The 72,089-nt window shown below is 37.7% G+C and overlaps 2 protein-coding genes across 3 annotated transcripts; both read left to right on the top strand.

Moving 5' to 3' along the window:
- The first annotated feature begins 12,565 nt into the window (after nucleotides 1-12,565).
- On the top strand, nucleotides 12,566-54,443 carry LOC135701596 (neuropathy target esterase sws-like). 2 transcript variants are annotated; one of them, XM_065222441.1, is made up of 13 exons: nucleotides 12,566-12,927; nucleotides 13,085-13,166; nucleotides 13,240-13,799; nucleotides 13,865-14,071; nucleotides 14,134-14,478; nucleotides 14,537-14,766; nucleotides 14,835-15,831; nucleotides 15,892-16,167; nucleotides 29,070-29,256; nucleotides 45,144-45,260; nucleotides 53,363-53,574; nucleotides 53,636-53,847; nucleotides 53,909-54,443. In XM_065222441.1, exons 1-13 carry the CDS (start codon nucleotides 12,841-12,843, stop codon nucleotides 54,213-54,215), a joined length of 3,819 nt encoding a protein of 1,272 aa, XP_065078513.1. In that variant the 5' UTR covers nucleotides 12,566-12,840; the 3' UTR covers nucleotides 54,216-54,443. The 2 variants fall into 2 exon arrangements, with proteins under 2 accessions (XP_065078513.1, XP_065078512.1); XM_065222440.1 differs by lacking the exon at nucleotides 45,144-45,260 and adding an exon at nucleotides 29,677-29,793.
- A 7,242-nt stretch (nucleotides 54,444-61,685) lies between these two features.
- Pph13 (PvuII-PstI homology 13) lies at nucleotides 61,686-63,249 on the top strand. Its single transcript, XM_065222420.1, has 2 exons — nucleotides 61,686-61,750; nucleotides 61,821-63,249. The coding sequence occupies exons 1-2, from the start codon at nucleotides 61,686-61,688 to the stop codon at nucleotides 62,872-62,874; spliced, it is 1,119 nt and encodes a 372-aa protein (XP_065078492.1). The 3' UTR covers nucleotides 62,875-63,249.
- The last annotated feature ends 8,840 nt before the right edge of the window (nucleotides 63,250-72,089 follow it).

Raw genomic sequence — 72,089 nt, 5'->3', positions numbered from 1 at the left:
GGCCGTTTTGTTGCCAAAGTTGGTGATGATTTAACCTCCAAAACCGTACAGAATGCGTCTCTGTCGCTTCAAAGTGTAGATGACATCCACGGCCGCTTACGCTTGGCGTGTTTAGTGTAGGTGACAGCATTTTCCAGGAACACCTTCAGCACACCTCGTAGATCAGACCGGAGATACGTTTGACACCGCCACGGCGAGCCAGACGCCGGATGGTGGTTATCTTGAAGAACTTTGCGATGACGCTTGGCACCTCCTTTACCAGACCTTTTCTTCCTTTGCCACGACCAGTCAATTGTTGCTTGTTGGGTGTGAAGAAGTGGACTAGCCACTACCTTCCTACTGCTGCTATTGCTGCTCACCACGCCGTCCGAAGTAAAAATGAGTTAATGCCATACAGCAGCGCTCTTTTATATCTTTTCAGGTTAAAGCAGAATGATGTGCAACCAAGTGGTATTCGATTATGAAGACTGGGTTTGGGAAGAACGTTTATTTCATGAAAACAGTGATAATATTATAACTTTTTATTTGTACATTGAACAATGCTTGACTTTTTTAATACTTTCACGTTAAAAATCATCATGCGAAAGCAATGTTATTAATGCGTCGGAAGATTTTTGATCGGTTTTTGATAAAATTATTGAAATTGGTCCAGAAGCAGCTACACACTTAGATTTTTCTACCGAGATCGGCTGTGCAAATCTCGGCAAAAAAAGTTTTACTGAGATATCAGCAAACATTTCATTTGTTTGCTGAGATTCAGCTTAGCATTATCCGAGACTCAGCAATCAAATGTCACTTTTGCTGAGATCTCAGTGAAACTTATTTTGCCGAGATTTGCACAGCCGATCTCGGTAGAAAAATCTAAGTGTGTATGTTATTAATGTTCAAAATCTTTCATAATTTGTTACATGTTCCATTTTCGGTTTTCAGCCGTTGGTCCCCGGTTCATGAGCTGATGGGTCAATATGTAGAGCCCAGGAGTGGGAGCTGCCTCCCTGGCGTCGGTAGCATTGGTGCTCAGCACGGAAAAAAAGATCGACGGAAAACAAATCAAAGGAAAAAAAAATCGGTATATTAATTCCTCGGTTCATAAGGAGACGATACAACGTAAACACGCACTTTCATTAACGTTATGGGCTATCGACTCATCAACTCATGAGCCGGGGGCCAACGGCTTTACTTCCCTTCCGAAGGAAAGCGTGATCAGAGATGTTATGCCTCAGAACATCCCGGCGGCGCCGACTGGGATTGAACCCAGGCCTGCTGGGGTGAGAGGGAATCACGTTTACCACTACACCACCGGCGCCGCTAATTAATATACCGATGTCATCAACACGATGTAAACGATCCGCACTTATAATGTATGATATGCACAATATCTGAAATTTTAATTCTATCTTTAATTAATTAAGCCATCATAATTCTTTTATTTTCACACTGTTATAAATCAAACAATCCGATGCTTGTGATTTTCTAGAATCGATTTTTATTCCACCTATTGCACAACCAAGAGCAGTGTACGGATAAATTTATGTAGATTGTTTCGGGCTTTTAAAATTCACAGTCTTCCAAAGAGCAAAGAACTTTCCTATTGAATAGCTTCGAATTCATTCAAGTGCTGATAATTTCATTCATTCTGTTACTGTTCACTAGCACTGTGAATCCATATCGACTACAGATAGACAGTATCACGCATTACAACTTCGAAAGCTATAATATGATAGATTGCGGTCTATAACGAAAATGAAAATAAGTTTAATAAATTCGTTCCATATGAACGATTTGCACCTAGCTGCGCTCTTTATGAGATACCCAATGGGTAACGCTATATCTTCAATGAAATGACTCACAATCTGTGGCTAACCACTGCCGCTCGGTTTTAGCTTACCTATAATTGAAAGAAAAACAGGCTTCTTTTTGCAGCAAAATAATAACGGCACACTCTAACTTGGCTATCAGCATTCAATTAACGCTTTGCCTTACTAGCAACAATTAAACTACGATAATTGACGTTTGAAAATGGCGAACTTGGCGAACATTGACTTGGTTACATGTGGACTTGGCCGAACTGAAGCTAGATTCATATATTTTCATAGAAATTCATGGATTTAAAGTCGTCCAGTTTTCATAGTTCCCAGGATAAATGTATGCCAATGACACGCCGGATTCCTTTTTCAATCTGATGTAACAAATTATTGCGCAAAAAAGTTAGTACAGTTCCCAACCATTATCGATAACCTATAAAAAGAAAACGTGATGATGATGATGATGATGATGATGATGATGTTATAATTACTACGCTCTCCTCTTTAGCGCTTACTTTGAATGGATGAACATAGAGCAACACTTCATTCCAATCTGCATAAAAAATTCAACTGCTATAGCATACCTAGCCGCCAGGCTGTATGCATTTTCACCTTACCTCAAAATCTAATTCCGTAAACATCTTTGCCGTATCATCATCTGTGGCACCAGGGAAATTCAACTCGAATATAAAGAAAACAGATCCATAAGTATTAACTGCGGTGCGGTGCGGTACTCTGCATTATTGCAAGGGATGCTGAGACCTGTGTACATAATATTTTAAATATTAGGTATGACCTTTGCTATCAATATACGTGAATTACGTGTGTATTATTAGCTATAGTTTGAATGTAATATTCGGAGATGAACCAGCCAAAGGCTAAAAATCTCCTTAATAAAGATTAAAAAAACGAATTACACGCAACGATAACGGTGCCGCGTTAACACGTCTACCTTGAATATAACTCTCGCTAAATGTAGCTATCCCGCAAATTTTAAGATTGGTCTCTTGAGTGTTGCTACCCGTCCTTACTACCCAAACCCACTGCTATGTTATGGTTGTTTCCGGTATGGTCATCCACGTATCCGCTGTCCTGGTCCACAACGTTGTCTGCATTGTTCCGCCGAGCGCCATGTTGAGGAGAATGAGGAATGTGGAGAAGCTGCCCACTGCATTAACTGTGGAGGACCGCATCGTCTGAACAATCGCCAGTGCCCCGTTTACAAGAAGGATACGGATGTTATCTGTATCAAGGTCGATCGCAATCTCACGTACCCGGAAGCACACAAGCAGGTTGAAACAGGAGTAAGAAACTATGCAGCAGTAGCAGCCCAGCCAAGTGTCGATTGTCAAAAGCTCGAACAACTCCAGAGAGATGAAGAAGAAAGACGCCCAGATTACTAATCTATTGGAAGCAATGAAGCGAAATGACGAGAAGATCGACAAGTCATGCGGAAAGCCAACCAGCTCAACAACCACAACAGCAGCAGCAACAACAGCAGCAACAACAGCAGCAACAACAACAGCAGCAACAACAACAGCAGCAAGTCAGAGAGTCGCGAGCAGCGGGACCATCAATGCATCTAAGGACCCGCTCACCTGCAGTTGTAGAACCGAAACATAGTCAACCTGGGAAGAAGAAAAACCGCAACAAGTCGAATAACACATCACCCGGTAGCCAAAGTTCTACATTGAAAAAAGTAATCGCCGAGCAAAACCCATCGCACGATTCCGAAACTGTAAGTGTCGACGAGGAGTCTAAAATCGACGAAATGCCCCCTAGCCAGCAAAATCGACGACATCAACTCGACAATGAGCATGCATAAGGGCCTATACGCGATGATCGATTCTCTTCGTCGATTTTCTCTTTTGTTAATAACTCGCTAGATTTAACGTTTCTCGTTGCGTTTGCTGTTGCTTTTGATAGCCAATACAACCTGTTACTACTCTGCATTGAACAAATTCTAGAAAATTGTTTCGCTTAGCTGTAGCAATGCAAAGAGAAAGTCGATGAAGAAAATCGATCATCGCGTATTCGCCCTTATGAATGCTCACTGTCGAACTCCTCTAATTACACAATGAGCAGGGACTAACGATTTGGAAGCAGGGAATGTGTAGTACCTCTTCCACTCTCACAAGCGAGAGCACAGCAGGTGGGAGAATCTGTTTGGGACGTCTTACCACAAAACTTTGATAGAGATTCCCCCTCTGCGATCTATGTTAATGTAACTACCAACCTACCAACCAACCACAACCACACGTATGCACATCGCCACCACGTCACGAAGCTCTTTCCATTTCGGGAAAAGCAACAGCACACACTAGCAATCAAAGCAGCGTTCTCAACAATAGTCCTAGTAGCCGAATTGGGTCTGCTCGGGGGTGAAAACTCGTGTTTATTTCAGTTACCGTGTGGACGTAATTTGTGATGAGCCCCGGTCCCTTTCAAATTGTATCATTATTTATGTACGGTCCATATATTTGAAATGACGTTTCACATTCATCTAGTGATGGCCGATTTTCATTCGAATAATCGATTAATCGATTAATGAACCGAAAAGTAAAATATTTGTAATCGGTTATATCATGCCGATATAAGCATTAACTTCTCCACAGGATCATCACCGATCGTTTCAAACATGTGCTGCACTCTCATTGGTGGAAATATGGCAGTACAGCGAACAAAAAAAAAAACGATTAGTTGTTAATCGAGTAATTAAAAAATGGGACACCTCAAATTTTGGTGTGTTTGTTTTGATAAAAATGAGCGCAACATTTCATCTCTGCCGAGGGGGCAGCAAAACCACAAAATTACCTTGAATACGGGGGGTATTCATTGGATGAAAGGGACCGTTAAAGAGGACACTAAAATAGAAAAAAATCTTCCTACAGTTTCATCTTAGTATTCATCTTTGCTCGAACAGTGCTTCCGGAACGGCATCGTCGACAAACCTTTCGTCAACAAGTCAGCTTGCTGCTCACCCGTTGGAATGTAGCGAACTTCAAGTTTCTTCGAAGCTACACACTTCCGCACAAAATGTATCTTGACGTCGGTGTGCTTCAAACGCTTCGAAGGTCCGGCTGATTCCATGATAGCAATGGTTGATTGATTATCTTCATATAAAACTGGCGGCTGCGGTTCGAGCACACCCAAATCCTCCAAGACCTTGCCGATCCAAATGGCCTTGCACGCTGCGTCTGCTAGAGTGGAACATTCCGCTTCGGTCGATGACAAGGATACGGTGCTCTTCTTCCTGGTACTCCAACAGACTGTGACTCCGTACAGCTTGAACAGGATTCCCGAAAACGAACGCCTGTCGTTGATATCCGTAGCCCAATTCGCGTCCGCATAGCCAGTCACTTGCCGGATGGGACCGGTTGGCCGGTCGTACACCAGTCCGTGGTCAGCTGTTCCCTGCAGATACCGCAAAATCCGTTTGGCGTGCACCCAGTGATCTTCAGGTGGATTGCTCTGGAACTGACTGAAGTAATTCACCGCTGCGCTGAGATCTGGTCTGGACGTCACCATCAAATAGGTGAAGCAACCTATCAGCTCACGGTATGGCTTCTCCAGCTTCTCGTCCGTGTTGTTCTTCACAAGTTGCAGACCTGCTTCCATGGGAGTTGATACGGGCTTGCACTTCTCCATTTCGAATCGCTTCAGGATCGATTTCGTGTAGTGTTCCTGACTTAGTTTCATTCGTCCCGACAACACGTCCTGGTTAATCTTTAATCCCAGGAACATCTTCGCTTCGCTCATGTCCTGCATCGAGAACTCCGACTTCAGCAGCTTCTTGATGGTACCGATGACACCCAAGGAACGAGAGACGACGAGGATATCATCGACATACAGCAGCAGGAACACCTTCTTACCGTCACGCTCACATACGTACAGGCAGCTGTCACTCACGGACCTGCGAAAGCCGATCCGGGTTGCAAACTCGTGAAAATAGTCGTTCCACGTTTTCGATGCCTGCTTCAAACCGTAGATGGATTTGTTTAGCTTACAGACTCGATCCCCCTCCTCAAATCCTGGAGGTTGTCGCATGTAGATCTCCTCCGAGAGATGACCGTTCAAGAATGCCGTCCGGACGTCCATTTGGTGGATCAGCAAATTCTCCTGGTTTGCCAATCCCAGCACCATTCGAACGGTCGACATCTTCACCACCGGAGCGTAGGTTTCAGAGTAATCATATCCATACCGCTGCGTGAATCCTTTGGCAACCAATCTCGCGTTGTGCTTGTCTACGTTGCCGTCCGGCGTCATCTTCAGCTTGAACACCCATTTGCAATCCACCGGTTTTTGTCCCGACGGTAGATCCACCAGCTCCCAGGTATTGTTTTCAGCTAGTGATTTTATTTCGTCCTCAATGGCTTCACGCCACCGCGGCCAATCCTCTCGCGACTTCATCCCTTCAATGGTGTCAGGTAGGTTCTGCACGTAGCTCTCCGCATTCCGTACACGTACGCTTCTTCTCGGGTTAACCTCTTCTTCTTCATCATTACGCAGAAAAATTTACCGTCGAAACAAAAATATTTGAGGTAAATTTAAACGTAAACTCAGTTTGTTCTGGCCACATAATACAATAAACTAGGTTGATTTCAAACGTATTCTACGTTTGAATCCATTGATAATAATGTTTAAAACAAAAATAATATTACGTTTATTTTAAAAATATTCGTGTTGAAAATAAACGTGAATATTTTTGATTTATTTGAAAACTATATGCAATCAAAAATTAATATGTTTATTTTAAACATGCTTTTTATGTTTAAAATAAACAAACATATTTTGAAATTATTTTCGCATTTGAATGCTGAATAAATCAAAACAAAATGGATAGCAAATTAACGGTAATTCCTGCGATTATGGAAAGTCTGTGGATGTTTGGATCCGGGGGGCCGTCGGGGTGGGTGTCCGATCCGATCCAGTTCAGTAAAACCGGTGAAACTTTGTGATATTAGCGTCATTTTGTCGTTTCTGACGCTGGTCCTCATACCGGCCTCTTTCTAAGTTTAGTGTTCGGGGATGATATGTTTTTCTTTCGACGTCGGGTGGGGGGTGAGGATGATATGGGGATCGGTATCAGAAACGACGGATTGACGTTAATATTGTGATGTTCCACCGGTTTTGTCGAGCTTGGAACATTTGCTTACGTGGGTTCAGGACCCTCTACTTCGGTTTCGCCGCTTGCAGGCCGTTTTCGGTTAAGTTTGCCGAATGTAAACAAGGAAAAAAGGACACGCTAAAAATTGATTACCCAGATTATGTATTGTTGAAATAAACATGCTTTTAGAATTTATTTTAAACATACATATTTTTGTTGAAAACATGTTTGTAATTTATTTTTATTTAATAAACATATATATTTTTAACTTAAATGAACAAAATTTGGTTCCGTGTAGCTGCTTGCAAGTTGTTCATCGAACAAGCATTTAACGGTCACTGTAAAAGTATCGTAGTTGGTAGTACCGCCACCTGTGGCGCGCATAGTCAATTCTCTTTCGTTTGAAGTTTACACACTACTGCCATCTGTTCAGCGTACTACCCATCACAGTGTATTCAACAGATGGCAGTAATGTTTTAGCGACAATGTTTTACATTGATAAATATTCAATGTGTTATGACTGTTTATCTGCGATAATAGTACTCATTAATGATTACAATTTCACATATTTTGAAGTAAAGTAGGTTAACCCTCGGGTTAATCCTTGAAATGGATAAAAATTACCCATTAATGAGTAACGTTTACCCACCAATGGGTAAAAATTACTCATTTATGGGTATTAGATACCCGCATTAATGTTTTTTTTACCCAGGAAATGGGTTAACCCGAGGGTTAACCTACTTTACTTCAAAAGTACCCATTAATGGGTACTTTCCAGTTTACAGTGCAGGCAACCAATTCGCGATATATTCCACATAAAGTTGATCGATGGTACAAAACCATGTATGAACCTTAGCGACTACCATAACCTTTACCATTAAAGTTATCAAATCATATATGAAATGGTTCCAATAAAATTCCTTTCCCAAAAATGTATGGAGAAAACAAGAATTTGGAATGGTAATGGTTGTTAACAATCCATTATTTGTAAGGTCCACTACAAAAAAAAAACATAATACATAACGTTAAAACTTTATCACACAAACGTTCATGTAAAGTTACAGAACTGTTTCCGTTAAAGTTTAGCAGGAATTATAAACAAATTTTAACCATTTCCGGTAAGGTCAAGTAATGGTTCGCATTTATGCAGGTAGGATAAGTTTGATTACAAGTCAAATAAAATAATGTAAAGATCTTTTCCTGATTTTTTGCTCCTTTTACGTTTAACAAAATAAACGACAAATATAAATGACAGCAACATTAAAATCTAAAAGTAAATAATTTCCTTGAAAGCATCGAAAGATTACTTGCACTTTATATTATCTATGCATAATTTGTTTATTTATTTGTTTGTTTATTTGTTATGGTTGCATCAACAGACTAGAAATAGTCCAAATGATGTGTTGTAAAAAAAGTACAGATTATACAGACGACATACATATACTACAGTTACTACAGTTACAAACGAAAATAACTAGGAAAGCATTGTCAAGTCTTAAATTTTACACTTAACTGTTGGGCATCAAGCGCCTTCGGTCAGCAAAAAAGGCAGAGAATCTTCGGCGAAGCATAATCCGTGTCAAGTGGAAATCGAACATCGATGCTACTCGGTTGAACACTAGCTGCAAGCCATAAATAGCGCTCCCTATGCTATAATTAGTTCGAAGAAGTAGAAGTCTTAGCATAAGACTGTTGCGTAGTGATCGAGGTTGAACATGTTCACATGTAAAGTTCTTAGTAATCTTGAAGACAAAGCCAAGCGTTCTGGACGCTTTGTCGACGACATACGATATAATATATTATGGTGAGAGTATGTCAGCTTTGAGTCTAGAAAAACGCCTAAGTCTTTCACGCAGTGCACCCGTTCGATAGTCGTGCCTAGTAGCTTGTAGTTGAAAATAATCGGTTGTTTCTTGCGTGAGAAAGTAATAACTGTACACTTAGCTGGGTTGACCACCAGTCGGTTTAGACTACACCAGTCAGCAAAGATGTCAATCTGATTTTGGAGAGAACAGCAGTCGGCGAGTGAGCGGATGCGCAGAAAAACTTTCAGATCGTCTGCAAACGATAATCGTGGCTCTGTGATAACATGGTGAACGTCGTCGAAGTAGAGGAGAAATACCAATGGTCCCAGATGGCTACCCTGAGGTAAAGCGGACTTTGCGCAGAAGCTTGCTGAGCGACAAGTACCCAAAGTTACTGTCATATGCATAATACCCCGTTCACATTACAGCGTATATCACATGATATACGATGTCTTGCAATGAGCACTCATACATCTAGTTTTCACTGGAAATCCTATGTATGAGTGCTCATTGCAAGACAGCCTATATTACGTGATATAGGCTGTAATGTGAACGGGGTATAACTAGGGGTATCCCACTCTAAACTTTGTATTTTCCCTCATATACAAATAAAGTTCTAAGTGATATCTAAGATACCTGAAAATACCTAAAAATACTTAAGAAATATCTAGCGTTAGTTTATTTTCTTGGTTGCTATACCGATTTAATTTGTTTGTTTATCCAATGTCAGGAAGGTTTGTGTGGATATTGGCGAATTTGTTATGGAATTAGCATTAATTTTATTGAGAGAGTGAGCAGAGCAGCTGTATGTCACGAACCGTTTCCGGTGTAATCTGTTCGATTGGAACCAGAAAGAAATCATTTTGATCTGAATTACATGGGAACCTTTTGTTGGTTGCTCATTCGGTTTGATTTCTATCATTTGTATTCCTTATATCCATGTGAGTATTGTGTTATAATAGGGGATATATTTGTACTTTCCGTCCGCTAGGTTCTTTCCCGTCAAACGATAACTACGGGGAGTAGCCTAAGTAAAATCGGAAGTGGTAAAACCTTTCACACCATACTATGGTGCGGACCCGGATCTCGTAGCTTCTCACCTTTTAAATGTAGAACATGTTTATTCCAGAAGATAAAAAATCTTCAAGGCTGGATACCATCGAAGCAAGATATCTTCTTAGAACCAAAGGTGGAGCGTGTTTGAAACATTTTTAGTTTTCAGCACAGCTCTTTTTTTAACTTTCCAGGAGGATATGGTTTATATCCTATATCGATTTTAAACTCTATACTTTCGTTGCATGATCTGGTGATTAACTAATAGTTGGAGTATAATGGTCAAACGATAACATGAAACAATTATGGGAATGATTAAAATAGTTGGATTTAACTTTAAGGATTTCCTATGTAGAATAGAAACAAGCAATATAATGTTTAATTGTAATAGGTATTAGAATTTTAATAGAACATATTCGTTAATTGAGAAACTCGATAGTTGATAAACTTTATTTTTGCTTTCGATCAGACGTTTTGACCCTCCTGACCCATTCCTCCACTACCCATTCGCTTGGTCATCTTGGTTTCTTTAGGAATATTATGTGACATGATTTTTTCGGCATCTTGAGCTTGCTTTTAGTTCCTCAACTGTACTGCAAAAAAAAAACTACTTAGTCAGATGATTTGCTGCTAGGAAGGTAGAGGTAGTATCCATTTGTGGAAATAAATATTCATCAGTAGGATCTTTGTCCACCGAAGGGGTTTATGTAAGCCAATGAACAATCTGTGTTCTCTCGATCATTAGACACCTCATAATTTATGCTCGGGTGCATCTCATGCCAACGATTGAAAATCATCGTTTTTTGTAGCTACGTCGATCTTGACCTTTGCATTTTAACATTTTGAATGGTTGAAAAATAGAAATTAGTAATACTATTTCATAGACATAATACAAATATCCACCCATTAACAAGAGTTTTCATATGAATTTGAATAAATACACGACGAACGACTCGATATAACAAAAAAAATCAACAACAAACCACTAGCAACACGTCATAAAAACAAGTGTTACTATGATGAAAATATAATCTTAGTGAAAAAATACTTAAAAATACTTACGATACTTACGAGGAATTTAAAAATATTTAATTGATACTAGGTCTAAAGTTTAGAGTGAGATGCCCCTAGGGGTATAAAGCATTTTCATACTAATACCCCGGACAGACTATGACTTATATCATGTAATATAGGCTGTCTTGCAATGAGCACTCATACATCTAGTTTTCACTGGAAATCCTATGTATGAGTGCTCATTGCAAGACAGTCTATATTACATGATATAAGCCATAGTCTGTCCAGGGTATAAATTTGTTTTCGCTCTCTTTATACCGAATTATGTGTTGGGAAGGAGAGTTGCGATTTATAGTGTAACTTTTATAGAGATTGCTGAAGAGTGATTGTGTCAGTGATTTGTTTTCATCGGGAAAATTTTCCACTATGCAGTTTTTTTCCGATGAAAACATTTTGCGTGTATACGTATACGTGACATAGTGTGCGTACGATAAACGTTAGCAATCTCTATACTATATAGATTTGAATATATCTGGAATATATTTATTTTTAGTGTACACTCAAAGATAAATTAAATCAAAAAAACTTAAAAAGTATGCAGATTCTCGCCGAGATTCCCGCTCCACCTTATTGAGTCCGAGCCATGATTACTTCGGCAGTAGTCATGCATGATTAAATTCGAAACAATCTTTCCAGTATTAAATTTTAATATATAATCAAAAAAGATCAAAATGCAAAAAAAAATTTTTAAAATAGAATCAATATTAATTTAAATTTATATAAAAAAGATAATTTTCAATCTAATCAACCATGATTAAACTGGATATAATATCAGACGATTAGTTTTTAGAAAGAGAGTATTAATTTTTAATCATTCACACCGAAATCTCAACAGCTGAACTTTCGGTTATCAGTTCGGTAATATTTCACAGATATCCTCAGATAACCGAATATCTGTGAACAATTACTGGAAATCTGTGAAAAATCACCGAACTGCTTACCGCACGTTCAGCTGTTGAGATATCGGTAAAATTTCACAGATTTCGATAAAATAATCTTAATGTGTTCGATATGATTAAACTAAGTTTAATGTTAAATTGATTAAATTTGAAGAAAAATGTGAATAGTTTAATTTATCAGTGTACGCATCCCGAAAATCGGTGGGACGACCGATAAAGCCTGGTACGCAGCTGAAAAGAAAACGGAAAAGTAATTTTTGAGGAATATTCCCAAAAGTAAATTTGACAGCTATAGGGAGGTGTCTTTTGCTAAATTTTGAGATCATAGGTAGGTGTCGCCTAATTTTAAAATCAACAATTATCAATTTTTATGTTGTTAAAATGCATCCAAAACATCATTTATACAACAAACGTTAAAATTACCTAACGGAATAATTGGTCAGACCATTATTCCGCAAGCAAAATGAAATTGCATTCAGAATGCGCCATCTTCATGTCGATCACGATACTAATGTAATCGATCTTTCCTTTGCCGATTTCTTTTGAACTGCGTACTGGGTCAAGAAATGCTAATTAAAAGAAATTTCTTTAGCATTCCGTGTCCTATTCCGTAGCACGTAAAAACGTCATTACTTTTCAGCTGCGTACCAGGCTTAAATCGGTAGTTCTGGCCACCCTGGTATAAACACAAAACACAAAAGTGGCTGATCCCTCGTTTCAATGTTTACAGTTGTCTTCTGCTTTTTGTTGGCCGTTATCTTGTCACTTTTTTTTTCTTTTTGATGTCTTTTACTGAAAATCCTTGTTGCGTTTAAAGTTTGATTATTCGCAAGTGTGAAAATTAGCGAAAATAGTAGTAGAAAGTGTATTTTTCTTCCCGTTTCCATTAGATAATCATTATCTGATACTGATCTCGTTCGATGGTGATAGTTTAACGCGTATAAATTGCGTTGCGGGAGCAAAAATCACTTAGCTAGGAATCATGAAAAAAATTGCCCATGTCTGAAGGAGTTTGCCTTATTCTCCACCAGCTGTTATTTTGTTTTTGTTAAAAACCATTTGAGGAGTATCCGCTCGCAACATTTCCTAGCCGTAAAATGGATATCGTCGGACTGGTCAAGCGGTCCTACTCGGATTACGGAACGATACTGAAGGATTCGTGGTACACAATCATTGCGGAAGAGGTGAGGAATAATATAACATATTACCAGTATTACATTCCGCATGTCTTCTTCCCACAGGCAGTCGTAGTGGCAGTAGTATTATATTTTATTGAATTTAATTGTAAAGCTGAACTAAAAGTCGCCACCCTGATTTACATTCTGTCTGGTTTCGTTACAGTTCGCTTGGTCATTGAGTTTGCTGTTACTGCTGATTGCGACGATAGTAGGACTTTACTGCTGGAGGCGAATCTATTTGAAAAGTGAGTGGAGCGATGGAGTCTGATTTTTTTCCTTGTACCTAATTACCTAAATTATTGTTTTATACATGTGCAGAACTCCGTGACAAAGCGGCTCAGTTGCTATTCCAAAGCCATGATCCTTCCCAGTTGCGTTTCCGGAAGCGGGACAAAATGCTGTTTTATGGTCGGAGGATGCTCCGTAAGATGAAGTCCATCTCTGGTCAGGCTTACAGTGGCCAGGGTAGAAAGCGGAAGGCAGTTATGCGTTTCGCCAAGCGGCTTCTCCATATACGTCGTGAAAATGATCCGATTCAGCTGCAGGTGGTTGAGCCACCGGCCGAGTACCTGGAAGAAGCAGCAGAATGGAATGATAAAGTCCCTCCCGATGCACTGTACATGCTGCAAAGCATTCGAATTTTTGGTCACTTTGAGAAGCCGGTCTTTTTGAAGATTTGCAAACACACCGAAATCATCAATTTGATCGCCGGCGAGTCGTTGATAAAGGTTGGCGATCCGGATGATAGTGTATTTATCGTGCAATCGGGACAAGTCAATGTATTTCTGAACAATCCGGATGGCAGTTCTATTGCATTGAAAGTAGTTCGCAAGGGCGAATCAGTAACATCGTTGCTGAGCTTCATCGATGTGCTAGTTGTAAGTATTTTGCGTTTTATGGCTCAAGTAGCATCCCTGATTGAATTGAGCATCTTCTTTTGCAGGGTAATACTAGTCAATATAAAACGGTTACAGCAAGAGCGATAGAAAATTCTCAAGTGATCCGTTTGCCAATGTTTGCCTTCAAGGAAGTGTTCGATGAAAGCCCAGATTTGCTTGTCAGAGTCATACAGGTCATTATGATTCGGTTACAACGCGTTACAATTACGGCTTTACACAACTATCTGGGACTGAGCACGGAGTATATACAGGTAGGAAATTGAAGTTCCGAAACATTTCTAACAAATTGCTAAACTTCTGACCTTAAATGTAGTGTTCGTCACAGCGTAAGAAAGTGACAGTGCCGATGAAAAATAGCCCCGGCCATCGTCGTGTACCGTCGGATGTACAAGCACCATCCCATTCGCTAGTTGGCCACACAGTAACGGGTGACGCCAGACCGGATATGTTGGCAGATTTGTCCGATCATATCGGCAGTCGACGTGCATCGGCACTACCAAGTGAACCAATGGAGGATACCGTAATGAAATCCATTGCCATTGAAGGATTTTTGAAAGAGCTCGGACTGAAGGATGAAGATAAACCATTTGTAGAAGACAATATTGTTATAAAAGAGATTGCTCCGGGAACCACGTTGACGCATCAAGGCAGAAACGATGTATGTATTTTTAGTTGCAGCTTATTTGGCAAAAAATACAACTCGTCTTTTATTTCAGGACGTTTTGTTGATTTTCGTCATCAGCGGTGGCTTGACAATAGCCCAGTATCCGCAAATTAATCTCGGGTGCAACAAAAAGCTGGACAAATCGGAAAATCATACCGTTACAATTCATCCCGGTGATGTGGTTGGTGGTCTGGCGGTGCTCACCGGTGAAAGCAGCTTGTATACAATCAAAGCGAAACACTATTCTCGTGTGGGGTTGCTCTGTAAAGAGGTGATCTATAAGTAAGTTGAGGAAGGTAGTCAAGCTGCAGTAGACCTATGTGACATATGTGCGGTTCTTATCATTTCAGCATAATGCGCGAACGTCCGGCTGTCGTCCTAGACATTGCCGACAGTGTGGTGAAGCGTCTGTCTCCGCTGGTGCGTCAGTGTGACTTTGCATTGGATTGGAATTTCCTCGAATCCGGTCGTGCTGTTTATCGTCAGGATGAAAACAGCGATTGCACTTATATCGTCCTAAACGGTCGACTACGCTCGGTCATAACTCACTCGAATGGTAAGAAGGAGATTGTAGGAGAGTACGGCAAAGGAGACTTAATCGGCATCGTTGAGATGATCACGGAAACACCCCGCACAACAACTGTGATGGCGGTGCGTGATTCTGAACTGGCCAAACTGCCAGAAGGTCTTTTCAATGCAATTAAATTCAAGTATCCGATAGTGGTAACCCAGTTGATTAGTTTACTGAGCCATAGAATTCTGGGATCAATGCAAGCTAGACCAATTACGGGAAGCTCTATAACAGCAGTCCCGTTTGATACGAGCCAACAGATTCAACATCGGTACTCCACTGTGGCCATCGTCCCTATCAGCGAAGATGTTCCCCTCACTGCGTTCACCTATGAACTTTACCACTCTCTGTGTGCTATTGGTTCAACGCTGAGGCTTACATCAGATGTCGTACGGAAAACTCTCGGTCCTCAGATTATGGATCAATCTAACGAATACCGGCTCACTAGTTGGCTTGGCCAGCAGGAAGACCGCCACAACATTGCACTGTATCAGTGTGATTTAACGTTTGGTCCGTGGACGCAGCGCTGCTTGCGACAGGCCGACGTGATAGTGATTGTCGGGTTGGGCGATAGGCCACCTACCATTGGAAAACTCGAAAAAGAGATCGATAGACTTGCGATACGTACCGCTAAGGAATTGGTTCTTCTACATCATGAAGGCGCTGCACGTCCAACAAACACTACCAGTTGGCTGAATATGCGAGCCTGGGTTTCGCGACATCATCACATACAGTGCCCTAAGAGGATGTTCACGAGAAGAAGTCAATACCGAATTGTAAGACGAAGGATGTTTAAATTTCCACAACGTTGTTTGATCCACTCGTCTACTTTTCAGAACGACTTGTACAGTAAGGTGTTGATGTCGGAGCCGAATATTCATTCTGATTTCTCTCGTCTGGCGAGATGGTTGACGGGCAATTCCGTCGGTTTGGTGCTGGGTGGAGGTGGAGCCCGTGGTGCTGCTCATGTAGGTATGTTCAAAGCCATACAGGAGGCCGGCATTCCTATTGATATGGTTGGCGGTGTAAGTATCGGTGCGTTTATGGGGGCACTCTGGTGCTCGGAGAAAAATGTAACAACCGTCACACAGAAAGCTCGGGAGTGGTGCAAGGTAAGTACACTGATATTTGTAATCAAACATTGCTGAGACATCCCAGAGATTTAGTTTTCTTTTCGTTAGACCAATACTGCCACCTCAATTGTTTTGAATGTTAGTTTTTGGTCAACGACTGCGCATATAACTTACTTGATACTTTTACAATTCGCTGAATCTATGTCCAGTCGCTTCCAGTCATTGAGACGGCCGTCTCAGTTGCAAAAAGCCAACGTATTCGAGGTAAGCTCCGGAGTCGACGACCTCGTCCGGATTCTCGGTTGAATAATATTTTCACTTTCCGTTCTTCTGGCATTTTCAGCTCACCGTAAACTGCCACGTTTTATAAGCTTCACATTATCTATTCACATCATGCTATTTTCTATTTTACCGCTGAGTATTGTTAGCAGCGCTATTCATATCCGATAAAACCTACCAGAGTATAAACGGCTGTGCAGTCGGATTTAAATCGATCGGCTCCGGTGCCTTTGATTTGAAAATAACCTGCTTCGACTCCGATTCAAACAAAATACAGTAAAAATGTACTTCAATCAATTCCGGTTCATTAAATGCTTAAATAAAGATAGTTTTCGTACATTTAAGCTTGAATATGTCATGAAATATTACTATCAAATTTCTTGATTGATTTTTTTGAAGATATTTAAGATATTTTCACAGATTCAAGTATTTGCTGTATGAACGTAAATTTAAATAATCAAATTAAATATAAATTTTGTGGAATAGGAGAATACATTTAATAAAAATTTCCAAAATCGTTACTTAATCGGCAGGCACTTCTAATGGGACCGCATAAAAACACATTTTCGAATGAAATTACAGAGCTTGTGATTAAATCAGTCATAACTTTCAAATCATAATTTCCATCGGAAATCGTTATTAGCCCCATTTTCCAATGAAACGATCACAATTTGTAATAAAAAAGCTTGGCTCAATTTCAAGAGAAAATCATTTAACGAAATCAACCATAACCTTCAATGGTTCAACAAAAAGTGCTGACATTTGAACATAACAACTTCTAATAAAAGTGGTCACCATTTTAAACGGATATTTGGCGGAAGTTCTATCGGATTTTTTTTTCAATTTTTGACCATTTTAAACGAAAATGGACAAAACATTTAAATAAACATAACACGATCTCTAAATAAAAACATAATGTAGTTTAAGGTCATAGGAAGCCTTATTTTCAAAAGCGCACTCTACTCCGTGTTCAGCATGTGTAGAAGGTGGCATTTGCCACTAAAACATTCCAGAGGGGCGGAAAATTGTTCCAATGTTCCTTACTTTTTGTTTTGTTTTGTTTATTTAAGAGGGTTTAAATGGTTGTTCATTCACCTCCAATTAGTCTGTCATTAATAGTATTAGTAAAGTCCCTTTTCTTTACTAATTGAACTTCTTCCAAGTTCCATATTTACTTTTTCCAAGTTATCTCAATTTGACCAAGATCTCAGAACGTTTACGACTTTCTCCAAACTCCAGGAAGGACCTTGGAGGACGAATTTTGCTAAACACCTGTCGAAATAAAAATCTTAAAACTTCCAGCAAAATCCCATATAAAACCTGAAGTAAAATATTCTCTGAACTTCTGAAGTTCGCGGTGCATCTACATTTTTGGTTGAACTGCTACGAACTCCCTTGAACAAATTCTAGTACTTCAATAAGTTTCACGAATTTCCTTGAATTTTTTGTTTGACTTCTACAAAGTTCTCAGAGTTCGTTTATTTTCTGCGAAGTTCCTTGAGCCAGAGAATAGACGTTGAGGCTCGAGCAAAATTTCTTCAAAAACTAGTATTCCCATTGCACACAAGAATTTGGCGGATTTCGCGATTTTCGCGGATTTATCGCGGATTTGAACTTTCAGTCGCGAAAATCGCGGAAACATTAAATAATGTCGCGAAAATCGCGAAGGGACTGATGTGCTGTCACAAAAATTGTGGGATTCATTGTAATCTTTCTGTCCCGGACTATTTTGCTGTCATTAATTTTGTTGTTCATTTTGGCTCTCAATTTTTACCGGTTCAAACCAAACATCCTGCAAATAATCGAGAAATGATCTCAATTCCATAAGTCACACTAGATTTACACGGAAACTACGTGAGGTCTGTCCAATGTGAGACATTTTCCTTTTTTTTTTTTCAATGTGAACATAGCATTTTTAGTTGTCAAATCATAAACGAATCGTATCTATGCGAGTAATTGCCATGTATACCAGGTTCTTCAAATCGTCCTGGAGTTCAGTTTATTTGTTCTACTATATCAACCAAGACTCCAATAATGTCTGTAGTATTGAAACATGTCCGAACAGATTCCAAGTGTCTATGTGGATTGTACCCGACCTATTGCTACGTATACAAGATGTTATAGGTTCTGAAGTCATTCTGGAGATCAGATTATTTTTTCAGATTTCAGATTTTTATGTCCTCCACTGGGTAGGCTCGTGTCCGTCCAGGTTCTGGTACATTAACTTATCTATATGCATGGTAATTATACTTTTAAAACTCACCTTTTGATTATAATGTCGAAAATGCTGAAACTAAATAAAGGTTAGCGATCCATATAAGGTGTGTGCTGCGACGGAGTAGTAATTGAAGGAAATGAGGTTCTGATGTGAAGTATAGGTAATTCTAAAATAGGTAAATCAATTAATCATTAGCTGCTAACAGTTACTAATAAATGGGTACGATAAATCACTCATCAATGAGTATTGCCACTCCCACTGAAAAACCTTAATCATAAATGGATATTCGATTCCTACCGTGTATTTAAAGTAAAGTTAGGATCTTATCAAGCAAGCACACACCTTTTACGATTCTTACCCTACTTACGGTTTCCTGCACATACGACTTTTCCTAGATACAAGCTTCGTCCAGTATACATTGGCTGTCTCCAACCGGCATGATCCTTTCTGTCTGCTTCCTGCGGTGCAAGTTTAATTCTTCTTTTCTTGTTCGAATTTTCTTTTTCTCCTATTGATCTTCTGGTCGTGTTCCCATTTGTCCTCAGGCAGTTAATATTAGTACATGATAGGAAGAAAGAAAGAAATAGAACAAGTTAAGTGTGAGCCGCATGCATTGGTTACTTATTTGGGTCATGGTGTTGTCTTCCCTATTTATTTGCCTCTATTCGCTCTCATATCGCAACGTTTAACTCACCCCCTTCCCTCACACTATTATAGTCGGAAAAGAGAACCCATATTTAGTAATCTATCGCGAACTGCGATGCAGAAGATATTAATAGCAAACTAATCTGGAACTGGTCTAAGACATATAACCCAGCGAGTATTGACACATCACACTGTTGTGAATGAGCACGGACGCGAGATTTACTAGAGTATTAAATGCAAAACGCAAATTCAAAATAAAACTTGACAAGACATCGTCAATCCCCTTATTCTTGGGCAGGGTCTGACGATGTGAATCTAATTTTGATCAGTGAACGGGCCCCATATGGTACATTTTCTCACTATGAACCTGTCATTTCCAGCCTATCTGAACTATTTAATAAATGGAAACCATAACATGGGTTACGCTTCCCCTAAGCGGGCCCTCCGCATCCTATCTCTGTCTTATCTCAAATGCCAATGGTTTGAATGTATCAATATATACATTGGAAATGACGTTCAATCAAATAAACCCATACCCCACTCACTTGGCCAGGCTTCAGAATCGTCCAGTGGGCAGTGCGCTCTACACTCCAAGTTCCCTTTCTTCAAATTCACCCCAAATTTGATATTTTACCCCTTTGAGTGTTGATTAATCACAATGAAACATTGTGACAGAGCACGGACTTGAGGTTACTAGAGTATTAAATAATCTAGGTCCTATTTAGGATTATATCTGAAAAATCCAAATCTGGCCAACGCCCACCATATACGATTCGATTATGATTTGACAACGAAAAGTCATATTAGAAAAAAATAATTAAAATGTCACAACATTGGAAAGAATTGGTAATCTTTCGATTATGTGATGTGCAGGGTGTTTGGTTTGAATCGCTTAAAAATTGAGAAAACTAGAGCCAAATTAACTACAACATTAAGAACAACAAAATACGTCAGAGACGCGAAGGTTAATTTGGCTTGACATGCCATGTAGTAGTATACAAATGCTATTTTTAGGCAATGAAAACAGTTTTTTCTGTCGCGGATTAGTATTTGAAGTCGCAGTTTTCTTTTGAGAAATCGCGGATTTTGCGGATCAAATTTAGAAAATATTGTAACAGCCCTGCAATTTACACAACACACTAAGTGCCGTTAGCGCCGAGTGGCAATTTTCAACCGAAAACTTGAGCGACACTAGCTTCAAATTGCTCGAAAGTGGAAAAAATATAGAGAAAACCTGGAGATGCTAGTGCCACATAACGGCGTTGTTCCCACTTAAGTTTCTGACTGAAGTTAGACGTCTGTTCTCTGTGCTTGAAGTTATACAAAGTTTCCTGAATTTTCACGAAATATTTTAAATCTGTTAAACTTTAACGAAGTGCCTTGAAATTAAACAATATGTATTTCCTAAACATCAACGACATTTCCAATACATGTACAAGGTTCCCAATTCTACAAAGCTTTCTCGAATTTTAACAAAGCACTCTGAATTTCTTAAAATTATCTGAAGCTCGAAGAAGTTTCCCGAATTTATATTAAATTTCCTGAACTTCTACGATGCCCCTGAAAAATATCCTTGCAGTTTTAAAAAGTCTAATGAAGTTAAAGAAAATCCCAACTCCAAAATCGCTTAGTTCCTCTAAAGTTCGCAAATTTTCAATAATGGTGAATGAGTTCTCAGAACTTCTATAAAACTTGCTGAAGTTAGTCTAGTCTAGTCTATTCTACACGTACTCAGTCAGTACTCAACAATACAACTTGCTGAAGTTAGTTCTACTAAATTCTCTGAAGTTCTATTATATTCTACAAAGCTTGCTGAACTTTTACAAAGTTAGTCGAACTTTTATAAAATTTGCTGCACTTCCAGAACTTCTAAGCAGTTCAATTAATAACTGCAAAGTTTTCGAAAGATCTACAGGAACATCTCCTTGAAAATCTAAGAAGTTCCTTAAAATCCTACAACGTCCCCTTTACTTTTAGTAAGTTCTTCGAGCTCCTGCGATATTATCTGAAATCAAATGATGATCTCTTAACTTTTACGAATTGCTCTTCTAAGAAGTCAAGGTCTCTAAACTTCTGGGAATACTCAGTTTCGTAAATCTAAATTATTGAACATGTTCGCTTGCCCACAAATTTTAAAAGTAGCGGTGAACCAGTGGCGTTTCCTTAACCTCAATCTACCTGTGCACCAACTCTCAAAACATAAACAATTATCAAAATATTGCTTGCAATCGATAGATATCGAGTAAACTAGAAGATTAAGTGTATTTTTCAACCGATTCGAGTATGAATATGACATTAAATCTGGTTTTGAAAGTTGGTGCACAGGTAAAATGTGAAAACATCTCGTCGATTTCGTTGACGATTTTTTGTAAATACACCTAGCATCGCTGAGCTGTACTGCTTTGTACGGCATAACAGTTCCTTTAGCATTTTTGACGAAAATGAAAAATGCATTGGGATCAATTGTCAAGTACCTTGACTTTACACTGAGCTGCGGACCCTTCGAACAGTAGAAGACATCGGCCTTAGCCTGATTGGTATGGTATGGTATTCACTTTACAATGTAAACCAAAAGTTTCCAACTTTGTTCAGAAAATGTCGGGAAAAACCAAAACTATGTTGTCCCATCCATAAGAGCCCGTGCAGAAAAAATCACCAATCAGTTCGCTGTTTTAACGAATGGAACAACTATGCTGAAAAGGGCAGTGAATAGCTCCCACTGAATGTCAGAGAAAACAGCTATAAACGTGATAATTTGTTGCGATATATCTGTATCTTTTGCATCACTCTTATTGGCAAATCAAAGTTGGCACTCGTGGAGAATAGATGAACTATGAAAGTGATGATGGTTTCAAAATTTTACACGGAGAGGTATACGAGTTCAATCTTAAAATGCCTTTATTTTGCAAATTGAGCATTTTATTTAAATCTGGTTAATACTACGTTAGTAGAAAACTTAAGGACTACTCAGTAGATATATAATATAGAAAAAATAATTTCTTTTCAGATTTTTAGGTGTATGCATAGATTTCAGCTTTTCTACAACTTTAGCAACAACCAGATTTAAATTCAATGCTCCATTTTCAAAATAAAAGCATTTTGAGATTGCACTCGTATACCTCTCCGTGGAAAATTTTGAAACCATCATCACTCTCATAGTTCTTCTTTTCTCCACGAGTGCCAACTTTGATTTGCCAATAGAATGTGAGGGCATCGTAAAAATGAAAGAATTAGGGGGAGGGTCGTAAAACTGAGAGTTCGCACCTAAAATAAAATCCTGTGTACGGCTCTGTCAACACCCGGATCAATTTTAATGGGATTTCATCTTTTTCATTTTTTTTTTCAAAACGCGTATACTCAGTGCACTAGCGCAACTGCTGGAAGGTTGAAGCTAGTTTTGATTTACCGGGATACGGTATATCATATTTTCCGCTAACTAATGGATGTCTCATCAATGCAGATTTGGTTAACCTATATAAATATATTTTATTTTATTTTAATAAGGTCGTTCCAGATATGTTTCTTGAAATTCAAAAATAAAAAAATGTTTTCCGGAAAAATAACACCACCATTTTTATACAAAGAACTAATGATTACTCCTGTCTGTTACAACCAGGTTTGTGAGGTTAACGTTGTTAACGTTTTCAATGCGAATTCCTATTCCAGACGTTAACACTGACTAGTTTGGGTGTATGGAGTCTTCAGAAAAGGTTTTATATATTTGTTGGCCAATTTTTTAGGTAGTGGTAAGGATTCTATAGCATTTCCCCGAATACCATTCACTCGAAAGAAATTCATCCGAAAGAAATTCGCCCGATTGTAACAAAAACCCGAACGTCATATACCTGAATTCCATCTACCAAAAGTAATAATGTTATGAGTGATTGCCAATTGACATTTTATAGACTAAATATTTCGCCAATAATTCATAATGCACCCTAATTCTTGTTTTCGAACGAATCGGATACGACATACAAAATTGTATGACTACTGTTACCGCGAAGGTGATTTTCGGACCCTTAAAAGCAAACTCAGGGTTGCTGTTAGAGTAAGCTTTAAGCTGAAATTAGTTTTATTCAATATAAATCCATGTCGCATGGTGTAGTTTTTATGTTACTTACATTCACTGTTCGTCTGCTTGCAACAAGTGTGTTTTTGTTTGTACACATCTGTCGTTTTGAACTCTTATTACAATTAGTATTCATTTTAATTATAAGAGAAAATAAGTTTACTTACTACAGTTAGGAAAACATTCCAGGATAAGCAATTTCACAACGCGTTTGAATAAAGTGTACGTAGTAACAATGGTAATAATAATAGGTACATTCAATAGAGATCTCCAAGCGCAATCTCAGGAACACTAAAATCCAACATCCATACCTATATAAAAATGGAGAATTGGAATATATTTCTCTAACGAACAGTACTAGGTTTCAAGGTTACTACATTGCAATAGAAATAAATTTCTATTGTTAGACGGATATTCTGCCGCTATTCGCATAACACTCCCATGTCCTGTGGATTTCCTATCTAAATGCGACTGTTATGAAGAATAAATAAACAAAAACTTGGAATATGAATAAAACTTGTGTATTTTTCGGGTTAATGATCCATTCGAGTGAATGAAATTCGGTGGTATGTTATTGAATCAGTGGTAAGAGGGGCATAGTGAACATGTGTGGTCATAATGAGCATCCAGTACTGCAGTCCCAAACCTCTAATTGTTTGAAACAAATTAATTGATAGTAGGTTCATTGCATTCATTCAGGTTGCAATGATTAAAGACCAATTGATTGGTTTAGAATTGTAAAAACTTCAAGGCTAAGGCCCTGGAAGCTAACTATGCCCCTCCTCCCCCTTTGTAAAAGTAGGGTGGTCCTTATGGTTAGGGAGCTCAAAATATAATCTTTTTAGTTATTTGAGATGGACCAGCGCAATGTTCTACAAATTTGTAGAACAATTCATTGGAAGCAACTTTGGTGAGGATACAAATTTTCTAGTTCTATTTGTTTCCGTATTATACATTAACTTTTTTGCATTGATTTCTTGAAAATGGTTGGTTCTAAACACTTTTAGATCTTTTGATGGCACATGATGCTGATGTATCTGTGTAGCTATCTCTTTCTGTTATAAAGTTATAAATGTTTTTGGTGAAAAATTTGAAATTTTCAAATATTGATACCTCAAAAACGGAGCAAATGGATGTTTATGGTGTCGAATGTATTTGAAAAATCTTAATTTTATTCATATATAGATTTAAAACATCGAGAGCGTTTTTTGTTTAACTCATTCAATTAACTTTAAAAAAGGGCGAATTTTTTCACGAAAATCGTTCATAACTTTTTAACTAAACGAGACAGCAACTTGATTACCCCAGCAAAAATGTGCGCCGTCAAAAGTTCCATTTACGAGAATGCAATATGTAAAAAGTAAAGTGAAAATTGCCGATTTTTCAGGGGTCAACCTGAGTTAATTATAAACCCAGTATAAAACATGAATCGTTAGAGATAGAAAACTTCTTTATTCAGCAAAATTGATTTTAATAAATAGTTATATATTTTGAAAAAAAAAAAATATTATGCTGGTATTTAGATTGTAAATTGAAAATAGGCTCCCAACACACAATGAATGCTGAGTAAAAGCTTATACCGGCATAAATATGCTTCTACAGCTATAAAAAAAATGGCTAAATGGCACATGACACATACATAAACAGATGTAAGTTTTTAACTATTATGCTAAACAGTGTGACAAAAACATCTGCTTTTGTTTGGCGTTCAGTGATTGATTTTTTATTTGTTTAGTATTAAGTCAAAATGAGCCAAATTTGTTAAGTGAAATTTCTGACCAACTTATATGACTTATCTGATAATATTTTTAATTATAATGTTTTACCAAAACAATTGTTTTGGTTCCAAGATTCAACAGCAACAATGACGAAATAATTTCCTTGCATAACCGCTGATTTAAAATTTGGGACTGTACAACACTTTTTAGACAGCATGTTGTTCTCATGACCATTACACGACATAAACCACCTCTCAGACCCTAATAAAAATCACATATGTACGTTATGGACTAAACATTCTTCACTGAAAATTTCAAGTCATTTGGTATATAATCATAATCATAATATATAATATATCTAAATAGCTCTTTTACATACCTTTCAGTTGAATAAAATATTAAAATCGGTCTAGCAGTATATGGATTTTCAAAATTGGGTGTACAGGCAAAAATGTATATTTTTGGACCACGCTAACCCTAAGGGCGATAAAAATATTGGTTTATAATTTTTCAATAAGGAACAAATTTACAAAATTTGAGCGAAATCGGAGCAATTATTTTTTCTGTAGTACTTTTTTTCCTGGAATGTATATACTAAATAATACTCATAGTAAATGAAAACATAAATCGTAATATATATTTCTAATCATCTCGGAAAATAATTTTGATATTCGAAAAATCAGTATTATCTAAATTTTAGCTAAAATCTGTGTATCTGTACACACAGATTCTTGTTCAAAAATGATCAAGAAAATCTTTAATATATAGAATAATTTGTATATGTGGCAAATCAATATATAAAAAGTTAGTGTGAAATAACTGATTTTATATGGGTTATTAGCTAATTTTGCGTCAAATGAATTGTTCTTCAAATGTGCTGATCTATCTCACATAACAAAAAAAAAAGTTATTTTGAACTCCCTAAACATGGGAACCATCCTAATTTCACGCACTTTAAAAATTGGTGAAAAAATATTAAAACTTTCCCGAAGGACCATACACATATAATATAAATGGTTTGAGCGCAAACATTTTTGTCTGTCTCAGTGTACGAAGAAACTCAAAATCTCCAATCTCATGCTTGAGATTATTCGCCTATGAGTTTTGCTTCGCAAAATTCAGTTTTTTTCACCGATGAGTTTTTTTTATTCAAAAATTAATTCCTTTATATTTTGACGTTACGTTTGATTCATTGTTCTAAGCATTACTTTTGCACTATTTGTTGAAAAACTAACAAGACGGTCATGTACATGCCATCAATTGACGTTTGATCGGATTGTATGAGTTGGAATGAATGTTTGGCTTTGTGAGGATGAGTACGTGAAATTTTTTTTACATGAGAATCTTAAGCGTGATATTTGTTTGCACGTGAGTTTATTAGCTCCAGTGTACTCGATGAATGAGGTTTGTGAGTGATTTTCCGAACACTGCAGTATCTAAATACGGGTTTGGGACCATTGTGACATGGATATTGCAGTTTGGGGTAGAACTACAGATATGTTGAATTTAGTGTCTAACAAGGCATACAAAACAATCTTTGACTTTCCTTAAATTACACGGTGTTATACGACAAAAGAAAATTTTCATGTTACCTATTGTAGGTTGTTAATCTAGTTGAGTGCACAATGAAATCACATATGAAATTGTTATAACACCCACAACATTTAAATTTATTGTTAAAAATCCGATTTTGGGTAAGTGACAGCATACTATCATGAGCAACTCAACCATTTTTCAATCGATTTATTTTTATTTTTCTACGATTTTGGAAGGAAAAAAGTCAGAGCTTTCGAAATATATACACATTTGTCGTGATTTTACTGAAATTCGTAGCGATTAAATTTGATTTTTATGCAAACAGATTAGCATTTTTCTAACTTTAGACGCCATTAGGATGACGAAAACATAACCCTCTCCCTTGCCATAATAGGGGAATTTACGTATTCTCGTCAATCTAAGCAGCTTCCGCACTTCTATTAGCATTTTCTCAGTGTCACGCACACCTATGACGTGTCTGTTTGTTTACATTCATCTGCTGCTAGCTATTCTATCCATTCCAATCCACAACGCTGTCCAAAACGGTTTGAAAAAGTTTTTAAGGCGCTCCAAACTTCTCAGGTGAGTGTGACTATTGTCGGCAGCCTCTTTTACTTCGGCAACCTTTCCGTTTAAACTGCGTGTTAACCAGCTGTTCTATTATCAGCATAGGATTGAAGCTGAAAGACTAAGGAATCGTTTAAATACATTCAGCGAAGTGTTTTAGTGAGAAAACACATCGAAATTAACGTTTAAATTGTGGTTGCCGAAAACAGTCGATGGCTGCCGAAGCCATCATTTACCCTACCACTTTTTTTTTTTTTTTTTTTTCCTCTGTTCGGGACATAAAACCACTGCGACCAGTAATTTGATCTATTGTAGTATATCCCGTGTCCTTAGTTTAGTGCATGTCGTATTACTCCATCACTAATGAGAAATGATGAAGTATTCGGTTTTGATACAGTTGGCATTCTTGCCTTCATCGCACGGAATCGATTCTAACTGAAAGGTTCCGCTTACTTACTTACTTTCTATGCAATCCTCAGGCTTTGTTCAAAATTTGAGCGTTGCAAACGGGGCGACTCTATCTGCGATGCAGGAAAGATTTTGTTTTGCTGTGGTTAGCTGCGCGCACGCTGAGTAGATAGAAAGAAGATTGATGACAATTATGAAGATTACCTGCAAAAAGATGATACGCGATGCAAGTAGATGCCGAAAAATAAAGATTTTTCGAAGATTCATTCACTAGTATAAGATTTTTCGAGCATCTAGGATTGAGATTAAGATGTGTCGCTACCCTCTACCAAACCCGATTCCATAATAGGAAATTGTATGTTCAACAACTTTGTTCAAGACCTGAAGGCGATCCGAGTTGATCCTGAAAAGTTAATAGCCTTTTATTGAAGCGATACCTAATAAACAAAAACCATAACCCAAGTAGTCGAACTTTTCAACAAATGGTTTGGATGATACCCCGAACACGTCATTAAGCAAAATAACCATACAATTTTTATTAGGGATGTCTGACTGATTTTTTTTTCCTTTTTTTTTTAATCAGTCAGACATCGCTTCAATAAAATCCTTATCACTTTCCAGAATCAACTCGCATCGTCTTCCAGTTTTGGACAAAGTTGTTGAGAATATAATTTATTGAGTATTGGGTTTGGTGATTTGGATTGGGACTTTTGCAACGCCATCTTGAAAATGGTGTTTTTGTAAACATTTTAAACTTCAACTCGGAAAAAATAGCTTCAAATGGGTAAATGTTGACCACGCTCAAATTTTGAACAGAGGCCTTAAGATTCCATTGAGAACAAGTGGTGTCATGGCGAGGGCAGAGGATCATGTTTTAGTCACCTTAATGCAATCTAAAGTTGAAAAATGGGATTTATTTTGCATAAAAATCTTATTTACGTAAAAGAATCCCTATGCATTTCAGTAAAATCACCATAAATGTGTTTAAATTTCAAAAGCTCTGTATTTTTTCTTGACAAACCCTTTTAAAAATCAAAAAATTGGTTTAGAAAATTATTGCGATACTCTTGATAGTATGCAGTCACTAACCCAAAATTGTTTTTTTTTACAATAACTTTAAATTTCGGAGATGTTCTAAAGATTTCAAATGTTATTTCATTGTGTAGGCGACTAGACTAACAACCTAAAATAGTTCGGCTGTTCGTTTTTATTTTACCGATGGGATTCATATTACTCTGATAATATACAAAATCGTAATATGCCGCGTAATAGTTGGCTATTTTTGTCTGAAGTCTTCCTTCAAAATAAAGCAAAACCGTTGACTTCTGTATCTAAATGTATGAAATGTATCTACGGAAAATAAAAAAATCACACAATTAGTATAAATAACTATTAACAAAGTAGCATGCACTTAACGCAGAAGTAGACGTTTACAGATTTGGAACGACCTTGTCTTTACCTTACATTTATTGATTAATAACAATCCATATTTCATACGTAGAAAATGACTCAATGGGGCCGACAGCTGATGGATTTGACTTATCCGATTACGTCCATGTTCTCCGGGAGAGATTTTAACCAAACCATTCGTGGAACGTTCGGCGACGTGTGCATCGAGGACCTTTGGATACCATATTTTACACTTACCACCGACATTTCGGCTAGCTGTGCCCGCACTCATACCCATGGTAATATATCCTACCTAAAATCCCTGTTAGCAACTGATATTCGCTCCATTTTCCGATAAAATACGTTCTGAGAATTTAAATTTTTCCGCGGCGAAAACAACTATTGCCCTGCTGAGTGTCTTTTCAAATTGACTCTCCTTTTTCTTTAGATAAAGATAATCTTCAGTTAAGATTACTGCCTATAATCATTTAATTTACTCAAAGCATTAACACAAAAATAGCAAATTTATGCTGTTTGGTTTCGCATTTTTTTGATTATTGGCAGAATCGTAGTGCTGTGTCTTTGATTTCTACTATGTTGAACATTTTTTTCCTGGATGATACTTTTCTACTGTAAACTATATTACTTTCATACCACACTACTGAAACACAACCCAAATTTAACTGCTGCGTGAAATCCCTATCGAATGAAAAATGAAGGCTCCCTTTGGCGGTATGTTCGATCGTCTATGTCACTTAGCGGATACATGCCACCTTTGTGTGACCCGAAAGATGGACATCTACTCTTGGATGGCGGTTATGTCAATAACCTTCCAGGTAAATATAAACTCATGCTTTGTGGATCATACATTGGCAGTCAATCCTTTTGTTATCTATCATAATTTGATCTGAAAGTTTGACACTATCCATCCATCTACATTGTTCGTCGTGTGTTTATTTGTTATATTAACTAGTTGTTTCTAGACGCTTTCTGGACACACTAACATGTTTGATGTTGCTTTTGTTTACTTTCTTTTTGTAGTTGTGTGAAAAAAGACACCTTCTAACAGTATATAACCATCTCAATGAACCCATAGCTAACCACGGAATCTGATGTTATCTGGAGTAGCACTGTCTGTGAACACAAAACTGTTCGAAAATTGAATTCTATTATCTACTATCTATTATCTATATTGTGAACTTTATTGTAAGTAACGCAACAGAGAAAATGTTTTCACTAACAAAGATAAATCACTGGTTAAATAACTACGATAAACGGAAATATTACAGGTACTTACTCTAAATGTTTGGTTTCCTTGTTTTCCAATGAAACTGTTGGTGGTAATTTCTAGGTAATCTAGTCTGGAAGTATTTAAAACATTTCCGACAATCATATTAATTGTATTTTAATTTATTTCTAATTCATTTCATCAACATATACCTACAGCCAGCTAACTCATTCTTACTCAATATCCTAAAACTCGATATTCTCCTAATTCGATGGAATGTCAGGCAACTTCAATCACTTTTCCCATACATATTTCATAAATTTATCTCCGCAGCTTGATGTTCTCCCTAACTCGATGGTCCCTTCAATATCGGATTTAGAGGAAATGATTGTAGTTGACATCGAGTTCATATACAGTATGAAAAAAAAAGTTTATCCACCCTCCAGTTTAATTTTATGAGTGTTCCTCCATGATTTGTCAATTTTTGTTTATTTATCACATTGCCATTGAAAATACGGCGTTTATATCTTTTCTTGAGATTTCATGTGATAAATTATACAAAAGGGCAAAAAATTACGCAAAAAAAGTTTATCCACCCCCAAACGGATACTACGATTTAAGTGTGTTTTACAGAGTTTTAGTGTGTATTCTGCAACTTTCTCAAACGTAAACATTGTGTATAGCTGTTATTTAGTGCTCTTGAAGTTTTCGTGCTCAAAATTTCAGTTTTGTGTTCTAAATGCCCAAAAAAGTATAAATTTCGATCAGTATCCGAAATTTGATTATTGAACATCACAAAACTGGCAAAAGCTACCCTGATATTGCCGATATTGTCCAGCTTCACAAAGATACAGTCGCTAGAATTGTGCAAATGTACAAAAAGCGTGGTTCTATCTCACAAGCTAAGCGATCGGGGCGTCCTTCAAAGACAACTGGCCGAATTGACAGAGCTATCGTGATGAAGGCGGAGCTGGACGGGGGATTATCAGCTCCGAAAATTGCGAAACAGATTAAAAGCGATTTTTCCATTCAACTGACATCACAATCCGTACGAAATTGTCTTCATAAGAAAGGTCTTAAGGGCAGAGTAGCTCTTAAAAGACCATGGTCGTGCGCAAAAAATATCAAAGAACCGCTATCATCGTTTATGCCCATGATTTTTTTTGCACACTGAACATTCCTTAACCACAAAGGGGGAACGCCGTTCGCCATAAAACCGTTCGGCATAAAATATCTTGGCAATTCAGTCATTTGCAATAACTATATAGTATCACAATGTCTTGCAGATGCAAAAATAACATAAATAATACTAGGCACTTTCACTTTAGCATTTGATAAATAGCTATACTTACGCTCCAGTCCCAATGACGTGCTTATATTAGAGATTTTCGATTCTATAAAACATGAGTTGTTTTTTTCTAGTTTTTAAGGAATTAAACATATCTCCAAATAACAAAATGACAAGCGATCAATGAGCCGAACGATAACACTTGCCGAGGATGATACACGTGTGTTAATGGGATTTGTTTGTTGTGTCTTTTCTCGATTCCGATCAAGCTATGTCCTCAACCGTGTATATTAAAGCAAAGCAGGCAAGCAATATATCATTATCCTTCTACAACTCCGAGAATGCTGTATTACAGAGATAGTTTATCGTGGTAATAGTAGCAAAAGGTGTCTTTATCGTTGGTTGGTTTATGTGTTTGAATTCGCTGCTAGTTTTATTTTGCAGTAATTATTGAAGCTTTTTCACTGCTTCTCATCATATATCGCGCTACCAATGAAACAAAAATCCATTATTTTTAATTTGAATTATTAAACCGCATTAAATTTAAAAGATTCTATTGTTTTATGCCAAACGGAGTAGCCCCATAATATTATTAAGCATTTACTTTTGGTTAAGTGCTCCAAGAATATCTACCTGGCGTATATCAGATCAGCGAGCTTGAGCACCATTAAATGCTGAATTCTAAACGGTTAATACAGGAAAATCCTAAAATACCTGGCTACATTATTCGTTACTGTTTGTCATATTACTAACTCAAGTAATGATAAAAATTGTCAAAGTTTAGAAACTTGCCTGTTTCCGCCACTTTTGATTGAAATCTTTTGTTGATTAATCAATCAAAGGTATAAGATCAATACACTCGACCCCCCGCATGTATGCATTTTTCCAATTTTCTGTTTCTGTGGTGTAGTTAGAAAATTTCTGTAGGTACCATTTGTTTCTAATTTGTTGACCAGTTGAATATATTACCAGTTGCATCAAGCTTGGTTTTATTTGATCATAATAAAAGAGGAAAACATAGTCACTCAAGTATTATGAATCACCCAAATTATGGGCAATTTTCATTTGATTAACACGCAGAACTGACTGACCCATAATAGTGACTAGTTGACCCATAATACTGGGATGACTGTAGGTCTGCGTAAAAAAGGGTTGGGTGTATGCATGTGCATTAGACTGATGTAAAAATTGAAATTTTCACTCCACAGTGCTCAAACAGTTCCAAATCGGGTCCTGATTAACCTCCCAAAATCTAAACTCATGTGGTAAGAAACTTAATTGTTTAAGAGATTGACAATCTTATAACATGATCAAGCAGCTGTTTTGTGGGTAACACTGTATTCTACAGTGTGACATAGTAGCCATGATTTTTGTGTTCTATTATGCGCGCCAGAACACCAATGTTGCCTGCTGAAAAGTCTATAGGATCATTGACATTTTACCATAAATTGTAGCACGAAAACATAATTTCTGATCAAAATGACGTCTGAGACAAAATTGTATAGAAAAGAAGAGTATTTCTGGGAAAAATATACACGGTCATTTTTTCATCGTAATTTTGATTGATTGATTGATTGATTGATTTATCTTTATTTAGGAGGCTTTCAGCCTGAAGCTGGTTCGCCTCCAAAGTTAGTAATTTTGAGTAACAACTCAAAAAAGTGTTAAAAACTGAAATATCTCAAAAAGAATGTCTTCAATGTTTATTATTTATTTTTAAATAAAGCTCATAATAAATGCAAACTTTTGGAGTATTTAAAACTTTGATACATGAACATTGGCAAACATCGTAGAAAAGCAACATTTGGTCACATTTTTAAACTTCTTGTTTACAAGCTTTTTTATGTAAGTTTTGCATAGATAGCGATTTAGAATGTCTCAAATATTATTTCCTGTGTTGAATTTTAATAAAACAGCGTACTAGCCGAAAAGTGGAAAAATTTGACCAAAAGTTCTTGTTCAACGGTTTTTGTCAATTTTCAAGTGTTCATAGTTTTAAATATTTCAAAAGTTTGTATTTAGTACGAGTCTTTTAATGCAAAATATATAAACATGGAAGATATACTTTTTGATATATTTGAGTTTCTAACATTTTATTTTCAAACCGTCTCGCACGTACGTACTGGTCTCGTTTCACGACATTACTGTTCATTTTTAGTTTTTCTCCACGCGAGGGTTTTTTTTTCTCACCAAAGTTAGTTGGAATAGTTTTATAGACAACAAGTGCGCGAGTAAGGAAGCCGTTAATCATACGCCGAGTGCTTTGGTTACGGTCCAGCTTTAACTCATCATCATCACAACATCAGCATTAGCAAAATCATCACCAATATTGGCACACGATAGCAGGAACGAAAGTGCGACAAATTGCCTACCGAGCCACACCAGCTATGAAGTTATTGACCCAATAGGCGTTGAGTTAAACGATTGCATCTATACAGTCTGCTGCCGCCTCAGCGTAGAAGGTATATCGTGTCGCTGTTGTTTTGTTCTCGTCAGTATCGCATCTCCCTTGTTGCCCCTGGGTACTGCGGACACACTCACTTGGGAGCCAGTATGAACTGCCAAACGGTAGCCAAACATTCAGAATCAAAAAATGCAGTTACTGTTAATACCCATCGTCAAGCATTGCAATATCATAAAAATGATCCGTATTTTGTCATAACACATTCTTAATTTTAAGCTTAAAGACAAAAACCAGCAGGCTCAGTGATGAAGGTTTAAAATCCAGCATAGTTTTATAGTTTACTTTAGCAAAACATGCATGTAAGTAAACTTTGGTAGAGTCACTTGGCACTCCTGGCTCAGAGCTTTTGGCGGAAATCAACTGAGATAGAGCAAAACAATTTTAAACTTGAGAAATTTTACAAGCAGCTTTCCATTGGCTTGCAAAATATAATCGATCGACTCCGCAGTACCTAGTGTTTCCCTGGTCCAAAATTAGGCTGGTGTATAATCAGGGTGATCCAAAATTGTGTATTGCGCATTTCACACCAAGTTGGACTAAGAAGCGCGTTTTTTATAATTAGAAAGTGTTATAAAAGTGCACGTTAACGTGTAATTGTTTTAGTGTCTTCGATGCACTAATTCCTTATGATGCAAACAACAAGAGCTCTGAAAGCCTCAAGACAATTTGACCTACATGTCCACTTTTATCGCACGTTTTCATTTTTGGAGCAGCTCAATTTTCGATGCAAGCAGCAATAAATAGTAGGGTAGGATGGTGCAAAACGCACCGTTTAAGCAAAATCGTCAATTGCTGGCGTATGGAAGCTAAAATCAAGAAGAAAGTAATGGTGTTTGGTTCATTACCATGTTTTCTACGAAGATCAAGTGATTTCGAACTATAGAACGATGCATTTTCATGATTTTCAAGGTATTTTATAAATTGGTTCCAATATGATAGCGGGGCAAAACGCCTGATTCATGGTGATCTGACGCCTGATGATTATTCCTTTATGTTACATCAGAAATAAGGTCGCAATAGAGTGTTAAGCTGTGATTCATTAAGTAAAACATCTAAAAAAATACGAAAAGTGAATTAGTTCAATTTTTTGCGATATATGCTGTTAAAAGCTTAATTTGAAGTCGACGATTTTAACAACTGTATCATATTTTGCACAAAATGCTATTTTCTAAGGGAATCAGTAGGTCAAAATATGATTTTATGATCAAGAATCAATTGTGAAACCTCTAGTTGAAAACAAACACAATCCGTTACCCGGAAAATGCATCTGAGGAAAAGTTATCGCTGTTTTTCTATAAGTGGGCATTTTACCCCAGGGGTGCATTATGGGCTGTTCTCCCTTATATACCTATATGTGTCGATATCAAAGCGGAGAGCAGTCGTTTTCTTTTTTTGTAGTCCTCTTTAGTAAAGTAAAACTATATCAATTTTATTTAATACGACACTGTCGCCGAGAACCGTCACGAATGTATGTATTTTAGTTTTTCTCATAATAAGAGCTGCTGATGCTGTGCTTGTGTGAATTCTGGAAATCGCAATCAACGATGTCCTAGTAATGAAATTTTTGATCAGAAATGGTTTAATTTACACCAAATTGAGGAATTAAAACGAAATCACACATGTCATGTGATAGTTATTTGATAATTTTCTTTTTGCTCGAATGTTGTTCTACCGTTTGTGTTCTGTAAGAGAGACGACGGTAGACATGAGAGTACGAATACAGACAGTCGCGCACGACAACGAAGCGGTTGTAGTAAAAAAACGTCAACAGTTTCAACCCTTGGTCTCTTGGAGACAACATTAAGCGGTCTCTGCAAGCTCGCTCCAAGAGAACAATAGCAGAACTCTTGAAGAATACCGCTTCATCTTCTCAGACCACTCCAAAAAGCAGTAACACTTTCTCCATTTTGCCAGTTGATGATGTAGACTCTGACTCAGAGGGTGGTGAGGATTGTCCGTTTGTCTTTATAGGCAATACAAGAAAACGAGCCAAGATAAACACCACCGAAAAGTCTTGTAAGGCCACTCCTATGGACCGCCAGACCCCCCCCCCCCCTCTTAAAAAAATCAAGAGGTAACGGAAATGCACCGAAACCCATTCCACCGGGTTTTAAACCTGGTAATTATGACAAGTACTTTCCTTTACTTCCAGGATCATCTAAAACCCCAGTTGTCCCAGTTTTTTGGCCAGAAAATCAGCTGAATAATCAGCATTAACATGCCCCCATGTTCACGTTTTCTGGTATTGAAGCTATCCTCTTCAGTATATTCAAAATCTCGGACTCAACGAGGAGCATTATTAATTTAGTGCTGCCAATGGTGAAAACTCTTTTGAAGCAACTAGCTTCTAGGTGGTCCTTCATTGCATCGATCATAACCTTCGATGGAAGACTCTCCGAATGAGATCGGGGATGTAATCTCTGTTCTTCAATGTAGCTGGAGAAGTCTTATACCAACAATTGATGCATTTAAATTTTTAGTTCGCAACTCACTCTGATGCATTTGCCCTTTGTGAAACATGACTCTCTTCAGACAACGATCTTGTTTTCCACGATTTCAACATTATTCGCCTTGACCGCGCAAATTCCTATGGAGGGGTCAACTAGCTCGATTCCTTTTATATAATCGATCTGCCTTCGGTGACAGGCATTGAAGTTCTGGCATGTCAGGTTAACATTCAAGGTAAATGCCACAGTATTGCCTCAGTATATCTTTCACCGAGAACTGCGATTTTCCGTCAAAGTTTCTCGGAAATCTGCAGGGTTTTGCCACAGCCACGTTTGATCTTGGGAGATTTTAACTCTCACGGTACAGGCTGGGGGGAACTGTACAAAGACCACCGCTCATCCTTGATATACGACATGTGCGACATCTTCAAAATGACAATTCTGAACACCGGGAAAGCAACACGAGTAGCCAAACCTCCAGCAAAAGTAAGCAGTCTAATCACTTTGTTCGAGTTCACTATCGTTGGATTGTTCGTGGAAAGTAATCCAAGATCTGGTAGTGATCATTTGTCAATCAAAGTTTCTATTACCAATGGTTTATCTTCTACTCGCTCGGTTGACATCGCGTACGATCTTACGAAAAAACGTTGGCTGGCAAAAGTTCGCGACCCCGGTTCTTGATGCCAGTAATCGGTTGAAATACTTCCTCCACTGGACGAGTACTCCTTTCTCGCGCGTCTCATCATTGATTGTGCGCTGCGAGTACAGACGAAACGTGTTCCGGATGTTTCCGTTCGCAAGCGACCTCCCACTCCGTGGTGAGATACGGCTTGCACCGACGCGAACAGCGAGAAGTCCGCCGCGTTTAAACGCTTCCTCAAACACGGTAAGGTCAGGGATTTCAAGTGGTACACCGACTTCGAGAAAACTTTTAAGCGCTTGATTAAAGCCCAAAAACGCGGCAACTGGCGTCGGTTTGTCGCGAGAGAACACTCTAGAATGTCGGCAGGAGAATGCGAAACGCGTCATTACTGGTTAACGAAGACAAGAAGTACTCAGACTGTTGGATATTCAGCTTCGCGCGGAAAGTTTGTCCAAATTCGATGTCAGTTCAAACCAACGTTCGTGATCGTCCGTCGAGTCATGTAACAACTCAGTTTAAGGAATGGATAGAATCAAGTTCAATTTGCTTAAAAATCTTTCATGAAGAGACGCTTGTTGAACTTATTCAATCAATTTCTGGAGCACAATATTGTTCAAGGAACTGGAGGCAAGCAAGAGTTATCGCCATCCGAAAAACCCGGTAAATCGCGATGTATACGGAAATTGTTGGAGAAAATGATTCTTTTTCGTCTAGACAAATGGGTCCAGTCGAATAGAACGAGCGACTGCCTTGCGTTGCTTTCAACTGAAATTCAACTGACCCATGCGCAAAAAAAATTTAAGGTTCAGTTTTCTTGGACATTAAGGGGTTTTTAATTCTATTTGTATCGATGTCCTTTCGGATAAACTACACGATAGTGGGTTTTCACAAATTATGTATAACTATTTGAGCAACTTGTTCTCATGGAAACTCGACAACTTCACCAATTAGTTTCCCCAGGGCTCATGTTTAAGCCCCCTTCTTTATAATTTTTATGTAAAAGACATTGATGGTTGTGTTGATGAAAATTGCTCACTAAGGCAGCATGCCTTAGTGGCGTTGTTTCGGGTCAAGTACACCGGACCTGCAAGAACCATTGAAAGATACCTTCAGACAATTTGTCTACTTGGTTATGAAGCTGGGTATCGAATTCTCTCCGGAGAAAACTGAGTTGGTTGTTTTTTCTAGGTTAGCAACGGGTTCAATACCGTTGCCACCGAATCGCGCTTGGCTGTATGTACTTGACGCATACGATTAGCCTTGAAGTACTCGCGGGTGCTCTCCCACTGACAGATCGTTTCGCGGAACTGTCCTTCCGGTTTCTTATTCAATGTGAAGCAATAAACCCATTGGTAATAGACAACTTTGAAAAGCTATTCGACAGAAATCCTCAAGCAAGATTCATGAGTCTCTATTACGAGTACATGACGCTGGAGATTGGTCCTTCTTCGTACAATTCCAATCGTGTTTGCCTCCAAGACTTTTATAGTTCCTCTGTAAATTTTGATCTAACCATGTTGCAAGAAATCCGTGGAATACCAGATCACCATCGGTCGATGGTTGTTTCCTTAATTTTTGCAAACAAGTACCACCATGTCAGTAACAATAGGAGTTTTTTCACAGATGGGTCAACTATAAACGCTTCCACTAGATTTGGAGTATTCAACGAATTTCATAGCGCCTTATATCAAACCCTGTTCCGTATACGTTGCGGAACTATCAGCCATATTCTACGTAGTAGAGCAAATTGCCTCACTACCCTCTGATCACTATTTAATTTTTACGGATAGCCTTAGGCCTTAGCTCGTTGGAGGCTATCCGTTCAATGAGGCCGATGAAGCACTCCTCGTATTTCCTTACCGAAATCCGAGCTAATTTGAGTACTTTATCTAACTGCTCCTATACCATCACTTTAGTATGAGTCTTATCTCATTGCTTTATTCAGGGTAACGAGAAAGCGGACTCGTGGCTAAAGTGGGTGCTATGGAAGGCGATATTTTTGATCGACAAATCGCTATGCGGAATTGATTGATCGCAGTAGACCGCGCTTAAAAGCTGACGTGTTTTCTTTTGCTGCGTATTTTTCGTCAGTGAATTAAACTTTCTTAGCTTTAAATTTGTTAATTTCTGTGCTGAAATTTAGTTTCAAGTGTTCATAAAGTTATCATTTAGTGATATATTGCGTTTTAACCTCCAAATTCTACGACGCTGCTTCAGTTCCATTGTTCGGTGTCGGTTTCCATTGCCTCCCAGGAGCCCGATTCTCTGAGTTCGGATGCCACACTTTTGGCGTGTAGTTCTGTTGAGAGATTCGTCACCGTGGGCGAGATTAAACCCGGTCCGTTTGGCGAATTAACCCGGGAACGTGCTGATAATGTGTCTAACTCCCGGAGTAAAGCTGTCTACAATGACCATGAATGCGATATTGTAGAGAAAGTTCTTCCATACTAACACTGGCGGCCAGTGGGGGTGTTGAGGGAACACACACACACACACACACACACACAGACACACACACACACACACACACAGACACACACACACACACACACACACACACACACACACACACACACACACACACACACACACACACACACACACACACACACACACACACACACACACACACACACACACACACACACACACAAATCGCCTTTGCGGAATTTTTCTCAACCAATCGGCAACAAAAATGGAATGAGAGTGATCTGGTAAGATGGTTACATTCCATTCTCCCACAGGTGTTGAACAAGCCGTGGTTGGAAATGAGCCGTGACTTTACACGTGTCATGTCGAGGTTTATGTCCAATCACTGCTCGTTAGACTCGCATTTCTTTCAAATCGGGCTCGCAGGCAGCAATTTGTGCGCATGTGGTAAAGATTATCACGAGACGTCACGTGCTTTGGTCATGCACGCTTCATTGTGTTGCTAGATCCGAGTTATCCGCATCCCTTAGGGCCCGAGTAAAACAACCTATGCGGCCCGTTAGATAAATCTTGGCGAGACGAGATCTCGACTATTGGAATTTAATGTATGAGCTTTTAAAACGGGTAGATCTGAGGATTTAGTAGTTAGTGTCATCTTATGTTCTCCGAAGTTGTTAGCTGCCCATCGGTGTTCCCCCATGTCTGTCTTTTTCATCAGTATGTCGCTTAGTTCGAGATCAAGAGTACATTGCTCTCCAAACCTTGTGGTCTCAATCCCTACCCTTCCGTCCATTTGTTTCAATTTGTTACCCCTAACCTCTAGATAGTCGCGAGTAATCGGCCTCGCTTTACTAACGTTAGTATTAAGTAATTTTGTAATCTAAACAATGAATATCGGCACCGCAAAGCTACGGTAAATGAGCCTGGAAAAATAAACACATTAAAAAATTACAAAAAAAAATAATACCATGTACATTTTCCCTGAAAGACTTTATTTTTCTCTACAACTTTGTCTCACACCGTCATTTTGATCAGAAGTGCCGTTGTTGTACTACAATTTATTAAAAAATGGCATAGATGCCATTAAAAAAAATACTATATCCAAAATGACATAATGTGTAATACCATATCCAAAAATGTGAATGATTGCCCATAACACATGCAAAATTTTATGAAAATCGGAGATGGTCGAGTTTTTTCCGATTCGTCATGTAATAAATTTATTGATCCTCGGCTCTGTTTCCCATTCAAAGTATTTTCAAGTATTTTGAATATTTTAGACTTTCCAAGTCGAGCTCCAGTCCTTCTGAATTCACCATTCTTGGAGAGTGAATTAGCTGATCAATAACTGAAGGAATTGATTGGTTTTCTTTGAAGAAAGTTTCAATTCAAGTGGTTTCAAAGATATTAGAGAGTTGAAAAGTACGTTTTGCACTGATTACGAAAATTATTCACGGAGTCTTTGCGAGTTCTCTGAATCTTTATTATTCGAAAGAGGGAACTATTGTCGTCAATTTGAGACTACGACTGAAATGTTTCATCGGGGTATCTTGAACAATTTTATTTATTTTTATTTTTTCTACTTAAAAAGATTAAAAGAAAAGCAATCTATAAATACAATCGCGCAAATAGACCTATAAATTGTATAAAAAAAGTCCCCGAAGAAACATTTCAGTAGTGGTTTCAAAATGACGGAAAAGTGTCTTTTCGAGTACGTAATTTCAAACTTTTAAAAATCTATTTCCACAAGATAATATGTAATCCGTTAATAATAATGAAAAATAAAGTCGGACTAAAATGTTTTCCACAAATACTTCTACCTAGCGTTCCGGATCATAAGGGCCTTGCTGCAATAATTGATTCTCTTAATAATCGATTTTCTGTGTGGTTCTGGTTGGTTTAAAATATCTCGGTCCGTAGTTTTGCTAGCCAACCATAAGATTAATGTAAAAACACTTTGGAAAAATCTCTGATTTTTTTTTCACCTTACTCAAAGAGAAAACCGATATAGATAATCTGAAGCTAGGCATGTGTATTACGCTGGATCGTGGATGCAACGTATATTCGTTATGAGTCCGGTTACACGGTAACTGTGGATGCTTATCCTAATTACCTACAAATCAGAAAATAAGATGCTGATTATTTGAAATCAAGTCGACGTTATGGAAATGAAACATGGTACTCAGTTTTTATATTACAATTTGTGGGGGCCCTGGGCCGTGACCCCCTGTCCTTTATAAATCCGGGCCTGCGTGTTTTCAAGCGGGCTTGAAATTGATATTTATATTTTTATTCAAATTTACGATAATACATCATATTAAAATTAACGAATCAAAGTTAGCCCCCGTGGGCAAGAAGAAATATGAAAGTGATAGGAAGAACTATAGGAGTGAACTCTTAAAATGCTTTTATTTTGCGAATAAAGTATTTTTTTCAGTCTGGTTTCTACTACGGTGGTAGAAAACTTGAAATCTACAAATACAAAATCGAATAAGAATATATATAGGGGAATCGCTCCTATAGTTGCGGTACGTTAGAAGCGTTAGGTTCCTATAGTTGTGCATGGAGACTCAATACACAACTATAGGAACCTAACGCTTTTAACGTACCGCAACTATAGGAGCGTTTACCCTATATTTATATATATATATATATATTATATTAGGCTGGGTGAGCCAGTGGTGGAAAAAAAAATTAAAGGGTTGTGTCCTAGACACGACCGCACTATGACGTAGAACCTATCTATCTATCTCTATCTATGATGCATGATATATGCATTTAGGTTAACATCCGACGTCCCTCCTTTTTTACATATTTTGCAGAAAAAATACATCCGAAGTCCCTCCTTTTCTACATATTCTGCACAAAACATACTTTCTAAGCCCCGCAACTGACCGGATTTCACGTCATTTTATTATGAATGGGGGCGGGGCAGAATGTTTCTTTTGTGCAGAATATGGAAAAAAAGGATGGACTTTGGATGTTAATATAATTTCATGTATAGAGGTACCAGATATGTTTTACAGTCAGTTGTTGGTAATTCATCGAGTGTATGTCTCCTGTTAAGCAATTTTTTCTTTGAAAATATTGGCTCTGCATGTAAAAAATTAATTGTTTATACATAATTGTGGTTTGCTTAAAATTTATTTCCCGAAAAAAAATGATCGTCTAAGTCCATGTCTTTTTCGGGTTATGTTAAGGGGGAGGGGGTTTTACATGCACGTTTTTTCAAGTCTCATGCCTCATTGTGGTGGACACGCCGTGATCCACCTTTGGCTGCTGAGTGCAGCGCTGATTTATATCTTTTCATGTTCAAGCAGAATGATGTGCAACCAAGTGGTATTCGTTTATAATGACTGATACATTTTCAAAAGATTAATTACAGAAAAATTGGAAAAATATTTATTTTAGCAGGTTTGTAATGTAATATCCTATCGATTGGCGTATTTGGATTTTAATTTCATCTATAAATGACAAAGTTACAAGCGTTCAAAACCTAACACTCCTTCACCGCACATATTTTTTGATTTGCACCCCAGTATAGTCGACAAAGATGTAGTTCTACGTCAAAAAAACGATTTGCATATAATTTTTAAACGCCAATCTATAGCTTTTAATCTCTATTTTTCTATAAAAATGTAAAATTGCGATTAGCTTGTATACCTTTTTCGAAAACTCGTCCTCCATTAATAGGAACACTGTTCCAGTAGTCGTGGTAGTTGCTAACTTTGGTTCCTATAATAGTGGAACACATTGGTTTCTTATGGATTCCACTATTATAGGAACACTATCGAAACTATAGGTGCAAAGGAGTCAAAATCTTAAGGAAAATCAATTGGTTTCCGTTATTTTTGGGCTAATTTTAAGTTTGAAATATGCAGATCTGCTTTATTTTAGGAGAGCTACCGATGAAAAATTATCGTATCCGGTTTTCCTCATTATTCAGCCACAACTCCCGTACCGCAATTATAGGTACACCACTATTACTAAAACACCTACCTTATATGTCTATCGAGTTTTCTACTAACGTAGCAATATCCAGATTTTTTTTTAAATAATTAAATGGATTTTAAGATTGCACTTGTATACCTCCCCGTGGAAATTTTTAAAATCATAATTGCTTTCTTAGTTCTTCTATTCTCCACGGTGGATAACTTGACTCGCCAATCAACCCTCTAATCTTGACGAAACTTTCCCATTAACCAAGGGACATTTTTGATACTAAATATCCAAATACTTGTCATAATCTATCACTACACTAATACAATTCCACACATTTTTTAAATTTTATTAGTGTATATAATAGTCTTCGAGATACCTTTTATTTAGGAAACGCACGCCATGTCCGAAACGGCGGATTAATCGATTCATGTAAATTAGAATAGCCAAAAAAAGAACTTTTTTACGCGGCACCCCCAAGAATCGAGCAATTAATTAAGAAAACCCCTCTCTGAAAGTTTCAGCTCATTTAGTTGTAACACGAGCTGGCGCTTTTAATTCAAAGTTTATATGAGCTGGCGCTTTTAATTCAAAGTTTATAATGTCTCAAACATTAGGGAAAAGTGGTCTAAGACGAGCATCGTCTCTAAACCACAACTTTTGACAATTAATGTTGTAGAAATGTGTGTAAACCACTTCGCTAATATATGGTGCTGCTTTCAGAAAGTGGTTTTCTTACCTAAAGGCATAATTCAAGGAGGGGGAGGGGAGTTAGTGCTCCGTTCAAAAAGTTGATAAAAAATCTTCCCATACAAATTTGGGCCTAATAGACATTTTTGGTGCAACTTAAAAGAGGTTTTGGCTTTTCAGAACCGTATCCTATTATGATAAAATTGAATTATACAAATTTTCGTCTATAGAATATTTAAAACTAACCGATTTAGGAATGTGATGACCCAACTAGCATTTAATGAAGAAAACCCCGATGTACATGAAAGTTGGTTAAGCCGCCAGTTCGGACACCGCTTAACCGTGTCTATCATGTAATAATGTAAATGTAAATAATCTGGTCTATACTGTGAAAAAACAGGCATTGCAAATTTTACGTGTCGTTACAATTCTGGTGAAACATAATTAACTTAAGTCGTTTCAGCAATCTTAGCTTTAGAGATTTCACACCATAAGTTCACCTCTGTATCCCAATAATCACGCTTGTTCTGTTGCTGTCCAGCTTTCTTTTTTTTTTGTAAAAATCGTTTCCCTCTCAGTGGTACACCAAACACACATACACACTAGAGCAATCATAGGCAACCTCCCTGTTTTCAGTAGCTGTTTTCGACATCTTGATGCATTTGTTATGGTTTACATGTATTTTTGTTTTCTTCGAAATGCTCCAGAACAAAACATTGAATGAACTGGAAAAAGAAAAAGAGAGAGTGGTTTGCCAAAGACAATGGCCATCCGGAATGAATAATGCTCAGAACTATTTTGTAGGATCTGGATTCTTAAGTTTTCAGTTTTCATTTCAGTTGTCTATTGTCAATACGTTTACTATTGGCCTTTACAACTAAATTCAACCGATCACTGCCAGTGACCAATTGGCCATTTTTCAAAATTGCATTAGCTTCAACTACGCGTTGGCAGTGATTTCTCGTTTCTTGATTATTGATTATTGATTTTGTTTAACCTTTGCGTAGTTTGTTTAAATTGTTATTGCTAAACTGTTATTTGAATCAACACCAATTAGGGACACTGTGGCGTAATGTACGTGCTAGTATGTCCGTAGCAGGAATATTCCCTCCTATCTGTGATTTAAGAGATGGTCATCTACTGTTAGATGGTTGTTACACTAATAACGTTCCAGGTAAATCTTGTGCTTTTCTTTACTCTATGTATTTTTTTTTACATTTCGACCATTCGACGAGCTATCATTTAATTTCACATAAGTTTGTTTATTTATAATGTTTTTGACTGTTATGAATAGCTAACAAATGCGCTAAAATTTGGGTTCGATTGATTATTTTCGATAGGTTTATTCAAAATTATGTCACTACCCATATTCTCGTTTACGTTTGAAAGTATTTTCCCTATTAGATAAAATGTGTGCATATAAAAAGATACGTTTCGAACGTAAACGAAAATATGAGTGTATACTTCGTACACGCAAAATCCAAGATATTTCTACAGTGCTTTCCCGTTTTATCAGCCTCTCCTCCCATTAGACTTTTTTCTTCCGCTAGTTTCACATAACCTTCATGCCACATATGTCGCATTTATCATCAAGGCATACTTAAGTGTAATAAAACCACGGAAAAAGTGCATGGATCTTGGTAGACAAGTATAGCAAAAAATGAAAAGGGGGTAGACAAAATCGAGAAAGCACTGTACTGTCTATTATCGCATATTAGTCCCATATGGAATTTTGTCAATTTTGAGATAACAATGCTATCCACTATCGATTGGCATATATACTTTCATATTATGTGATAAAACGATGAACTTTGATCATTAAAAATGTGAAAACAGCATCAAGCCAGTTTGTCCCACACAGCTAAAAAAAAGTAGTGTAAATTTCCGTTACTATGATGCACATAAATGGAGCGTCATAAATCATACAAATTTACATTATAAATCGTGTAAATTTATGAGACATGTCATGCAATATTCCATATATTGTATGCAACTTTCCACCTTTGTTTGCAACATTTCTTGCAAGCTGCTAGTTTACGTGGAAAGGAAGTTTACATGCATGAATGTTTGCTTGCATGGATGTTTACATCACCAGTAAAATTCAGATTTTTTTAGTGTGCATATAGCAAAGTAATCGCATATCAGTTCCATCCTAAAATTCCATCGTCCGGTGTTCAAGTTTCAGTTCTGCTTATTGAATTGCCATACTTTTCGCTGCTATAGCAAAACATACAAGCTTCATTGCAACAGATTACAACATGAAAACATCATCAATAATTTACTATGATTTTTCCAATGTTTACATGGAAATTGCACTTTGTAACTTCAGCTGTAACTGTTTCCACGAGGGACTGATATGCAATTATTGACATAGTAGTTCTGTCTCAAAATGTCAACTCAAATGTCAACATTTAAAAGTTGGCTGGTTTGCCTAAAATTCAAACTGCGAGAAGTTTACTGTGCCACCAAAAAAATTACGTTTAGATTTTCATAAAAAAAAATATTGAAATGTTTTACGACAAAACTATATTTATGTTAAATCATCATGGTAAAAAGTTGGGTATAATAATAAGAGGCTGTTTGTAAACTAAGTAGACAGTATTTAAGAGAATTTAGACCTTTGCAGAGAGCGGACCACCAGCAGAGGAGACAGCATCAGCAGTAGAGGACCAACAGAGTGGAGCAACCTTGAGCTCATGACAATAGTCTTCCAGCTAAGTGGACCATGCTTGAAAATAAAAATAAAGCTGTTTTAAAACACTGCGGATACAATCTCCATACTCAATGACAAGAGGGTCTCATAACCTCTTTAAGAGTAAAATTAAATTCATGCAGTTGTTTTACGCTCTGCTGAAAATCAGCTATAAATCCAATTTGATTTTTTATTAACCGCCTTAAATAAGCTTGCTGTTCTACGAAAACTACACACTACCAAAAAGTCATGTAAATTTCCGTGCCCTGAGACCGACACATGCAAGCGGCCCAAATGACATAAGAATCAGTTGAAAGAAACGAGAAAATAAATTCAATCAATCGTACTTTTCGTCCAGTTGCGTATGTTTCGGTTTGGGAACACTTAATTTTACATGACATGTTTGTTTACGTTCCATAATTTACGTCAAAGATGGATTACGTCTCGTGTAAAATAAGTTATTTTTAAGTGTGTATAACAGCAGTGAGCCCAACCTGTTTTTTTATTTGGAAATCTACACCCGTGATAAAAAAAAAAGTTCTAGTGTTGATGTTAAGATTGTCGTGAATTCGATTTTGTTTGATGGTGGTATAAAAGATCTAAAATAGCAGCTTTTTTTAATTCTAATGCATATGCTTATAGCATAATAACTACTTTTACATTTTAAAGGATGAACTAGTTTAGTCAACTAGTTTTAATGCGACTGCAATTCAAATTGGCAATCATAAAAGCTTTCATAAATCAAAATAGCATTAGCATCTATTGATTTATTAGGGTTGTATAGATAGCTTATAACGGGTGTTCAATAAAAAATGAAAATTTTTTCAGTCATATAGGGGAATTTACGTATTCTCGTCAATCTAAGCAGCGTCCGCACTTCTATTAGCGATTTCTCAGCGTCACACACATACATGACAGATTTGTTTGTTGACATTTATCTGCTGCTTGCTGTTCTACCAATTCCAATCGACAGAATTGATCAAAACGGGTTGAACATGTTTTTACAACGCTCCAAACTTCTCAGGTGAGAGTGACTATTGTCGGCAGTCTCTTTTTCTTCGGCACCCTTTCCATTTGAACTGCGTGTTAACCAGCTGTTCTATTATCGGCAACTCGAAATCAGCCGTATTTTGTAGTATGTATATTTCATTTAAAGAAAAATATGGTATAACAGGAATTCACAGCCGTAAAAATGTAATCAGATTTAAGTTGAAAAGGTAAGGAATCGGCTTAATACATTCAGCGAAGAGTTTTGATGGGAAAATACAGTAAAATAAACGTTTCAATTTCGGTTGCCGAAAACAGTCAATGGGTGCCGAAGCCATAATTTACCCTAGCTAGTAACAAAAAAAAAATTAAAAATTTCAACGAATTCAGTATTTATTAAAAAAAAATTAAAAACATAATGTTTATTCTTCAAAAAAAAAAAAACGACAATGAATATTGGAGAAGGGGCTTTGGTCAGTCGTACGACGCAACTTAGTCACAATGCTCTCACAAGAGCGCTGGACGGCACTGAAATCATTCTCATTTTTTATTGAACACCCGTTACTACTAGCATATGACTTATGCTAGGGATACACTTGTATGAGCTAGAGCATTATTTGTATAATAAAACTAATGCTCATCTATGCCAACACTTGTATAATTTTTGTATATTTATTTATTCGTCAATCAAAATAGTAGACTACATAATAACATTATAACTTATAATCTATGATTTCGTAATGTTTGAAAATATATTTTTCAATTTTAGCGGAGGGATATTTAAGTCTATCATTTCACAGTGTAGATAATAAATAGCCATCATCTAACTTATCGTTCCATATTTTGCGTAGTTAGTGCGGTGGCGATCTACCGCGAACAAATGTCGATTACGCAATTGACGAGAAGGTAGGGTTAACTACCCCATTTCCGGCTTATTAGGCACAACCCGCACTTAGTCTTTCTTAATCTAGCGTAGTTTAGCACCAAAAGAAATGCTATTATTACTGCTGGCCTCCAAATTAATTTACCTTTCCTTACGTACCGTAAGATTTGATAAAGAGAAACAAATCGTTGAGATATTGTCAAAAGTCTAACACTGCTTCTTGACGCCAAACTCGGCGTACAGATTGTAAACTCGGCCTAACGCATTGAAACGCCAATCAATTCACTTCGGCCTATCGGGTGAAGATGAAGATTGATTTGGTCGGAGCGCTTCATTTGTATTTGAGAATATTGGGTGCAAACATTCATATCACGCGTTCTTATTGACTTCGTTCGGTAGCATTTGAACTAAAGTATCGTACCAAACGCATAATTTACCTGTTAACGCCGAAATTATGGATTTAATTGATGTTTTCTACTTGATAGCTCTACCCTGCATAACAACTAAGTCTTGATAATAAATAAGCTGAGTATGGACTCAGCAATTTTGTTCATGGAAGAGACCATAGCATAATCCCGACGCTCTTTAAATGCCTGAATGTCGATAAACAAGCAACGTGCTTTATACGATGGTAGAGGAAATGCTGTCTGCTGTCCATCCTAATTTACATAGTGTAGGGTAAAGCGCTACTTCGTCGTAATCGCTCATTTCCGTTCTATCTTTCAGAAAAGATCAATAATATCAATGATTTCAGCGGCGCCGGTGGTGTAGTGGTAAGCGTGATTGCCTCTCACCCCAGCAGGCCTGGGTTCAATCCCAGTCGGCGCCGCCGGGATGTTCTGAGGCATAACATCTCTGATCACGCCTTCCTTCGGAAGGGAAGTAAACCCGTTGGTCCCCGGTTCATGAGTTGATGGGTCGATAGGTAGGGTCCAGGTGTGGGAGCTGCCTCCTTGGCGTCGGCAGCATTGGTGCTCAGCACGGAAAATAAGATCGACGGAAAACAAACCAAAGGGAAAAAAAAATCAATGATTTCACCCTGCACAAATCATTAATAGGTTTGTTCCGATGCGTTAGTTCATTAGCTACAACATAAATCCTGTTAGAGCGCATTGTATGAATATTTGCGCTCATTGTCCTCAAAACAATAGAAGCGCTCCTAGCGAACTCGCTTTTTCTACATTTATCCGAAAGGACGAAGAAAATCTAATGGCGTTTCAATGCGTTAGGACGAATTTAGAATCAAGAAGCAGTATTAGATTTTGAACAATATCTCATCAATTTGTGGCTCTTTATCAAATCCAACGGTACGTATGAAAAGGTGAATAAATTTAGAAGTCATATTTGATAGAAATATTCTATTTTTTGTTCAAACCCGTTCAAAAAAGAGAGGTAAAGCGCAGGTTGTGCTTAGTAGGACGAAAATTAGATCCTATAAAATGAAAACTGCTTTTGGATTGACTTTATTCGTTCTTCATGCCTTTTCATATAAGGTGACCAAACAACACTGCAGTATTCTAATATTGGCCTCACATAGGCAACATAAATTGTTTTCATTGTGTAAGGACCTTTAAAATGGAAACCAAAACGCTTTATAAAATTAAGCATATTGCCTGCATTATTATGTTATAATGATACACAAATGTTAGCTTAGAATCTAGAATAACTCCTTGTTTTATCACATCTTTGAACAATTCGATTACCTAATGAAATAAGAGTATCTGGTTTGATTAGCTTTCTACTATACGTTATAAGATTACATTTTTTTAACATTAAGTTCGAACAAACTTTTACCACACCACGTATAAAAACATAAACTTCCTTCTGAAATGTATTCATAGCATCATCATTTCTTATCATCTCTAAAAATAGTTTAATGTCATCAGCATAAATAAGCACTGTGAGATTTTTCTAAATAAGAGCGATATCTTTAACGTACAAAATGAAAAAAAAAGGTCTCAAGTGCGTCATACAAGTGTATCAGCAGCGGCATTACTTTTTATGACAATGCATATGACCGTCATAAAACTATAGGAAATTGTTGTTGTTGCAATAAAACCTTTTTAAAATTGCTTGGTTCAAAAGTTATGATTTTTTTTAAGTTAGTGGTGTTCGAGAAAATCGGAAAACTTTAACTAAGGTTTTCCGGAAAAATTGGCAACCGTGATTTTTTTTAATTTACTTTTGTTGATATATCCATGAACTCTACCTATGGGTGAAGTTTCATAGAGATCGAAGACCCTTCGGCCCAAACCTATTTGGTAATTGAAAAAATCCCCAGTTGTTAGTTGAGAGCAAGTAATCTGTGCCCAGGGAAGATGAAAAAATTTTCAACCTGAAAAGACTCCATACCCGAGCAAAACTGGAGATTAAATTGAAATCTAAATTTGCTGTTATGATGTAACTTATTTTGAATACTCCAGTTGATATCATTTTGATTGACTTAACGGTTAACACAGCAAAAATGAGAGCAACATTTTACACTGTCGAATCAAACGGAAAACTAATCCTGCTTTCAATTAAATCAATTTGATTACTGATTTTGCATTAATAATGTATAACTGAATATGAGCCTGGCGTAAATGGTTAGCATCCATGCTTCTCCCGCTGGAAGACTTGAGCTCAAATCTCACCCCGGGCAAGTCACGAATGACCTAAAATGTGTTAAACAAAACAAATAAACAGATGAACTTAATTTAAATTTTAAGCAAGACGTTTACAGCAGAACTTCAAGTTAAGTTGCTTTCATTAAAAAAGTCTTGACTGCATAATGAAAGCACACTATGATATCAGACTTCTGTCGCGACAATTTAAATCAAAATGAGTTTTCATTATGATAGGAACTGCAAAGTTTAATATCGATTTGCTTTAATTTTGTTAACCGACTTTGCCCGAGCAAAGTTAGAGATCAAATTGAAATCAGAATTTGCTGTTATGATGTAAGTTATTTTGAATACTCTATTTGATCTCATTTTGGTTGACTTAACGGTTAACACATCAAAAATGAGAGCAAAATTTTACACTGTTGAATCAAACGGAAAACTAATCCTGCTTTCAATGAAATCAATTTGATTACTGATTTTGCATTCATGATGTTTGACTGAATACGGGCCTGGCGTAAATGGTTAGCATCCAAGCTTCTCACGCTGAAAGACTTGAGCTCAAATGTCACCTCGGGCTGGCTACGAATGACCTAAAATGTGTTAAACAAAACAAATAAACAATAATCGTTAGTTCAACGACAGATGAGCTTAAATTAAATTTTAAACAAGACGTTAACAGCAGAACTTCAAGTTAAGTTGCTTTCATTTAAAATGTCTTGACTGCATAATGAAAGCACAATATGATATCAGACTAATGTCGTGACAATTTTAATCAAAATGAGTATTCATTATGATAGGAACTGCAAACTTTAATATCGATTTGCATTCATTTTGTTAACCGACTTTGCTCGGGTTAGAGTCGGTGTATAATGAGTCACGCCAAGAGAAAAACAGTTGAACTCGCATCATGGTTTTCGGAAGATTCCCATTCTTTTCACTTGGCAACAGAGGACTTCTACAACAACTTCAAATGACTTCTAGTGAGAGAAAAAATATTGCGGCTGTAGTAAATCATTATATCAGTGATTTTGTCAAATTATCTTAACAAAAAATAGTAGAAATTCTTATTACTAATCATTACCGAGCGTATCCCATGACAATTTTACGCTCACTGCGTGTTTATGCTCATTTCTTCGATTATATTTTATATTTTATTGCAATACCTTTCGTGGACCTTTCATAGCATCGTAATGTTTATTTTTTTTGCACGATAGGTAGCCGGTTTGACAGTTCAATAGGTAGACTTGGCTTCACTCTTGGCGTGACTCATTATACACCGACTCTAGCTCGGGTAACGTACCTCCACTATTGCTGCACTCCCTCTATTGTCGCTTTTCTACACTGAACCAAAATTACACATAATTTCGATTGGTAAAATTCTTAGATCATTGGATGTCACTTTAAAAAATCTAATAAAAGTTATGTCCCAACCAGGGTTGAAAAAGTTCGCGATATTGATATTGATGCTGATGCAGATTTATACTGTGATGAAGGACCTTTTTCTGTTCGCTTCTGAATCTTCATACATATTTTTCTAAAGGTTTTAGCTTGAATGTGGTGTCATGCTGTCAGTAGGGGTGAGATGAGATTAGAAACTGACAGTCTACGTTTATACATTGATTTTACCAAAAATAAAATCATTTATTAATTTCCTCGGACTATTCATATGTTAACATCTGAAATGTACTCAATAGCTTCAACTACTAATTTCGCGAGATCAAGCTTTTCCATATAGGACTGATATGCAATTATAGGTAGTATCTTACGAGGAACAGTAGTCACAACTAAAAAGATAAATATCACAACATTTTCCTATGCGCAATTCAATAAAATTCAAAGATTTTTACACTTTGATTGTAAACAATTTGTACACAATAGACATTATAAAAAACCTTAAATTACTTTCACTCAATCTACTCCAAATAGTTTAGATCTGACAATGAATAAAAAAAAAGTTCTCATCTGTCATATACCTACCTAATTAACTGTCGTATCAATCTAACCCAAATTTGACTGCCTTAAGAACATACTGGTAGTAGGAAATTGTTTTTCTTTGTTAATAACACTAAGCATTGAAAATGTATAACTATATTTCTCTTGCATTAAATCAGCGGACGTTATGCGTGCCCAAGGTGCTGCTCATATAATTGCTGTTGACGTCGGATCCCAGGACGATACGGACTTGACTGATTACGGCGATGACCTGTCCGGTTGGTGGCTTTTATACAAGCGCTGGAATCCTTTCACGTCACCCGTTAAAGTACCCAATCTGCCTGATATTCAATCTCGGTTAGCATACGTTTCTTGTGTGCGACAATTAGAGGTAATTTACTGGGTAATTACAAATATTTTGAATTGCAATGTCACTTATTTTCATTTTGTAGGAGGTTAAAAAAAGTGACTACTGTGAATACATTCGACCGCCGATCGACCAATACAAAACTCTGGCTTTCGGAAGCTTCGATGAAATCAAAAACGTAGGATTCGAACACGGGAAGTCGTTTTTCGAAAACATGGCCAAGTGTGGACGATTATCTCGTTTCAACCAATGGAGCGTCAGGGATGTTCCACAAAAAGTGACACATTCGCTCAATGAGTAATTTGTTCTGACAAGTAATTACAAACGCTCGCCTCTAATCATAATTTGTTTGTTCCAGATACACATTCATCGATTTAGCACAAATAGTCTGCAAATTACCAGAAACCTACCCCGAGCGTGGATATTCCTCCAGCGAAGACGATTATTACGATGGTTACGCATCAGAGCCATCGACGATTCCGATGAAGAAAAGTGCTTCGCTGAGAATTATGCGAGCCGCTGGATCACTGTCCCTGTCGGAAAATGAAATGGATTCCGATGAGTTGGAGATTCCAGTTGCGTTCAAAAAGCTGCAGGGCACTCCAACACCTGAGAAAATTGCTAGTTTACCGCTGACGCCTGAAAAATCTAAACATAGCGGTTAGGAACAACCACATTCATCTCAGTCACTCCCTTACACACAAACAAAACTTATCATCACTATAATTTGTGATTTTTTTATACACCTGTTCCAGATTGTATGTTTTTCTATACCAAAAATGAAACTAAATTAGTTATGCCTAGAATCGATGGGTTTAAAATGTAGGTTTATCTTTGTAGTTTTAGTAATGAATTTATAAGACAATGTAAATATATGATGTTTATTTTCGAAATCGAATGAATTTTTTACTTTGAGAAACTCCTGAAAAATCGACAAACTTAACTCAACATTTTATTTTTGTAAATTTGTAATTTATAGAGGCGTTGGAAGAAAACACGCACACCATCATACATGTACGAACCCACACCACTGAGCGGAGGATACAGCGCAAATCAAAACACGAAGCGGTGTCATCACTCAGCTTTGGCAGCTTCAGTTTGCGATTTCATTCACCGTCATTGAAAAATATCTTCGTTATAAAATAGAAAAGTAATCAATATTACATCGTTATTTTTATAATAGTAATATCTAATAGTATGCAGCGTTGGTCAAGGAAGACAACATATTTTATTACGTTTGTTTAGCAATGATTTCGATACGTTGCGTTTTTTCCATGTATACTTCTATGCTTATAAAGATTATGTTGAGCTACTGCTTCATAAATCATAAGTTCTCGATTACTTTTTCGAAGGGACGTATCTGCATTTGCATCTTACTGGTACCGGTGGTGATATTGGAAACTCGTTCACTAGAAAGCAAAACATATTACAAGCCCATCATGATGTGAGCTTGGATTTGTGATTGTTTTTTCAAGCGTTTCTGATGCGTATAACGTAGTAATGATTGAAAATCTATGCAAACATAACGAAGTGAGGATCTTACTATCGCAATATAATGATGATGACATCGATCATCCTCTTCCCTCGGCTGATCATCAACGTCTGCGCTGGCATATGTCATACTGACACCTGCCATTTATTGAGCCCTAATGGTGAAGTCGGCAGTTTAAATGTGCACTCACTAGATGGCTCTGCGATCACATAAGGGTGGTGTATCCATAGCCTTGTTCGAGGAATTGATTAGTGGGATATCTTGTTAATTAAATATCTTTGGTTGAACGGAGGAGGATGAAGTAAAGGATTACAATTTACTGGTGTGATCAGTAATTTTGGAGTTTCGGTTGATGACTGTTTCAGTTAAACATAATCAATACTGAAAACTCGATCTAATCCCAGAAGTTGTGTTGACCGATAACGCAAGCACCTTCCACTCTAAAGAGTTCAAGACGTTGTTGTTTCAACATGATGTTAAACACTGGACTACTTCTCGTCATCACAGTCAAGGAAATCCGGTAGAGAGACTAAACCGATCGATTAACGCCGCTATTCGAACGTAGGAAGGATCAAAAATGCTGGGATTTAAAAGTCACCGACATCGAGCATGTATTTAATAACACCGTTCATTCAGCTACTGGATGACCGTTTTTTATGACCAGAAAACATGAGATCGCAATAAGGATGCGGCCTATATAGGAGAGCTATTTCTCGTATGAGTGATATAAGACATGAAACATATTTTAATGGCCGATCGATACTTCCATAAGTTCTATTATTCAAAAATAAAGCAATCCGATAGTGAGAAGAGCCTAGTAAATCCTTTGTAAGAAAAGATGGTGAAGTTAGGGAGTTCTTGAACGATCATTTTAGTGTGGAAAAGCGCTTGTGAATGGTTATAGGTTTCTGTATTGAACGGGACTGAGTCAAAAAAAAAATGATGAGATCCACTTCCGAAAGATTTTCCTGGCATTTAACATGAAGATGCTGCAACATATCTACGTAAGTGGGACGAAGATAAATAGTTAGTGGATTCTGTTCACTCTGGTTCGTCATACATAAGATATAAGGATTTGAGTTGTTAACAAAAGTTTTAGCTAATAACAAAACCTACAAAAGCTGCGGAATTCTGTTGATGAAAAAAGTTAGGGGTAAATGAATGTAAATGAATGCAAATGATTTTCCATGCCTGCTCCCGATCGTCCCAAGGTCCAATGTGAATCATTAATTCATTCATCGTTGTTTTACATGAGACCAATTCTACCTCTTCATCTCTTCAATTTCCAAGGAAAGGATGCTGGATTATCTAACTAAATCAATAAATTTGTTGTCGTGAGTGATCTGATCGATGATTACGATTTAGAACACAAATAAAAAAAGGATTGAGCTTGGGATTGAACTCTCGACCTTCGACGGTAACCACTACTCTACTGATTTCGTCTTGTTGTTAGATTGAACCAGTGTTGTGGAATAATGAATCTAATACGTCGTTTATATCGCATTTACAAAGCATGCAATTGAAACATGGCCGAATAGTGTTATAAGAGCTATTTTGCTGACTGCATTCACCTTTATGTGTGTGTGTGTGTGTGTGTGTACAATCTAACCCCCACTGTCCGGCAGTGTTATTATGGAAGAAAACTGCTTTTTATTACCCTTCAATTAAAGCAGGTTTAGTCCGGGAGTTAGAAGGTGTTAGCTCTATTGCAGCTCCAGTGACCCATTTCAGAATGCCTGGTAATTCACGACCACTCCGAGGTCACTTTAAATACAATAAGCCCCGCATGTTCACTCTACCTTTATCAAATGGATAATGGTATCATAAACACACTTCCAGATTAAAAAAATATTATTTCCAAATCTGGCACGTATATAGTTTTGAAATTTGTTTAACTGTAATAAAACGATTTGAATGGACATTTCTTACCAATTTTGTTTCGAATACCTCTTGATTCATCTGCTGGCAGCACTTACTGGCCCTTACCGGCGACCAACTCGTCTGCCCGCAAAAGCAACAACGCCTAAATCTGAAAGCTCTCCGGACGTCGAGTTTTTTCAGCAGTAGTGTATACCCGTCCTTTGCATATTTTGTTTAAAATTTAACAAACAAAATTTAAACATCATTTAACAACAAAATACTTGGATAATTTTTCCTTATTTGCGTGGAATGGTCTTTGTTTTGCAAAAACACTTCAGCCTATTGCTCTTTATATAATACTAATACCAATATTTTTTATAATGCAGGTATAAAATAAACTCATCAAAACTTAATGGTACTTAAGAAGGACTTGTTGCCAAGGCATTTTTCTATTCAAAACCATCTATTGAAGAAGCCATTGAACAACTAATGTATCTAAAATCACCATTTTACTACACTCCACATAGTTGCAGAGTAAAATCAAGGCCTACTTTGATCAAATTTACACAGCAATAAATTTATCAGATTTTCCGGATCTTCCAGCGGGTTATGTCGTGACCACTCGGAACAATTGAACCGCTAATATAACAAAAATCACCATTTTACTACATTTCACGTAGTTGCAGAGCAACTACTTTAAACAAATTTACGCAGCAATACATTTTACGGATGTTCCGGATCGTTCGGCGAGCCACTTGGAGCCAGTGAACAGCTAATATATAAAAAATCATAATTTTACTACATTATATACAGTTGCAATGAAAAATCAAGGCATACTTTGATGAAATTTACTTAGCAACCAATTTTACGGATGTTCCAGATCTTTCGGTGGGTCATCTGGTGACGATTTGGAGCCAATGACCAGCTAATATTTCAGAAATCACCATTTTACTGTATTCCGTATAATTGCGGAGGAAAATCAAGGCCTACTTTGATCAAATTTACACAGCAATCAATTTTACGGATGTTCCGTATCTACCAGCGGACCATCTGGTGATAACTCGGAGCCATTGAACAGCTAACATATCAAAAATCACCATTTTACAACATTTCTCATTGTTGCAGACAAAAATCAAGGCCTACTTTGATCGAATTTATGTAGCACTAAATTTTACGGATGTTTCGGATCTTCCGGCGGATCATCTGGTGACCACTTGGAGCCATTGAAACGCTTATATATCTAAAATCATTAATTTACTACATTTCATATAGTTGCAGAGAATAATCAAGGCCTACTTTGATCAAAAATACATAATAATCCAGATTAAGGTTGATCCAGGTCATCGGAAGGCCTTCCGGTGGAAGCTTAGTATTTAGAACCAGGTTATGGGTTGATTTTGTTAAAATATTAATCAGCACTACCCATAGATGCCTGTTGCTGTGGATTTTCAGCATCACCTTGTTGTAGACGACTGGTACCTTTTCTCCCCCCGATGGCCTCTCGGAAACCCGGAATAAAACCGGAACCACTTGGCCAATCTGTTCCAATTTTTAGTAGACCAAAATTTCGAACATTTTTCTACTCACTGTGAAAATTTCAACCAATTTCATGGTTAAACAAAAAAGTTATACCTATGCAAACATTGCTATTCGTATACCTGTCCGTAAAAATAAAAACTGCACAAGCGCGTTAGGCCCTCCCCAGAAGTGAAGCAGGTGGTGTTCGTTTGAAACGCTAATAACTTTTCGGAGGTAACTCGGATTCACATCCGGTCTTCAGCCAAGATGTTCCCAATACTTCAAAGGTGCTACATTTTGTACACGAAGAAAATCGACCCACTACAGCGCCACCTTGAGCCGCGAATGTGAAAGTGGCTCGCTCCCCCATACATTTTGTCGATTTTCCCCATACAAACTTCAAGCCGTTTGAGCGAGGAGTTCCCGTGAACCAAATGACTTCAAATTTTGGCAGGGTGTTTCTGACCCCCAAAACTACCATTCCAGAGGGTAGCGTTTGAAATTCCAGACTTTGACTTTTTTCCATATAACACTGAAACACTCTAATCTCGCTAATAAAGCTCTACAAAAAAAAACTTCAAGAAAGAACAGATATACTCAGAGCAGCGAAATAACATAAATTTTAAAAAAGATTTGAGGAATTCAGTGAATTGTTAAAACTTTAGAGAAGATTCATGATCGTTAGGAAAATTGTGGAAACTATAGAAAGTCTGAAAAAGTTTAGAGAAGTTGAAAACATTAATGAGAAGTATTGCGAGCATCAGGCTAGTTTCTCAAACTACAAAAGAACTTCAAGGCAGACTTCAGGAATATATTGGGAACTTTCAAGCTGTTCTGAAGACCTCAGAATAGTTCATTACATATGCAACTGAGATTTCTCATGAAAATTTGCTTGAAGTGCTCCTAATCTTACGATCGAATTCATCCGAAACTCTCATGGAATTATTTCAGAAATTCACTTGGAAAGCTTCTCTGAATTCTCTAAAAAAAATATCACAAGAATATAGTTAGAATACTTGTCGCAATTCCATTGAAATAATCCTTAAAATGCCGTTGAAACTATCCTACAAATTATTTTTTTTTTAATTTCCCTAGCAATTACCTTGAAATTCTCATCAGTAAGAAATCTTATGGAAAGATTCTCAGATTTTTCATTTCAAATTCATTTCAGATTTCCATTTTAATCTAACTTGGAATTCTACTCACATTGGAAGTCCCCTAAAAAATCATTTTCATTTCTCCTCACAAATTCTTTAGATTTCTCCCATTAATTTGTTTGGCAATCTCTCCTGGAATTATTTTCCAAATTTCTTTGAAGATCTTCTGGAGTTTTTCTCAGATTTAGTTATAATCCTACTCTTAGCATCCCCTTCACCACCTAAGTATTTACCAAAAAACAAAAAATACGATTACTTATGCTCCGATTTCGTTGTTTTTCAAAAATTTCATGTAATTATCCTCAGAATGCACCTTGGAGTTTTCCTCTGAAGGTCAGAGGAGGAGAAATTCCTATAAATTTTCATTAAAATTTGCTTTGAATTCAATTCCGGGTTTTCTTGAAATTATATTCAAAACTATCTCAGGCTTCACATAAAATCTAAAATTCTTTAGAACTACCATGAAAGCAGATTGCACTTGATATTTTTTCATAAAGGGACTGTGAATGTGTGAATTAAAATAACTAGGAATGTTATTTTCTTTGGAATATCTTTAGTAGAAAATTATAAAATTTCCTGAGTAATGATAACATTCCCTGAGACTTTCTATTGAATCTTTCGCTTTAAAGGTTCCTATCGTACATATTTAAGTGCTTATGAGATTCTAATTGAATGAATCTAAAACATCAAAAATTTATTTGGTATGCCATCCGAACGACTAATTTTCTTCCCTTAGGTCACTTTTTAGTCACTTTTTTACAACTATAAGTCACTATTTGGTCACTTATTTCTTCAACATAGTCACTAAAATCACTATTTTTGACAGCATTGATCGCTACCAGCCTTGCTATTATGTAGTCAATCTTTCTTTTCAAGGAACCAATTGCCATTTTGTGTAGTACGGGAAATGGATGTAATGTCGGCCTAAATTCAGCAATCGACTAAATTTTCAATAGCGACCAAAAATATCCAATAGTACCGCCCCAATGACGCGTTCATCTAGATAAAATTGATAAATAGCAGATTTTTAGCGATGGGCCCAATCTTAGATCCATTTAGAGCCATTTCCCCTATATACTATGAGAACCATATACTGTCCTTTTCAGCATAGTTGTCCCATTCGTTAAAACAGCAAGCTAAGAAAAACGATGTTGTAGATTTGGGCTTTTATGGATGGGAAAACATAGTTTTGGTATTTTTGCGACATTTTCAGATCAAAGTAAGAGACTTATCGAGTACATTGTAAAGTGATGGTACTTGACAATTGATTCTAATATATAACTGATTTTCAGTAAAAAAAAAAAGATAATGGGACTGTTATGCCGCACAGGGCAGTATAGGTTACTTATACTCTTGGAAAAAATCATGTAAATTTAGGTGCTCTGCAAGTATCATATACGAGCGTCAATTTTTGACATAAATTTGAGTCATAAAAGACGCGAAATATAGCTCAATCAAACGTACTTTTCGTCGGAGCAACAAACTTTTCATTTTCGGAGCACTTAATATTACATGACATGTTTGTTTACGTCTCATCTTTTGTGTCGAAGATGGATTCCGTTACGTATAAAATTAGTTAATTCTAAGTGTGTATGGATCGGTTTTATATAAATACATAATAATAAATAGATATTCTTATGCCTGGGATTTTTTTTATAAGCAATTCGCCGACATCGTAAATGGATATTAAACAAAATATCCAATATTGTAGTGCTCTAGAGCAATCATCGGAACGAAAGGGTTAAACACATGTCCAGGGGCATCTTAAGCTTAAATTTCAGTGTTTTCTGAAATTTTCGGAGTAGGTAGGTCACGTTGTGAGTAATCCAAACATTTTATGAATATTTTCAGCTTTTACGCGCATCTCCATTTCATAAGTCTGCCTAAGATGGTTATTACATACAACAACAGCTGGTGGAAATCGCAGTTCAGGCAAAGATAATATAAAGCGTACCGATGCGAAAGGCCACTCGGCGTAAAAGAACGGCCGGACAATAAGGCATTAACACCACCCGCGATACATAGTGTGGTGAAGAATCCCTAAAAGTGACATATCACCTATGTACCTATTCCGTGTACACGTTTTCCATTTTCCATTCCAAGTCGCAATGGTCAGTCACTTCCAGACCATCGTGTCAGCATATAGCATGAAACGAAAACAGCGGAGATACAGGTTGATTTCAAAACGGTCTCTTACATAACCTTACAGGCTACTGATCTGGCATCCTATCTATCTCCCACAGGACCACGTTTAACTCTCTACAGTTGCAGGAACTAGAACGGGCCTTTCAAAGGACACATTATCCAGATGTATTTTTTCGAGAAGAGCTAGCACTGAGAATCGAGCTTACGGAAGCACGTGTACAAGTGTGGTTTCAAAATCGTCGCGCAAAATGGAGGAAAAATGAAAAAGGTAGCACCATAGATGAAGGTGAGGGTGATCCGAGAGCAAACGATAACAATGGGAGTACTTCAGGTGCACAGCGAAACGCATCGGATGATATGGCGGCCGGTATAAACTATGACGGTGTATCCCAGAATATGAACCTTGCAAGCATGGGTCTGAACCTTCAAGAAAATAACTCGCAAGTGCAAGGTTTCGACAATGATGGAAAACTTTCGTTGGGTCAAATGTCGCCAGGTAGATTATCCCCCAATCTGTTTCTGAATCTTAATTTCGATCACATCAACCCAGTCGATGGACGAGGAGGTAATCTGACTTTTGAGTGGAATAGTTTTCCTACCACTAGCACACAAAGCAAACAAACTTCTTCCTACCCGTGTAATATTACCGATATGAGCGGTACAATATGTAACGCACCTCTTGGATCTACGATATTATCCTCAACAAGTGGGCCTTCTTCATCATCCGTCAATAATGGCCTTCAGTACATGAACATTAGCAGTTTAGTAAATTCTTCACCACCTTCATCCACGTCTGTCTACGACGACGAAATGAAGTTCCTAAACGTCGACCACTTCAATATGGATAGCTTTAAAAGTGAATCACTATTTAGCCTCGATCATACTTTACTCGCAACTAGCGATCACCAGACCAGTCTTCATCAATCTCATCATAATCAACAGTCTCAAACACAACATTCTTTAGGCATTAGTTGCCAACATGAAGAGAAGACACATCTTAGTTTAGATCTCCACAATTTCAACCTGAATGATCCCGATCACGATTCGGGTAAGACGGACAAATCACCCTCCGAGCTGTTAGATTTAGAAAAACCCATCAACATAAACATCAACGTGGATAGTCTAGACCAATTAGATGAGGATAAATATTGAACTTAGTGATATTGTTTTATTTATTTTAAAGTTGTTTTTAGTTAAAACTAGTACTTAACTAGAGCTGTGAATTGGCGATAAATTGGTCCTTAGTCAGTGCCTTCAAATAATTGTGCCATGTTCTACAATAGCGATAAAGCAAAACCATCACGTAGGAAGTGAAATCTAGTCATTGTCATTGCGTATTTAGTGAAAATAGTTACCAACGGGCAACAGCCAGCGCCAGAAACCGTTGAAATTTGTTGACCAAAGAAAGAAGAAAACCAAGAAAAATCGATAACTTTTCCAGTAGTGTTCAATCCAGCATGGGTACACACATCAAAATACACTCTAGCAGGTAGTTTATGTTTTGTTTTAGTTGTGAATAAAGTTCGAAGAAACAGAACAATAAGCTGCTTTTTGGATTTTCTTCCATTTTCCGTGGGTGCTATCATAGTGTATCACTTTTTGCCGTGTGGTGTCTATTTTCCTCCTGCAATCTTGGTGAAGCAATATGGCAATGTATGTAGGTATCGCTCATTCATAGCTAGCCAAACCACTTCGCAGCGTTGCATTGAAGAGTCTTCAGATGGTGTCGCAAATAGAATATCGTGTGAATTTGAAGCAATGACACCTTCGGATCACGAAAATTTTATTTTTTGGTCGGTGCGAAGCAAAACTAACAACCTGAAAAAATATATATTTGTAAAAATTCCGAAATAAAACTCTGCATTGCTTCCACTCACTTGGCTAATCAATTTTATTCGGAATTATGGAAGCATTAAATGTTGTAATGCTATTTTGTAATTTGACACACAAATTCTGTCAATTTCGCTTTCAGAGAGTCACAACCAGCGATTTTATGATTCGTGAGCGCTCACTCTGAGCGAACGCTCAAGAATAGTAATCGTGATGATTATGACTGAACGCGAAATTGACAGTTTTATGTGTCAAACACATACTTTACAATACGAGATGAACTATTCAATTAGCTAAAAATCTCGCTAATAAAGTTTAGAAAAACTTACTTGATAACCTCTTCGTACAAGTACAAAATATCATTATAACGTCTTTATGATTTCATAATTTCGAAAAACATGTATTATAGTGAAGTGAGTGGAACCTACCTTGCTTGCAAGTGTATGTGTGCATATAAGCACAAATCTACCAAAAACTGAGGGTGGCTATGGTTTATATCTCGTGGTGGCATGGTGGTCTTACAAATGATGATGATGATGGTCCCACCTGTTACCCCTACAAAGGTTTGAGCTGGACGATTTATCTTTAAGACAATTAAATATGACATTTTAAACAGGTAAGAAAACAAAATTGAACCGAGGGGGGCGACACATCTAAATCTCAAGTTTAGATGCTTAACAAATCTCCAACTAGCGAATCAATCTTCGAAAAATCTTCTTTCATTTCTCGCATCTACTTGCATCGCGCATCATCTTTTTGCAGGAAATCTTCATAATCATCGTCAATCTTCTTTCTATCTACTCAGCGTGCACGCAGCTAGCCACAGCAAAACACAATCTTTCCTGCATCTTAGATAGAGTCGTCCCCCTCGAATCGAACTGGTTACAGTTACAGATATAAACTCCCTCTAGAGTTTACAGTTGCTTCACAGTGATAAAAATGTGGAAAAGCACAAGAACCCACCTATTAGATCGCCTTTTTGTCTACCTAAAATATTTATAATTATTACAAGCGATTACACACACTAGCAACTCCACAATCTGATGAAATCATAATTTTCATTAACATTTGCCAGAAAACTGACTACTAACTCAAGGTATCTTCACATTGCATTTTTTTTTTCTTATCAAATGTAAAAATTCAGTCCTCTATATCCGTAATACGCGCGCGCGGCTCAAACCTTTGTAGACTCCTTTTTTTAAATCTACTACTATTACATCAAATATTAAAAATCCATCATCATAATCGTGGCGAAAAAAAATAGTTTTTGCAGTGCCACAATAATTATTAAAAAGTCATTATGACAGCTATCCATACACAATAATCCGTTAGAGATAACTTTTTCAAGATACATAATTTGTCAATTCATAAAAAAAACACTGGATAACTATTCAAAAGACAGTTTTAACGTGTGAAATGCACACTGGATAACTATTCAAAAGTCAGTTTTAACGTGTGAAATGCAGTGTCTTACAAATTTGATGCAACCCTCTCTGATTTCCATACAAATTTTGCGACTCTATAACATTACTCCGAATGACCCATTACTCCAAATTCCATTACTGCTAAGGACCCATTGTCTTGACATTACCAGTACATGAAGTCACTCCACTCCTGAACTCAAAACGCCCGCATATTATTAGACTTTGACCAGGTGCCCACTGTTGTGGCGGTAGTATAGCATCTACTAGTATAACGAAACATCCTGACGACGTTCACCTCACGCCACGCGACATCGACATGATGCCACAACACCGCCACATCAGTGGACACCTAACCTCGCGGAACAATCTACAACCGGTTACATGCGCTATTTAAAGGTACACACTTATGGAACGTATTGATAATGGACACTGTGCGGACTCTCTTTCCTGTTTGGGGCCATGCAAATTATGTCACGGTAAATTGAGGAAAAATTCACCCACTTCCTCCTTTCGTCACATTTTCCTATACCTAATGAATTTCATGTCACCAGTGCCGGATTAGGATCCGGGATGCCCAGGGCTGCTTTCATTATGGGGGCCAGCATATTAATTGGTCTAATTTGATTGATGACCGTTTTAGTAGAATAATTGTACACCTTATTACGATATTTTTCCTTTTAATTCTACTACTAAAGGGTGATACGGTCAAAATTTGGTCAATATCAACTTCACGTATTTCTTTCAATTTTGCATTTAAAAAACCTGAACACCCCTCATTTTGAAGGTGTGTGTGTGTAGAATGTTGCTCCTATTTTGATTTTGGAATTCACTCTTCAGTTGTCAAAATGCCGTCCAAGCAAGAAGAGCAGCGTATCAAAATTTTGCTCGCGCATCGCGAAAATCCGAGCTACTCGCACGCAAAGTTGGCAAAATCGCTAAAAGTTGCCAAATCAACCGTTACAAATGTAATTAAAGTGTTTGGGGAACGTTTGTCGACAGCCAGGAAGTCTGGATCGGGGGGAAATCGAAAACCGGAAGCCGCTGAGACGACAAAGAGAGTTGCCGGTAGTTTCAAGCGAAATCCTAACCTCTCTCTCCGAGATGCCGCAAATAAGCTGGGTGTATCGTCTACAACCGTGCATCGAGCCAAAAAACGAGCCGGACTATCGACTTACAAGAAGGTAGTGACTCCAAATCGCGATGATAAACAAAATACGACGGCCAAAGCACGATCCCGGAGGCTGTACACGACGATGCTGACGAAGTTTGACTGCGTGGTAATGGACGACGAAACCTACGTCAAAGCCGACTACAAGCAGCTTCCGGGACAGGAGTTTTATACGGCAAAAGGAAGGGGAAAGGTAGCAGATGTTTTCAAGCACATGAAACTGTCAAAGTTCGCAAAGAAATATCTGGTTTGGCAAGCCATCTGTACCTGTGGCTTGAAAAGCAGCATTTTCATAGCTTCCGGGACTGTCAACCAAGAAATTTACGTGAAAGAGTGTTTGAATAAACGTCTGCTGCCTTTCCTGAAGAAACACGGTTGTTCCGTACTGTTTTGGCCGGATTTGGCATCTTGCCATTACGGAAAAAGGCCATGGAGTGGTACGCCGCCAACAACGTGCAGGTGGTTCCCAAGGACAAGAACCCTCCCAACACGCCAGAGCTCCGCCCAATTGAGAAATACTGGGCTATTGTCAAGCGGAACCTAAAGAAGACCAAAAAAACTGCTAAGGGCGAGCAGCAGTTCAAGGCAAACTGGCTTTCTGCGGCGAAGAAGGTGGACAAGGTGGCTGTACAAAATCTGATGGCAGGGGTCAAGCGTAAGGCCCGGCAATTCGGATTTGGAAAAGCGGAAGCCTAACTGAATATTTTTCCTGAATTTTATACTAATTGAACTTGAAAAAGAAATTTAATTTGATTTTTTAAATAAACGATTTCACCGATTTACACGCGTTTTCCCTTGACCAAATTTTGACCGTATCACCCTTTATTATATCACTTTCACCAATTCACTTTCACTATTAACTTTCATTATAACTTAAAAAAAACTATAACAGATAGGGGAAATGACGGCTTCGGCATGACAGACTATTTTCGGCAACCCAAATTGAAACACTATTTTCACTGGATTTCCTTACGAAAACACTTCGCTGAATGCATGCAAACGATTCTTTATGCTTTCAGCTTCAATTTGACTATATTTTTACCACTGAGAAAAAGCAATCTAGCAGGGTTTTCTTGAAATGAAACACACGCACTACAAATTGTAGCTGATTTCGAGTTGCCGATAATAGAACAGCAGATTTACATGCAGTTCAAATGGAACGGTTGCCGAAGAAAAACTGGTTGCCGACAATACTCGTTCTCACTAGAGAAGATTGGAGCTTTGTAAAAGCGTTTCAAAACAGTTTTTGACAATTCTTTCGACTGAAATTGTTAGAGCAGCTGGCATCAAAAGATTGTAAACAAACCAATACTGCATATGTGTGCGTTCCATAGAGAAAAAGGCTATAGAAAGAAGGTCGCTGCTTAGGTTGCCGAGAATACGTAAATTCCCCTAGTTATTTCGTTTGCTACTTGCTAACTTGTTCAGCGTCTCGTCTATGAACAACGAAAAACGACGTAATAAAGTGAATGAACAACGAAAAACAACGTAATAAAGTACTTAATGATTGAATTAAAAAATATTCGCTATTTTTAACTTTATTAGAGTGATTTTTAGCCTGAAGCTAGTTCATAACTCAACATATATTTCAATCAATAATACTAAAAAATGCAGCCCAGTAAAGGATCATAAACTTTCCCAAATATATTTTCTATATTTGAATTTAAGACGATTTAAACGGTAATTTATTCACATCTACACAAACAATTGCCAATTTCCTTGAACAAATCCTAGGCTTTAACTATAAGATGTTGTTTTTCTATTGTACGATTTTTAGACTGGAGAAATATTTCAGCGATTTATTTAAAAACTAAAAATATGTTTTTGTGTGTACTGTCATCTGCTGGCCGCCATTGAAGTACCATATACCTGTCACTACTGGCTGTGCAGTAGTATATCAGAACACACCACTTATGATGGAGTTAATGCTATAACCGTTCAAACCGTACGGTGGTGCCCAAGGGCGTAGCGAGGTTTCGAGCTAGGGGGGGGGGGGGCGAACAAAATTTATTATGGAAAATTTGGCCGAATGCCTTTTCACCCAAAGCCTTTGTGTTGCTGTGCCCTGCCCCTCTCTGGCTACGCCTATGGTGGTGCCCCTTACTCCAGAACATGCCGCGGTGACCGACGATCTTTCAAACCCGGAGACATGATGCTACGAAACTGCACTTATTCTTTCACTAAGTTCTACTTTTACGTGATGTTCATTATTTTAGTTAGATCTTTACATAATATGGGACCAGAATGTACAAAGTCTTTATATATTTTTCGATGATTTTTAATAATTAATTTGAATATTTTTCAATTACGTATTATAAGTTTTGTGGTGCGGATTCAAACACAACGAATCAAACTGGAGCCAGCTTTACTTTCATTTGATATAGAAATGAACTTTCCGGAACATGCCATCCGGAAATCCAAATTATGTTTCCACGTGAGCAAAGTCAAAGTAAACGAACAATAAATCAGGCGCAATTGAAGCCATCTCGCCGGGAACAAACGGAAATAAACAACAATGATGAAAAGTTTATAAGAATGTTTTTCACCTGGAACAAATTCACCATGATCGATATCCAATAATGCGGAACCACACAGTTTGAACCCGCACTGCGCAACCTTTGCACTCACTTGATTCAGAAATGGCAGAGAACGACCCGGAACCCGTTCAACATGTACAATATTTCTACATTCTGCCTAAGGCAAACCAACGTCATGGAGAATAGATCCGGCAATGCGAACCCGTCAAGGTTGCCGAAGAAAAACGGGTGTCCGACAATAGTCACACTAACCTGAGAAGTTTGAAGCGTTGTAAAAACCAGAGAATGTTAACTTAGAGACGCGCGAAGACTGAATCCAAAAATTAAAATCGAATCGTCAAACGCGGTTTCAATCGAGCAATTTATTATTTATGTATGTAAAGGATACCACTCATTGTTGCAAGGCACAGCCATTAGACAGTGGATCATCCTCCAAGTATGACTTGATCAAGTACGATACCTGGTTGTATTCAATTTACCATTGTAAGAAGGGCCAAAAACGGAGGGGCGGACCCGTAAGCAGATACACTTACGCGCAATCCGCGGGATCAGGAGAATCGCCTTCCAATGATAAAATCCTACAACCCGATGTAGAACAAGCCATCATACGAGGGAACGTCCCAATGAGTGGGGAGAAGAGCCCGCCGTCAATTCACGAAATGTTAATGACAGGGAGTTGGCAATTCCACTCTCCCCATCCAAATCGCTTCAATCCGGTGCCCTGGTGGTCCCATCCCTCCCCTTTGCATTTAATGTGTGTATATATATATATATTTATATCGGCATTACCCGTTAGATTTTGTCAACACAATTTTGCCTTCTTAGCTTTTCAAAATCTTTAATAAATGCAAATCTTATCATCTGACCTATTCCGCGAGTCGTGCGAATCTCCACCACCAATGAGTCAACAAAAGTCACGCACTAGTGGGGTGACTCTCTGTGTAATCAAATGAAGAGTCACCTCACACGAGGCGACCACCGTCACCCTACTAGTGACAGAGAGCCATACTACTCGCAGAACAGGCCTGCAGGTGACGTTTAAAGCTCCACAATTTTACTGAAAATCTAAGAAAATTATTAAATAGAATTTAATAATATAACTGCAGAGCTCAAGCAGTTTAAATATACTGAGAACGTGTTGCCAAAATCGAACGGATACTTTATATGTTTATTAATTTATCTTACCTTGATGGACCAACTACTTACCTGTCCTTAATGGCCATAAGCTCCAATCGGTATTTCCCGGTAAATCCGATCATGATCCTTTACAACATTTGGCCGACACGAACGCGCATCATCGCAACCACTCAGCACTTTCTTCCTCTTCACTAAATTGAAGGGCTTCTAGGGAAACTATTTTCTTGCGGACCGCGTTGCGGTCGGACTTCACTGTTCTTCTCCTTCTTTTTCTCTTTTAACCCCTACTACGAGAAGATGAAACACCTATGTGGCACTCACTCTCCTACTATCGGTTGTGGCTGCATTAAAACCGCTGCCGCTCTCATTCACCGTTTTCTTTTTGCTTCTCTTTCTACTCTCTTCGTCTCACAGAATTTCACCACCGCTTTACTCTGTATTCCTTTAGGGTGCTCACTCACACACTACTGTTTGCTGCTTTTTATTTTCCCCGCACTATCAGCTTCTTCTTTTCTTCCCCTTTCCTGCCTTCTCGCACTCGAAATTATCGCTACCGTTCGGCGTGGAATCCACAATTTCCACTCTTAAACGCACTCCCCTTGCGCTCCCCTCGCACACATATACACACTGGGCCTCCCCGCATAGACCCTTCGCCCCTTCAGCAGCAATCCTGCCAAAAGCAGTCTCAATCACGCTTTTTCTTTCTTCTTCTATCACCGCCACCGATTGAAACCGTCACGCAAATTATAGCGCATCACCTGCGGATGTTAACCGCCACCTTATCTTCGTATCACTCCACCAATCCGCCTCCTAATCCGTATTACCGGACCAGCCTTCCGTCGAACACTTTCCTCGAACCAGCAACAGCCTGGACGCAGCAGCAAACAGCACACACGTCCGACTCAGTCGGTAGTCACTCACGTATGCAAACGCGGTTTCAATCGAGCAATGTATATAAACACATGTACTGCACGAGGAAAAGCGTGGTATTTAAATAATTAGTGTGTGTGATATTTAAATAATTATAAATAAGTTTGCGTATTTTTTTTTTATTAATTACTTTATTTGTACAGGCTCAATCGAATAAACTTTACAGAGCCGAGTTATCATTTTCGTTATACATTATTGATGTCTTATATTATATATAAGTTAAAGGAGCTGGACCGGATACTCGCGGTTGTCTCGAGGTTAGTGGAGATTTACAATTTTTTTGGATGGGAAAAGGGAGAGGGAGGTTTGAAATGTGGTTTTCGATACAAATATTTAATTAATCCTAAAACATGAACTAATTTCTATTCATCTTGAAAACAAACATTAAAAAAAAAACTAAACGCACAATACACAAACTAAACACAAGGTTAATAAAACTTACAATCTAAGGTTAGTATTCTTAAAGTAAACATATATGAGTTTCATAAACTCCAGATCACGTCTAGCCAAAATATCCCGAACTGGAACATTAGGTTGTCTACCTCGAGCCCGAAGGGAATCGCACAGCTCAGATCTGACTCCACGATGCTCAGCACAAGACCAAAGGATGTGATCGGCGTCTTGGTAACCTTGTCCACATTCACAGAGATTGCTGTCTCCCAGCCCAACACGGAACAAGTGAGCGTTTAACGAATAGTGATTGGACATGAGGCGAGACATCATACGAATGAAGTCTCGACCCACATCCAACCCCTTGAACCAAGGACTCTTCGACACCTTAGGGATGATCGAATATAGCCATCGTCCCAAACTCCCTTCACTCCACTTATTCTGCCAGCTGACGAGTGACTGTTGACGATAAATGAAGAAAAATTCGTTGTAGGCGATTTGTCGATCGTAAATATCGCCTTCCATAGCGCCCACCTTAGCAAGTGAGTCCGCCATCTCATTGCCCGGAATCGAGCAATGAGATGGGACCCATGCAAAGGTGATGACAAAAGATCTTAAAGATAAAGCACTTAAAAGCTCTCGTATTTTCATGAGAAAATACGAGGAGTGCTTTACCGGCCTCATGGATCGAATAGCCTCGACAGAACTGAGACTATCCGTAAAAATAAAATAGTGATCTGGTGCAAGTGAGGCGATCGTTTCTAGCGTATAGTGTATTGCCGCCAGTTCAGCAACATATACGGAACAAGGAGCTTGAAGCATTCGAGAGGCGCTATGAAATTCGTTAAAAATACCAAAACCAGCGGACGACTCTATTAGTGATCCATCTGTGAAGAACGATCTTGCGGAATCAACTTGGCCAAACTTTGCAGCGTAAATTGACGGAACAAT

This window comes from Ochlerotatus camptorhynchus, unplaced genomic scaffold, assembly GCF_037179485.1.
Source record: "Ochlerotatus camptorhynchus isolate MF236.1 unplaced genomic scaffold, CSIRO-AGI_Acam_v1.1 ptg000169l, whole genome shotgun sequence".
Taxonomy (NCBI): domain Eukaryota; kingdom Metazoa; phylum Arthropoda; class Insecta; order Diptera; family Culicidae; genus Ochlerotatus; species Ochlerotatus camptorhynchus.
The sequence above is the reverse complement of the archived record's forward strand: the minus strand, read 5'-3'. Positions and strand labels throughout refer to the sequence as shown.

What these genes read in the sequence shown, in the direction of transcription:
- LOC135701596 (XM_065222441.1), top strand. Translation starts at nt 12,841, where the DNA reads ATGGATATCGTCGGACTGGTCAAGCGGTCCTACTCGGATTACGGAACG. An exon ending in GCTTCATCGATGTGCTAGTT is followed by an intron (nt 13,800 to 13,864) that starts GTAAGTATTTTG and finishes CTTCTTTTGCAG; the next exon opens with GGTAATACTAGTCAATATAA. An exon ending in AAGCTCGGGAGTGGTGCAAG is followed by an intron (nt 16,168 to 29,069) that starts GTAAGTACACTG and finishes TTTCATACGTAG; the next exon opens with AAAATGACTCAATGGGGCCG.
- Pph13 (XM_065222420.1), top strand. Translation starts at nt 61,686, where the DNA reads ATGGTCAGTCACTTCCAGACCATCGTGTCAGCATATAGCATGAAACGA. An exon ending in CGAAAACAGCGGAGATACAG is followed by an intron (nt 61,751 to 61,820) that starts GTTGATTTCAAA and finishes TATCTCCCACAG; the next exon opens with GACCACGTTTAACTCTCTAC.